We start from the raw sequence: 72089 nt of genomic DNA, 5'->3' as shown, positions 1-72089 counted from the left end.
TTCTCATGGTGACGGGTGCAGTGACAGTGCTGCATAGATCTTTGCGACTTAAAGGTCTGAGTGGCACTGTAACAGCCTTGCGTTTGCGTTTCACTTACCACCAGGCGCACGACTTCTTCGTTCCGTCACTGGGTACGATAAAAAATGGTTTAATACGATCTATGACGTGATAGCTGCGCAAAATTTACAAATCGTAGACCGTCATAATGTTGTTATGTGATTATTTTAACCAATGAAATCTCGGAGTCACGTTCACAATAAAATTTAGCATTTTCTGTATAAATTTCTGTAATAAGTAAAAAAGGAACTATTTCGGATCGGGTATTTTTACGGGACACGATTATAAAATATTTAAAAAAAGCACAACGTCACTGTCCCTTACTAATTAACCTCCGAAAAGTTTCAGTCACATAAAAAGACTAATATTGACAGAAGCAAACAAAACTAAAATTATCTATTTTGTTTGAAGACAAAACGCGACGTCATCCAACCGGGTTTGGACACACCCGCATGGCTAATAAATTACGAATGATTAATTAATATGGCTACCTCGATACGAGAATTATGATGGCAGTAAGTCAATTTGGTACTAATGCTCGTTATAGGCGTTTTTGTTATAAAATAATAAGGTTGGCTGGTGGTGACGAGTTACGTTTTCCATATTCGATAATTGAGTTTGTGATCTCATAGGCGAACATTTTTTTTTACAATCGCATATGAAATAAAAATGGATGATCAAATAAAAAAAATTAAAAAAAAGGATGTTTTGAGAATAATGGTATTATTTTTATTTACACTTAATAATTAGCTATAGGTACACTTAAAAACGAGAATATAAATTGATTGATTCCATTCAGTATTTTTTTGAATTTTCGAAGTGTTTTCGCAATTCCATCATTTTTGAGTTACGACAGTTTTTGGTTTCGTGTGCGAATCAAGAGACGGGACGCGTAATCATAACTACTGCGCCACTCAGAGCTTTAAGCCGTAGACATCTGAGATAAAGTTCACAAGTCCCATGTGCCTGTAATTCCACCAGCACCTTCAAATCCGAACCGCGGTAATGCTCACTTTGTCACGCGGGTCTCGCGTAATAATAAGCGGGTACGCTCGGTCCGCATGAACTTATTGTAGAAGTATAAAAGTGAAGGAAAAAAGAAAGGTAGAATAGGCTGTAACAAAAACAGGTAGGTATAAAAACAAGTACAATAATATAAAAACACTCCCTACAGATTAGAACTTATTAGTTTATTACTATATGATTAGTAAACTTACCCCAAAAGGGCCCGTATTCGTATTATTGCTGCTTATAAGCAGTTAGGTAACATGATTAAGAGCACCTCTGTTCGCCTCGAGAATTTTGTACGGAATGAGGATGGAACAAAGCAAAGTAAGAATGACGAAGAAAAAGAATTAGAGAACGATTTAAAATTTCAAAAAGAAGTGGCCAGTAACCAGAGAAAAAAGTGATAAAAAGGTGGGATAACGGTGAAAGAGGTCGCATCGTTACAACTTCATTGTTTGGCAGCAGAAATAGGTAAGCTGTACAGTACCGTAGTACTTCCCTGGACGAACTCTGTCACAAAGAGTTCTTGCTACATTTATTTGACCAAATTCTTATACGATTGTGAGCATCACCACCACTTTCAAATATTCTATTTCTTCACTTTTCAAATGCCATCGAAAAGACTTTTTGGTATGAAATGAATGAATTTAAGCATTGACTTACAATTATATGGACGTCGGGCCCGCGCTAAAAAGTGTCCGCACTTGTAAGGCGCTAAAATCGTATACAGAGCGCGACCCTCCGCTTTAGTCTTCATTTGTTCTACTGACAGCGCGATACTGCGATGACATTACAATTTAAATTTCGAATAGGTTGACTTGGGACATTTTTTCGTGGTTTTTGTATTAGACCCGTCGTCCATTTATTTGTAAGTCAATGAATTTAAGTAAGAAGATAAAAAAGAAAACATTCATTTGATTAACACAAATGTCACTACAGAACAAAAAGAAACACAAAACGGAAAAAAGAAAAAATAAATTAAAAATATAATTAAAACATTCACTCGTATGACACAAACAAAAATTGCAAAACAAAACGAAAACTACATTAAAAAAAACACAGATTTACACAAACATAAGTAAGTAAAGATACTTTGTGCGGTACCTGCATTTACCAAAGGTTCATTAACTCAGTATTTCAGTTCATTAACTGCCTCCGTGGCCGAACGGTTACCATGCCGGACTGTCACGCAGAGGTCCCAGGTTCGATTCCCGGGCCGGGAGAAATGTTTGTATGGCTTACATTTATTTCTCTCGTGAGTTTGGGTGTAATTTGTGGTTGTCTATGTGTGTGTCCATGGCACCCGCGACACAGGGTTTCCCTAGTGCGGGGCTATGTTGAGTGTGTGCGTTATTCATTTAGTATTTGCTGGAAAACGCAATGCGATTCTAGTTTTAACTGATTTTCAGTTAGGACACAGACCACATAAATAGGACCCTAAATTATATCACGGAATAATGAATTAATGAATGAACGAATGAAGAAATCCAGACAAATTATAAAAATTATACTTTTTTCTTTCGTTTGCTTTTAACGGGAATGCTCATTACCTAACCGACCTGACCTAACCGCTGAGCTCCCAAGATCTTCAAAATTTTAAAAATAATTTCTCATTGTTTCTACAATAACAAAAAGGCTCAGTCAAAGGTCACGAGCATAGGTAAAAAGAAATTTAAGATTCACAAAAACAAAAAAAAAAATTGGTCCTTCATAAATTTTCTATGCACCGCGCACATTCTTTATGGAGGATATGTTTTTTTCGTCGTTTCTCCCTTTATTTTAGAAGTCTTAAAGCAGTAAAATCTAAAGTAATCCTGCCTGAGAATCTTGTATACTTTTCCGGAAAATTAAAATGAAGTTACTAATACGTATTTAGGCTTTTGGTACTCTTTTTCAAGATGAAGAATTTAAAATTGAATATTGTTGTGTATCGCATAAGGTGTAAAACACTTGGTGCGTAGGTTTTAATCGCACTTAACCGATTACGCGTAAGCACAGTCGATACTACCCTAGCACGAATTAAAAATTTTCTCGTATTAATACGGTTTATTTTGCTTGGGTCGAGCGGATGTAAATTTATTTCATTCACAATTTATATTTATTTCAAAATTAATTTTTTTACAAACGAAATTAAAGCTATTTGAAATATGTGTGTCGTATACTGTACGTGTACTATTTAGTTCAGTTGATAAAAAAAATCGTTGGTATATGTAAAGTATCTGAGGCGCACTGCCACGGCGCCCATCGCCCTATGACATAAGTTGACAAGTTCCATGTTCCTCTAATTTCTCTAACACTTTTACCCTTCACACACACACAGTAATGTTGAGATTACTGCTTGGCGGCAGAAATAGATAGGGTGGCAGTACTTCCCTGGACGAACACTTTCATAAGGAGCTCTACTGCTACTAACCTATTGACATTGACATTTTCACACCGTATACTAATCAGACTATATCCTCAATTTTAATATATATTTTTTCCAAATGTTGTATTTCACTGTAATGATGAAACCAAAGCCATTGGAGATTGTATCGACTTCTAATGTGCATTCTTGGTTCATGTTAAAACGGCTCGCTGGTCCTTAATCAGCTGTAATTGTGACAGACCATTGTGACAGTGCAAATGAATCAAAATGTTACCTCTAAGTGACGAGGAAAAATTAATCTCAATTTTATTACCATTTCTAAATTTTGTTATTCCTATCGTGGCTGGACTATATTCCTATAGAGTACACATCAAAACCGCAAATTGGCCTACGGCAACGAGATAAGTGTTTTAAAATATTTTTTTCTCTGTCCAAGGAAAAAGCAAATAAAATTTTTGTCGCGCTCTTTGTAGTAATTTCTTATTTTCTGCTCTAACGACGAAAATTCGTCAAATACAAAATAAAAATATGTTCTTATTGTGACCATTCAGATCGTGTTATCGTGTCGTTTTGAAAGATTATGGTTTAATGGTATAAAAGCATGTATTATTTATAATACACATTCAAAGTTTCCCTTCAAAATTCAATATAAATTTTCGTATCGTCAAACGAAAGCAAAATTAGACCCCTTTATTTCGAATGTACATAATTCTGGAAAAACAAATCATATTATATAATCCAATTTGACACTGAATTCATGATATAGATTGCTATATAAATAAGAATTTTATTTAATGTTTACTTCGTTAGACGGAAATTGTTTAATGTTTATAAATGTAGTTCTAGCTTTCTTTTGTAGAGGTAACCCAATGAAACCTTGAGTTTACTTTTCTCTTAACGCATCAAACGGTCAAAGTCTTCCTAATAGCTCTCAGGGAATAAAGTTACACTCATTTGCATATATTACCTTTCCTCTTCTCAGAAACTTCGAACGCATGACTCGTTTCGCTTAGTGCTTTTCAGTAAAACCTCCATTTTAATTGTAAATAGAAAATGTAATTTCAAATTACGTGTAAAGTAATATTCTAGATGTATTGTTATTTACTCCATAATACCGACAAGTATAAAATGTTCGCCTGTTTTGATATAAGTATTTTATTATATTATTTTACAATACCAAGTGACGGAAAGAACAAGTCGTGCGCCTAGTGGTAAGCGATACGCAGCGGCACTCTGAGCTTTAAATCGCAAAGATCTGACGGGCAAAACCACTGCATCCGTCACCCTGAGACATAAGTTGACAAGTCCCATGTGTCTGTAATTTCACCTGCACCCTACTTACCCGTCAAAACCGGAACGCAGTAATGCTTACATTAATTCCTTGGATGAACTCTTTCACAAGGAGCTCTACTGCTAGTAAAGTACACACTTTGTTTTTTGAATAATAATTAATAAAAACCAGTATATCAACTATTATTAGACGACTTCAATAGCAGTATGAATTGCGTTGTGGACGCTGGATATCTGGCTGGTATGACCAAGTTGGTTTTGGTCTGGACATTAGTTTAGATAAGCCGTGGTAGCCTTACGGTTTGACCTACCGCCTCTCATGCAGAGGGTCATAGGTTCGAATCCTAGACTGGGAAAATTCTTGTACGGTATACATTTATCTCTTTCTTGTTTTTATGTGTAATTTGTGGTTGTATATGTGTGTGTCCATGGCACTAGCGAAAAGTGGTTAGTGTGTGTGTTATTGATCATAAACTATTATGCAATATAAAAACTGGTATACTGGATAACATTTCCACATTTGCTTTTTGAAACAAATTCAAATTTACAACTTGTTACTATGATAATAACAATATTTTTGTATTCTAGCCCAAACGAAAGATGGTTCGAATTATGTATATTATACTATAAAAAATACCATCCAATTCATTTATCTTTGCACAAATAATATGTACTAATGACGACTTAATATTGGGCACGTGGCTTACATCAAAAGATGTCAAATAGCTGTTATTATTATATTAATTAATGAACGTTTAGAAGGCTGGTAACTAATAAATAAGTACCGGTAATCTGAAGATTATAGTTTTGTTTGAGTTAATTAATTGCGGCCAAGACTTATCTTGTACTAAATGATTGCATTCGAACAGATAATCCCAATTATCATCCAGCATTATTTAGTAATTACTTAAACGTATATACATTTATGTACAAGCTTCTCTTGTAAATATATAACTATTGATAATAAACAATTAAATGAGACAACCAAAGGCTTGAAGCCTAGCCGAATATATTAGCCCAGCCTTACTAATCGTAATTACAAAACGGAAGTTTAAACACACTCAGAAAGTAGTTTTTTCATGATTACTAAGTGACGGGACGAACAAATCTGTGCATCTGTAACTTCACCAGCACCTTCAAAACTGAAAAGCAGTAGCGCACACATTACTGCTTGGTGGCATAAATAAATAAGGAAAAAGGCCTACCATAACCTTTCCAAAAACAATCTTATTTCAATGTAAGCTTAAAGTAAGCAATGACGAACCTATCAACCGTGTAATGTATTATTGCAAAAGTGATCGAAAGAACGAATCGAATGATTTCCCAATTTTGTCTATTCCTTACTAAAAATAGGAAAGATATAACGCTATGTGAACTGTATAATGCCATTTCTTTCTTTGTTGGTGTTCCGAATCGATTTATCGTAGTTTAATGTTTAAGTACTTAATGTTATTTATATTCGGAGAATTTTGAGGGTTTTGAGAATTTTTTGTTAAGAAAAGAAAAGCATGTAATAATAAATTTTATTAAAATTACGTTGTTTTCAATAATTATTCCGCATTTCCATGAAGAAAAATAAATAAAACAAGTTAAGTCTTGATAGTCACGTTGTGAGTTCTGAAATATAGTCTAGTGTCAACTGTTAGTTTCGCCAAGAAGCATATAGATGGCGCTGTTATAATTTTGCGAAATAAACATCGCGTATTTTTATTTAACGAAAAATTATTTGCTATGTGCTATTAAATAAAAAATAAACGAAATATTGGAGAGATATATGTAAATAAATAAGTTCGACTTAACTTTTAATCATTACAAATTAATTTTAAGACAATAAAACTGAATATAGTATTGTTTCCAACTATTTTAAGATTGCTAAATTTGACATAAGAGCAATATTACTTTAATGTTAAAGTCGCGTCATAGTACAAACTGAGTGAATGAATAGTCACAAAGCTTACAATAAAACATCAAAGTTTTAACATTACAATAAGCTTACTTTAAGCGCGTTGTGGTACGAAAAGTCAATGTAAGGTTAAAGTAATATTGTTTTAAGAGGCTGCGGTACGGTTGGACGAACTCTTAATAAGGTACTCTACTGCTACTACTTTAGGTTTTTTTAATAATATTAAATGACGGGACGAACAGGTCGTGCACCTGATGATTAGCTACATGCCTATCCATAACCGTTGCAGAGCCACTTAGAGCTTTAAATCGCAAAGATCAGAGAGGTATTGCCACTGCGCCCGTCATCCTGAGAAATAAGTTGACAAGTCCCATGTGCCTGTAATTTCACCAGCACCCTTATTCTTCACCCTTCAAAACCGGTACACAGTAATGCTGACATTAATGTTTGGCGGAAGAAATTAGCAAGGTGGCAGTAGTACCCTGTATGAACACCTTCACAAGAAGCTCTACTGCTGCTAGATGTTGTTGACGCAACGGCATGAAATTTGCAAATAAGCTAGCCATGCCTTCCTATTGCTTTCCAACTGAAATTCTGCAATTGCGATGCAGCTCGTGTGATTTCATTCTAGGCTCAATTTACATTACCTCGGAACGGAATGGAAGCTAAACTCTTGTAACGAAATAGTACATAGCATAATTATTCATTCATAGATTCGATCTACGATATTCGAAACAAATATTGTAAATGATAAAATATAACAATAATAATATTTATTTAGTGAAAAATGTACATCATTACAATGCTAAGCTGAAGAAACATATGTACAATTATAGGCTGCTGAATGTACTCTTAAATTAGATGAAGCCATTACAGTCAAACTTAGAAATCCTGTGTCTCAACATGTAGTACCTTTCCCCTTGGTAGAAGCAATGTATGTACAAATGTTTATTTACAAAGAGCAACCCCCTAGAATCTCTTGCTCATTCTTCTCAGAGGAAACTTCCTACGAAAGTGTAATTTGCTTACCTATGCAATAAATATTATTTAACTTTGACTTAGATACGGCAGCTGCGGACAAACACGAGACACAAGACGCACGACCTGCTTTTTGGATAGTATCTAGTTTGTGCGTTGAACAATTGATATGAAGTTTATTACTATATAGTTACAAAACTTCGCTCCCATTCCTTTCCACGGCACAGTAAATTGAACCCTGGGCGGAAATTCTATCATTGTATCAATCTCCTCCATTGATTATAGCTATAGTACTGATATGTAATTTTAAGTTGTTGACATATAGGTATTTTTCCTTGTGTCCTTTTTGTCGTTTATCATATATATATTATTTGGTACTTCTGACTTTATTAATTCCGTAGGAAACACAATATAGATACATTAGAAAAATATTGAGATCAAACCGAACGTGGTAACATGTTTTAAGTGATATGTGCATTTGATTTAATTATAAAAATACAATCAACAATATTCTAGTTTATTAAAAACAAGGAAAGTAGAAAATATATTAATTTGAATTTCGAGCCATACTATTACCATTTGGTATAACATGACACTTCCCTTCCGGTAAGCACCGTGGCCGCAACCCTACTACCGCCGTCATTAAATTCATGTCCGAAGTAGAGTCAAACATTTATTAACGTAGGCGTGCAAGGCTACGTATTCACGTGTCGAATCAAAATAATAATAAGACTTTGACTTACCTAATGGATTCCAACTTCGTATTTGATATGGCGAATTAATATAAAAGATTTATGAGGGATTATTCCCATATATCAACTTTATTTGTCAGCCTAATCCTGAAATGATGTGTAACCCTAAAATTGGGATAGAATTATTAAAGCCACTTAGACTTTGTTTAACAGATGGGATAACAATGGCAGATAGGAATAATTACGCTTTAATATAGCATTACATTAAAAAGCCTAAGTGGAACCCAACAACAACTAACACCCTAGTAACACAACGCGAAATAAATTCAGCAAAGTTTCGATTCTCTCACATTCTACGGTGATTACACTGTAAAGTTCTAGATAGCCGTTGATTCTGAATAATGTTACGAGGCACACTGAAACTTTGAATTTTCACGTATCTCAAGTCGGTTTCGTTTTTAAATTATGAATTATAAAAACATGTAAGAATTTATACGGCCCACTGCTCGGAATGGGTCTCTTCTCAGGCGAGGGTTTTAGGCCATAGTCCGCTACGCTGTCCCAATGCAGGTTGAGGACTTCACACGTTTTCAAGGATTGTGAATCTTATTCCACGTGCAAGTTTTATCACTATATTTTCTTCACAGAAAAGCTCATGTAAATTACAAATGATTAAATTACACACAAACAATTCCCGAAACACAGAGGTACGAGTACGGATTCAAATCCACGGCCTCTGTTTAAGAGGTCAAACTATTAGGCTACCACGACTATTATATCTTGGACAAGTACACGCAATTTTCACCCGAAATGGTAGTTTCACATCCAAAACATAATAATCAAACATAATCATAAAAAAAAATAATGAAGTTTATTTCAGAGATTAAAGAATTTTCATTTCGGTTGTTCTATACCGGAGAATTGAAATGTTTTGTAAAACAGCATTTATTTAATCGAAATACTATTTATCTACTAACATGCTTCTGAAAACACAACCATGTTGAGTCTTCAACCTTTTATATGGTACCAAATAACGGGACGAACAAGTGAGCCTGTTGGTAAGTGACACGTCTGTCCAAAACAGTTGCAGTGACACTCAGAGCCTTCACCCTGAGACATAAGTTGACATGTCCCATGTACCAAAAACAAACTCGAGGCGTTTATCGTACTAACCGCTCACGCGATGCGCTCATCCTACCGCAAAATGGCAGCTATTTGGTTTCGTTAAATTAGAAAAGGATTCAGTTTAAATACAAGTTTTTATACATATAAATTATTATTCTGCATTGGTAAATAAATACCCTCCGTACTACAACAAAAACATCTCAAATAAAATGCAGTGGTGTATTACTGCATTTTATTTGAGATGGTTTTGTTCCTCACTTCCTCAAATCCTGCACTTAAAACGGACTAATGAAATTTTTGGTGTACTTGGGTAAATATGATAATATTCCGTTTGAGTGGTTCTAACGTTTACCATGAAATTACTCCTTAAAGTATAGTTTATAAACATTTATATTCAGGGTAAACTTAAAAAACGCTACTTACGGTATGTTTTCAATAAATAAACACCGAAATCACCAGCCCAAACAATAACACACACGATTGTCGTGACGTATTTTTGAAGTTGTTTATTTTTTTTAAATGACAGACCCAGGCATTAAAAACTTTATGGTTTGCTAGAGTAGTTACCGAAATAGCAAATAGTATTAGTTCTTTTACCTGTTATAACTTCGATATCCGATAAATCGGTATAAAATTATCACCGGCACCTCTAGGTGTAGCATGCGTCTACGGCTGCATGTATCGCGTGAGCGGCTAATTGAATAATAGCTGGCAATAGTTTCACATTTCGCCGAAGGACTTTCTAAATATGAATACTAGGAATACTATGAATAATAATACAAGTATAGGAAACGAAACTATTTTTCCGGATTTAAATCGCGTATATTTGTTTCTTCAAACAACTAATTGTTAGTTGCACTAACTGTTAGTTACACTAACTGTTAATATAACTGGTTGAAGACTGTACCACCTCAGTCAACCGTGACCATGGGACCTGTAAAGGGCCCGAAACGTCGGTTTGTTTGAAAAAACAAATCTACGCGATTTAAATCCGGAAAAATAGTTTCATTTCCTATGTGTAACAATCTCGAAAACCTAAGAACTCAATAATGCAAGGTATTTACAGTGTATATAATATTATGTAATCCAGTTTTGAAGGGTAAGGGAATTTACGAATACTGATTTTCTTTTTTTATGATACTAAGTAAGTAAGTAAGACTAGCCTATCCGTAGCAGTTACAATGCCACTCAGAGCTTTAAATCGCAAAGATTTCAGGGGTACTGACACTAAGCCCGTCACCCTGAGATATTAGTCGACAAATCCTTTGCCCTTCAAAACAGGAATGCATTAATGTCCACATTACAGCTTGGAGGCAGAAATAGGAAAGGTGGTAGTATTTCCACGAACTCTTTCAGAAGGAGCACTACTGCTATTGAAAACCTACATCGGGTCCGGTGGCAGAATGGCCTCATAAAAAGATACTCGTGCCCGTAAGTGTAGTGTATAATAGGTTAATGACGTTGTTTGTTCCTATGTGAAAAGTTTACAATAATCAGCTCGATATCTATACTTGGATACTCTACGCTATCGACATCCTGTTTCCATTCAGCAATATTTCTGTAGATGAGAATTAAAGGACTTTAAGGCTTAGAAATTAGACGTTTTACAAACATTTTTTTTGGAAATCTATTATCACACAATGGTACTTTTACCATTAAGTCCTATCGTCATTTTTATTTTATTTAACATATTTGTTTGACGTTGATTGAGTTTTAATGCCTAATTGACAACGTCGTTCTCTTTAAAACGTTCTGCAGTAAATTTTACTATTAGGCGCTTAAGGTCCTCAAGTTTTTTTTTACAGTACCAAGTGACGAAATGAACAAGTCGTGCGCCTAGTGGTAGCGCCGACACGCCTATTCATAACAATTATTGCCGTGCCACTCAGAGCTTTAGATCACAAAGGTCTTAGGGGCACTGCCACTGCGCCCGTCACCCTGATACATAAGTTGACTAGTGCCCTGTGCATAGGCACAGGGGACTAGTCAACCGGTTTCCGGTTTGGAAAGGTGCTTGTGAAATTATAGAATTTCACAAGCACCTTTCCAAACCGGAACGAAATAATGTTTACATTACTGCTTGGCGGCAGAAATAGGTAAGGTGGCAGTACTTCCCTGAACGAACTCTTTCATAAGAACCTCAACTGCTACTAAAGTGTAAGTAAGCCGTGGTAGCCTAATGGTTTTACCCCTGCCTCTCAAGCAGAGGGTCGGGAGTTTGAATCCGGGTTTCTCGGAATTTATGTGCGAAATTTAATTGGAAATTTATCATGAGATTTTCGGTCAAGGAAAACATCGTGATGAAACCTGCACGTCGAAGAAGATTCACAACCCTCGGAAAACGTGTGAAGTCTTCAACCCGCATTGAGACAGCATGGCGGACTATGGCTAATCTCTCACCTGAGAGGAGACCGGTGACCAGCAATGGAACTTAAATTGGTTGATATACCTATAGATTTATGGGCCAACATTCCGAACAGTCTATTAGTTGAGGTTACTTATTAATTCCGCAAACATGACTTACTAGCAATCGCTTAAAAATGCCATTTGTTATAAAATACATTTTTGCAGTAAAAGTATTATATATAAAAACCTTATTACGAATACTAATTTGCCTCTTGTTACTCTGATAATGTTGTCGAGTTTATCTCGGTTTTATTTTATATTTTTTTTTCACTTTTATTGTATCTCAACAAATTTAATGAAAAAATTTCATAAGTAGTAACAAATTTTTACTCGGTAACGTCTCAGTAAAGAACAAATGATTTAATCACAAAACAAACATTAAAATATAATCTCGTTTTATTGAAATAATGCTACCATTTTTTTAAAAAAGAATAAAACACAGTCAATATCAGAAGTGGCTTAGAAAATTTTCGTGCCTGAAAAGGCGCTTGAAAACCCACAGTGCTCTGGTTTCATCGTGAAGATTACTTCTAAATTCATCGAAGCGATATTCCAACCTTATTACATGTCGCAACCTCAAGATTCTCAAGAATTTCGGGTGGTTTCTTTGTTCGCGTCTAGTCAAAACTTCAAAAAAAATTGTTATTTTCTTTAGTAGGTATGTTGGAGATTTAGCCATTGTCCACGAATATGAATATTGTAATTTTAATAATAATAAGTTCGTTTATTTATCTAAATTAGATCCAAATATACGCTTCTTTTGGCACCTCAATGGCCTAACGGTTTACACTGTGGGCGCCGGCTACCGGAAGTATAATTATTATTATAATTAAGCCAATTAATTATTATTATATTTTTTCACAATTCTCTTGAAACGAAGCAAACAAGCTTTTTTGAGATTCACTCATATCTGCGAATGGAATTAATTACACAGCAGAGCCTTAACTACACGTTTGAAATTTGAATAAAAAAAAAAATACAATTCTACAAGTCGTGAGCGCGTTTGTCCACTGCATCCGATTCGTATTCTTTCCGAAGTCTATACAAATCTATATTCCAGAGACTATACAAATCTAGAAAACTCGGTTACACTTTGGATGTCACTTGTGCATTAATAATATCGCTTGCACACCTAGAAATAAAATTATCCCAGTGAGGTTTCGCACCGTCACTTCTCGGATATCGAACTGATACAAATCGGACGAAGTGCCCAAACGCTCTGACGATGACTAAATTTTGAATTTCCAACTGTCACTTGAGATAATTGAGGTCAAAAGGTCGTCATGTTGTCTATGGCAAAAATGTAAATTTTTTTATGGTAGCAAGTGACGGGGACGAACAAGTCGTACTCTAGTGGTAAGCGAACGCCTGTCCATAACAGTTGCAGCGTCACTCAGAATTTTAAATCACAAAGAGCTGAGAAAAAGAAGAAAAATGTACGCACGCGTAAATGTGTAAAACCGTAAAAAAAGAAATATAAGAAAGACTGCAGCGTTTCTACTAGGAATCGACATTTCGTCTAGTTTTATTTGAAAGCGTGTTCTGTACAATTTGCTGAACAAAATTATGAAGTATTTTACTCGAAAGCCGTCGACTAACAACATCTATCATGAGTTTCAGTCAGCTAGGTTTACAGTGTCGCTAACAAGACCAGTGTCTTTATATTTCAAATACTGCACTGCTTTAATTGACTGTTGTTGCTTTTGAAGGTATCTAAAAGAATTTCCTTCGTTTCAGACCAAGTAATTGATGGGAAATAATTGACTTAAATAATAGAAGGAACATGGGACTTGTTATTTCTTAGGTTGACGGGTGCAGTGGCAGTGCCCTTCAGATCTTCGCTGTTTAAAGTTATTAGTCACACTGCAACTGCCATGGAGAGGCGGACCAAGGACAGGCATCTTTATGCATGGTTTGGTCAGTACAAATTTAATCTGGGCGAGCTCGTTCCTTTGTAGACCCCATTTTTGCTTTAAGGCAAGATAGTGAGTCCATTTACTTTAAAAAAGAAGAAAATTAATAAACTAATTCTAGTATTGTAATATTGATTGTAATGAATGTTATGATATTTTACTATCATGATATTCAATATTTTATGTGAAATTACTCCACTAGTTTGTTATAATTATTAATAGGACGATCGCATGCAAATACAAATTTGTTTAATCTGACATGACCGTTGGTAGAGTGGTCGCCCTGGTCTTAGAGTATGGAAAAAATCCATAGTCTAAGGCCCTGGTATAGCACAGACTTTTTTGACACAAGGAATGTTTTCTTTGTATTCGGTGTTTTTATTAACAAATTTTAGTATTATTACAAAATATAGAAAAACTTAAACTTTTCTACCTACAATCGTTTCGAATTAAGCCTAACACGTTTGTAATTCCGATTACATTCAATAATGTACTGGGACTTGTGCCGACGTTTTGTTTTCCTACAAACAAATAAAGTAATTGAATTTAATACTATAGCAGCTATGTTGTATTCTTTAATACTAGATCCATGTATGTTGTATAATTACGGTATTAAATAGACCTACATGCATAACGCTGCTGGACATAGCGTTCCACTAGGCCTCTTGAGTGTGGCTCTTCCACAAAACACCGATAACGATAAGGTAAGGATGACACAACTACCGATACAGACAAGTGTGGATGGGAGAGTTGGAAGAGGTCAACTTCAGTGAAAGTACCTCACTGAGACTGAGGACGTTTTTAGTAAAAGCCAGTACAGGAGTAGTAGAGTTTGTATTTGTCTGACACCACGTGTCGTGATGCGCTCTGACGTCATGGCTAGAGTTCACATTTATATGTCGTGTTCTGATGCCTTCTGAAGATATTTAGAATTAATAGGTACCGTCGTGGTGGTGGGAGAGTTCATACGTTCGTAATATTTTGTCTCGAATCATCTGATTCTGAGTCAGATTATGCAGAATATATTCAATTTATGATGATGGCAACTGAACTAAAAAAGAAGGAAAACATAAAACATGTTTGGTCCATCCAGTGAATAAATAACGAGAGGCTAAAGGCGAGTATCACTATCTCGTTAAAGAATGTAATATTTTAGAATGTCTAAGGCATTATTCGGATCTGGCGCGTCACAACACAGCCCTGGCGCGTGCACACTTGCCTAATCTGACGTGACGCGGGCGCTCCGCTGAGTCCTGACTCAGATCGGGATCGCTTCTGATGCGAAACGACATAAGCCGTCACATCAGATTACGACACACTAGTATAAATCTAACCATATTAATATTATCGGGATGCACTGTTTGGTTACCAGGTATTACTACAACGTTGTTACGTTATGAATCGATGCATATACATCTAATTTCATCGATTATGAAAAAGCGTTCCATAGAGTGTAGCATGACAAGCTTATTGAGGTTCTCAGCAATATAGGACTTGATTCCAAAGATTTGGATTTCATTAGGAATCTATATTGGCAGCAGAGGGCGCGTGTACGAGTAGACTATGATCTGAAAGAAGAGATAGATATTATGCGGGGCGTCATACAAGGATGCATATTATCCCTACTGCTATTTAATATATATGCAGAAGCAATATTTGCAGAAGCCTGAGAAAACGCTGAGGGCGGTATCATAGTAAATGGCCACGCGCTGAACAATATACGATATGCTGGCGATACGATATTACTGGCGTCAAATTTTAATGATTTGCAGAATTTGCTTTGGCGTGTTGATAGCATAGTGCAAGTTACCGTAACTTAAGAAAGATCTCAGCATAAACTTAAAAAAGATGAATATCGTAATAGTTGGCAGATCACAACATCTTACAACAAAAGATCTAGTTGGAAGAAATCAACTAGTCTGAAGAGTCCATTCTTACAAATACCTTAGCTGCATCGTAAACGACCAATGTGATCATAGCGTAGAGATCAAATGTCGGATAGAACAAGCACGTAACGCATTTCTAAAGTTGAGTCATCTACTCTGCACTCGAAGCTTGAATATCTCAACCAGGGTGCGTTTTGCACGTTGCTACGTGTTTTCGGTTCTTCTGTATGGCGTAGAGTCCTGGACCGTAACTCAGAATATGATCAACCGCTTAGAAGCCTTTGAAATTTGGGTCTACAGAAGAATTTAAAAAATATCATGAACGGATAGAGCGTCTAATGAAAGAGTATTGCAGATAATGAATAAGAAATTAGAGAACTCAAAAAACGCAAACTACAGTACTTTGGGTCATATAATGCGTAATGATAAATACGACCTACTCAGACTAATTGTGCAAGGGAAGATACAGGGAAAGCGACCACCTGGATGAAGGCGTACTTCGTGGCTTAAGAATCACCGGACATGGTTCAACCTGGGCACAAGACAAGACCCTTGTTCCGTGCAGCTGTGTCTAAAATACAGATAGCCCTACTGATAGCCGACCTCCGGTAGGAGATGGTACCTCCACAAGAAGAACCGTATTAAATATTTCTTATACGTAACGTTCAATATTAGATGTCGAGTTCTTAGGTTTTCGCGATTGTTAACATAGGAAATGAAACTATTTTCATTTCACATTATGAAATCGCAAAGATCTGAGGGGCACTGTCGCTGCTCCCATTTCCTTGATTATAGATTAACAAGTCCCATATGCCTGTAATTCCACCAAACTTCTTCAAGGTTTCTTAAGAGGTAACCGTTGTCCATTAACTGTTGTAAAACTTTTATTATTCCAAAATTTGCTTTTATTTTCGCTTTGTTCGACCTGGATATATCTTTCATTGACCATTAGGATCCTTGTATATATCTTTATTAACAAGGAAGGCATGTGATAAGCCGTACATGTTACTAAAATACTGCGGTACATAAGGTAAGATTGATTTTTGCATTTTTTTAGGAATTTTAACGTAGTTTCTGCGATACGTAAGCAACTTTGTTTGATTGATAATTCATACCCTTGGTATAAAGATACATGTGATACTACGCCCAAAGTCCTGTTTTTATCACATAAAAATAATACGATTTATATGCACTATAAACTATGTATATATGAAATCTTATTTATAAGTCTCATATTTAAACACAAAAATATTATGGACAATTTTTGAAGAATTTTTAATAAACCTTTCTCCTGAAACTCTCTCTCCCTTTCTTGTCATTTTGCAGATGTGGCCTTAACCGACCGAAGGTGCGAATTATAATAATCTGTTTTGGTACAATATGAATAAATACATGACGAATATGTGATCTTACTGCTTAAAATGTTCTTGAACTCTCAATGGCGCTTTGATAGACGAAACAATGACAATGTCGTTTTAATTAAGTGAACGACTCAATATTTTTATTACATAACATTCAACAAAGCTGACTTTTAATATGTGTGATATGTAGAGGTTTACCTCCTATATAGAAAGTTTGGGTTTCATATGTCGAAAGAGTGCTTCCATTGATTTGTTTGCATTTTAGTAGCAGTAGACCTCCTTGTGAAAGAGTTCGACCAGGGAAATATTACCACTTTTACCTATTTCTATTACCAAGCAATAATGTGAGCATTACACCGTTCCGATTTCGAATTGCAGGCACGTGGAGTATTGTAAATGTCTCAGGGTGTCGGGCACAGTTGTAGTGCGCCTCAGATCTTTGTGATTAAAACTCTGTGTGGTAGGTACTACAACAGCTATGGACAGACGTGTCGGTTACCACCAGACGCACGACTTATATATCCTGGTCTCATAAAAATCTCCTTTTGAATCAGTTTTCAAGTTCAAATAAGTCTTCAAATTAATAATTAAATTAACTGCCTCTGTGGCCGAACGGTTACCATGCCGGATTGCCACGCAGAGGTCCCAGGTTCGATTCCCGGGCCGGGAGAAATATTTGTATGGCCTACATTTATTTCTCTCGTGAGTTTGGGTGTAATTTGTGGTTGTCTATGTGTGTGACCATGGCACTCGCGATACAAGGTTTCTCTAGTGCGGGGCTATGTTGAGTGTGTGCGTTATTAAAAAAAAAATATGCGTGAAGTTTCTAACCCGCAGTACACCCACACACGTAGAAGACCATATAGCTTAAAAACAACTTCTAAGAATTGACTCATGCCCAGCTGACTTATGACTCATTTCCAAAAATAACTACTTCCTATAGGCTAATCGCTCAAGGTGTTAAAAAAAAGTTACACCTCCACTTCATTATTGAATATTAAAATGTTACGTAAAATTTAAAAAAATATTACCTATTTTTTATAAAAACAATATGTGATAATATGTCGTCAATTATAAGAACCTAACGCTAATTCAAAAAATTAAAGTACTGCTCACCCTGGTATCACTTATTAAAAAGTCACACTTTCACTGACTACATAAAAGCAACCACAGGACACATCATAACATAATTCCGGATGATACTGAGAGCAAAGCATGCCTCATGATATGACCACGTTACTTCGTTACTTTGGCTGTGAAAGTTACTAGATTGAGGCCAGGAAGTTGACTAAAGCGTTAGCGGAAACTGAAAAATGGAAACTTAGACTCTAAATTTTTAAGTCAATTGAATGTCACTATGTTTTACTATCATGATAATTTATTTTTTATGAAATTACGCTACTAGATTGTTATAATTATTATAATAAAGATCAAAACACTAAGAAAAATTCGTCTGGATTCTAACCAGCAACCCCAGGCAATCCGTGCCAGATACTAAACCAATTAAGCCACAGAAAGAACCAGCAGACCGTACAAATTTTTATGATTAATTAAGTTAATTTCTTTGGTTTATTAACGACTTTTTTTGCGAAATTTTAGTACACAGTCGTTTCGCAATTTAAAGGTTTCGCAATAGAACCAAATGTTTAAGTTATCTACGGTTAATTTGCGCTTCAAACTACTCGAAAGCAACGTACTGCAGTATTAGGATCCAGAACGTCAATTTTATTACCGCATTTCCGCAAAAACTCTGGCCACAAACAGAAGCTTAATAACGCCCTCCGTAGTAACCAATTACGCCTAATTGTATTGACCTAAGCTAACCCAGCCGATCTAATTCGGTCGCATGATGCATGCACTGACTTATTGGTGTACATTGCCCATGCATGAGTAGATTAGACTAATGAAATTTCGTGATAAAGTAATACCACACAGCAAAAGAACTAACCCGTGATTTTTGGCTACTGATTTCGGAGTACAAGGAGCTTACGGATAGTTATATTCTATGTCTCTGTGGTGTATGGTCTGATCAAAGAAATTTATAGTTTGTGTTTAGTATATTTGTGTTTATATATAAAGTAAAAATATGTCTACAATATTTATTTTATTAAATGTCCTGTTTTTATTACCATGATAGTTATCTTTTTAACCGACTTTAAAAAGGAGGAGGTTCTCAATTCGACTGCATTTTTTGTGTGTATGTTACGTATTTGTGAACCGATTTTGAGGATTCAGTTTTTGATGAAAAGGTCCTCAGTATTCGGTACAGGTCTCATTTAAGTTTAAAGAAAATAATGCACCTCTAAGGGGATGAATCCGGTTATGCGCACTTTCCGGTAATCGATTCTTTTTAGTTTTAGTTTTAGTTTGTATGAACATATAAGCAAAGTTTAAACTCGGTTACTTTTTTTCAATAAAAACTATTTGTGAAAATACTCCACTAGTTTGGCGTTATTATTAATAAAAATATCGAATGCAAAGAAAAATTCATTAGATCCGGCTGGTCTCGAACCAGCACCTTCGCCGTAAGTTGACGCTCTGCCAACTGGGCTACGGAATCTTTGTTTTTTTTGGTTCTTAGTGACTTTTTTGCCGTGGCGCCATCTGTGAGAAATCGATGAAAGTTTTTTTCATTTAACCTCTACAGCTACCAGCAGTTGAGAAACAGGTTAGCCCTGATCTGGCACAAAGGTGTTGGTTGGAATCCAGCTGGATCGAAGGAACACCAAACTGGAATACGTTTCACAAAAAAAAGATGAATGCCATGGTAATAAAAACATGATATTCAATAAAATAAATATTCTAGACATATTTTTTTAACAAACACGTTTTGTTAAGTGAAAGCAGTATTGACGCGGACAAAGACAGTGCGGCGGTGTAAAAGAGTTCCTTTTTACAAGCGTTACTGACCTATCCAACTTTGGTCATAAAAATTCTTAACCGACGATGTAAAATGACGGAGTCGTCTTAACATTTGCATAGACATAAAACTTTTGAAATTTAACTTAAGGAAATAAAAGTGAATTGGAAGAATCTCCGGGAGTCTATCTCGTTCACGATACTGAGCAATGTATGTAAATTAGTTGAAAATCCCATTTTCTGTTACTGAGTCTATAGTATAGGAGTTAGAGTGAGCCCATTGTCCTTTCTGGGCTCTACTAACTAGCGGAAGGTAAAGGAAATATAGCTGAATGAACTTATGAAGAAATTTGATCTTTGAACAAGGTATGTAGGTACCAGATCTTAGAAGATATACTATTTCTACCATATTGTAACATGATATGCCATATTGAAATGAACGAATGTTTATATGATCTAAAATATTGACATTTTAATGATGTTTGCAAACCACAATTTAAATGTCTTTGATTTTACACAATTATAACTTTTTTATAAAAAAAAACCGATCTCGAAAGTTTGTGGAATTAATAGTCTCCAAGTTTTATTGAAATCGATTAATGGAAAGTGAGTGAAATCCAATAAACTGGATTCATTCCCTTATTTGCCACCCATAAAGGTGGAATATTTTCTTCCAATACTACTACTATAGGGACCACTACTGAGGTACCTCCGTTCCAACAAAATAATAATGATCGAAATCAGTTCACAAAATGTGGAACTAATCTCATAACATATACAAATAAATACAGTCAAATTGAGAACTAAGAATACTCCTTTTTTGTTAGAAGGTGTAAAACTTTACTAAAGAAACTTTAATTGTGTGTGTGATGTTAACATTCCTTTAATCTAACAATTGCTGACGTCCTTGAAATTTCATTATTTACTAAGCCTAACGTATTTATTTCACAGCCTTGCGGCTACTCTGGAGCTAACTTTAATCTCCAGATTATTGCCAACAAGTTCTGGCTTCGGCAACTGTTCGTGCATTTCAGGTACTTTGAGTAGTCCCCTCAACTATGAACCACAAAGGGTAACGAAGCTAAGTTTGTAAGTTTGCCTTTTTATTAAACCTAGCTTCATTAGTAACTTGGTCTTGACAAGGTTCCTATCCTTGTATTCTACATTGTAATTTTCATCTTAAAGATGTCCCTACTTTCTTGTGCTTTAGCTTTTAGCTAGACTTGACTTTTGAAATAAACAGTGGTTTACAATACACTTTTACTATAATCACCAAAAATCCACCCTTCAAATCGCATGCATCCATTTTTTTTATCAAATTCAAACATGTGCCCGCTCCACTAGGAACCTGTCAATATTAAATCTTGAATGCGACTTCCATCGTCGCTACCAGACGCCATTTTTATTTTTTTAATTGGCCATGTTCGAATCTAATAACTAGTTTTATAAATATTAGTTCTGTAAAATGATCTTCTTCAAATAATGACAAGCGTTTGAAATTCAACAATGTATACATAAAAGCTGATAATCACATTACCTTGATCTCCTTACCATGGTGTTTCAAACAATTGTTTTAAGTTTATTGAACATCTCAATTTTTTTTATAGTACCAAGTGAAGCGACGAACAAGTCGTGCGCCTGGTGGTAAGCGACACGTCTGTCCATAACAGTTGCAGTGCCACTCAGAGTTTTAAATCGTAAAAATCTTAAGGGCTCTGCCACTGCGCCCGTCACCCTGAAACATAAGATGACAAGTCCTGTGTGCCTGTGATTTCACCAGCACCCTTCCAAACCGGAACTGACATTACTGCTTGGCGGCAGAAATAAGTAAGGTGGTAGTACTTCCCTGGGCGAACTCTTTCACAAGGAGCTCTACCGCTACTAATATTTTACTATCATGATGTTTTACTATCATGATATTTAATTATTTTTTGGTGAAATTACTCCAATAGTTTGTTACAATTATTAATTATTATTATAATTTTTTTTTTCATTGTCAAAATAATCTTGTATCTGTCTTTACTATTATAACACATTTTATGTATTTTCAATTTTTGTCAATAAAAATAGAAAATAAAAATAAAATAAAAAATAAATAAAAAATTAAAAAAATAGTAAATTAAAATTTTTTAAATTATGTTTTAAACTAAAATTAAATCTTTAAATTAAATAAAATATAGTTATAATACATCTTAGTGGACCCTCTAGTGTATGTGGATTGTCTAGGATTTGTCTCGAGCGCATACATCACATGATGCAGTTGTAGAGAGTACTGTCCCTGGCTGTCTGTTTACGACCGTCAGCAAGGAGGTACGTGGTGGTGCGTAGGCGAGTCAAATACCAATACGCTATCCCTTGTAGGATAATACAGACCCTATTAGAGATAAACGTTACTAACATAATTCATTCCTCGTTCGAACCCTAATTAACGCCTTTGTTGATCACGATTTGTGCTTCTTACCTTTTTCGCGATTGTTTGTAAATTAAGGCAAACATCTTCAGGGTCCGTCTCAGAATTAAGAGAAGGCTCCATCAGTATTTAATTTAGCATTTCTCGGGCATGACAGGGACGGGGCGGCTCCCACTTAATAGTTGTACGGACTTAATTAGAAAATTCATTTTACACTTCAACTCCTTAGTTTATGGAGGGTAGAGTCAGCTGAGAATTATTACCTAGAATTAGTCCCGTGGAGATGATTTATTGAAATTGAACAACTTCAGATGTTCCGCATTAAAATGTAATTGTATTTAGTATTGGACCTTTTTTAAACATTAATCGCTAATTTTGGCACGATAGTAATGCCATGATCAGTCAGCCATGACCATGGGACCTGTAAAGGACCCGAAACGATGTTTTGTTTGATAAAAAAAAACAAATTTAAGGGATTTAGATCCGAAAAAATTAGTTTCATTTCTTATACAATTATAAGAAATGAAACTATTTTTAAGTGTATAATAGAGTTTGTTTCATACAGCAACTGACTAGTTTGAACATTGTATAGAATTCCCAGGTATTGCATGGAATACCGGCTTACATACATTGCCGATAATATAAACTGCCTGAGTGGCCGAACGGTTACCATGCCGGACTGCCATGCAGAGGTCCTGGGTCCGATTCCCAGGCTGGGAGAAATATGTGTATGGTACATTTATTTCTCTCGTGAGTTTGGGTGTAATTTGTTGTTGTCTATGTGTGTGTCCATAGCACCCGCGACACAGGGTTTCCCTAGTGCGGGGCTATGTTGAGTGTGTGCGTTATTATTATTATAGATACATTACATCCTTGGAGTTATTTTATGCATTTTACTTCATAAAACTTAATTGCCACAAACAAAATAAACTTCTACATTTACAATATTAAACTCTATTCCACTTTAATTGTTTTGCAAAATTTGCACAATTTACTCTTAGTTCGCACACGCCACTTAAAATTGCTTGTTAACCTTTAACAATCTTAAATTTTGTTCAACATATTTGAACTCTACTTTGAACTGAATTTAGAACTTTTATTTTAACTATTAGCTTTATTATTGGACTTTATATATTTTTTTGGGAATAGGATTTTCTTCCTAGTTGTTCTTATGTACAAAAGTTTAAACTTGTGTCATGAACATTAGGTACATCATTAATTTTAAATAACCATCATCATCCATAGCCCGAGTTGACCCACTTCTGGGTATAGGCCTCCAGTAGTTTGTGCCATTCACCACGATCCTGTGCTAGTCTCACCCATCTATGGCCCGCAACTTTGTCGATGTCGTTCGCCCATCTCGCTGCAGGACGTCTCGCGTTTTTATAACTATTTCTTGGCCACCATTCGGTTATTGCTTTACTCAATCTGTCTTCACCATGTCTCGAAAATGTTCCACCTAGGTCCATTTTAAGTTCGTGATCCAATCTCGTATGTCCTGGATCTTTTTTCATCTTTTTTCCTGTTTTCATTTTGGACTTTTTGTCATAAACAGATATTTATGAATTTTTTAATTATGGTATTACTAAACTATTCTAATTCTAAAAAATTACAACTCTCCCTACATACATATATATTCAACCCTATCAGCGAATATGTCAATGCGATCACACTGAGTGAGTATGTTCCCGATCAGGCGTATAATGCGAACGGGAGGCGCGTTTGCGGCATGTACCGTACGAGTGACGGGCCTGCGTAAGAGCCGCGGCCGGCGCCGCGGACCCACTGCACCCTCATCACCCCAAGGTATACGTGATATACAAGGTAGGCGTAGACACTAGCAGATCAATCTTAGACATAGTGTCAATATCTACCTTATGGTGGAACGCGGATAAATATTGAGCCAGAAGAAGCATCTTTCGCCTACGAGACAAAGTGTGCAAGTCCACCATGCCCGCAACAAACTGCGAAGGATACAACTATGGGTAATACCCGTACTGCAGTCTATAGACCCAACGTGCAAGTTTTCGCTGAATTCGTTCAATCATAATAGAATATTTGTATTCACAAGGGTCCCAAATTATAGCTACGTATTCTGTTTGCTGTGTACGTAGGCGTTATACAACACCTTCGCCACAGCCACGTCATTGAACTCATAGGATGTCCGTGAAATAAAACCTAATGCCTTACTCGCCAGTTTGCAGGTTGCTATCCATGATTATGAAAGTCTAACTTACTATCTAAAGTTACTCCTAAGTCACAAATGTCAAAAAATCGATCAATACAAGCGTCAAATAATTTATACTTTGTTAGTCTTGGGCAACTTGGACAAAGATTAGCTAAACTCCACTCTCACACCGCATCAATGTCAGCTTGCAAGGCAGCTGCGTCTCCGATATCTTTCACGCCTAGGAATTGCTTAGGGTCGTCAGCAAAAAGAAGACACTGAGAAGTACGGATAGTTTTAAGGCAAGTCGTTCATCATTAGCAAAAATAAGGTCGGGCCAAGCGTACATCCTTGACTTACGCCAGATCTTGTATAGTATTCTGCTGACACAAATCCCTGCACTTTCACGAACTGGCGCCTATTTTCCAAGTAACTGGCAAAAAACCGCAGAAGTTTAGGCGTACAGCCTGCTAACGTCAATTTCCTCAACAGTATACGATTGTGAACTAGGTTAAATGCCTTTTTATAATCAAAGTATGCCCAACCTGCCGTCCAGCATCCATTTCTGCAGATACGTAATCTACCAACGCCACTAGATTAGTCGTGGTTGATCGAGCTCTACGAAAGCCATGTTGGTTGTTATGCATCAAACCATCTATTTGCCTACTGATATGCTTATTAAGGATTGGCTCAAATATTTTTGCAAACACTGAAAGTACCGTCATAGGCCTGTATTGCGTTATGCCACCTCTAGCATCTCCTTTCGGCACCGGTGTTACACGCGATAGCTTCCAGCACAGCGGATATTTTGCAGAGTCAACACAGAGAGTCGATAAAGAGGTTCTAGATGTAAAGAAGTGGTGTCTGGAAAGCTGACACACAATCCTTCGCTAGAAATACTGGTACACCATCAGGACCCCCCGCAGATTGAGTTTTTAGACTCCTAATGGCAACTCTCAAATCGATCCCGCTCACACTCATAACAGCTATATCCCTAGCTCATCTACGTTTGAATGGACAGCTTGAGCGGCATCCGCAAAGTCCAGGATAGGCGGGTCTGATAGGAAAATTGAGCTGAAATATTGAGCGAAAGCGTCCGCTGCAGCCTGTCCAGACACTTCCATACCGTCGTAGGAAAAGACATCAACACATCGTCTGTCCCTTCTTTTATCTTTGACATACACCCAGAATTTGGCTGGTTCACCAATTATACTTTTTTGCAAACTACTTATATGCTGCTGATATGCATCATCTATTAGCTTTTTAACATGCCACCTATAGAATTTATACATTTCTTTATTATATTTCTTTCCCTCAGATTTAGTTTTATTCAGATGATAATATTTATATTTTAAGTTACGTATAATTTCAGCAGTATACCATTTCGGGTGTACGAATCGAGCATCACGTGGGTTAAGTTTTCTGACAGGTACAAAACGATTAAAACACTCGTATATTTTTGCATAGAAAATCTCAACACCACCATCAACATGACGAATTTCAAACAAATCAGCCCAGTCGATTTGGGCTAAAGCTGCGTAAAGCGCTTGATAGTACCCCTTTGCGCCAGTTCCAATTGCGACACATATCTTGTAGTTCAAGGGTGTGGAGGCGAGCAGGGGACGCTCAGATACACGCCCGCACCGCAGTCTTAAAGTCAGTTCAAGCGTGGGATGGTATTCGTCTATCGGTACTAGGGGGTCACAAGTAATTGAAACGTTAACCTGGTCAGGGGCAAGATCACTCAGTATTAAGTCTAATTTCCCGCCATAATTATTAAGCACTCTATTGTGATTTTTATAATATCTATTCTATAGTTTGCACATAACATGTCAAAAGTTTGCTTACATTTAGCACAGGTCATGAAGGCACTACTGTTTTGTGTTTATAGCGCCGCAATATCCCGCACAGTAAAATGCTCCTACTCTAGTAGCCATCCTTACGCGTGGAGCCGAATATGTGGGTAAGCTTACAATTTTAAGCTTATTTGTAGGTTTGACAAGACAAGGCCTCGAACAAATATCGCCGATTGGAATTGAAGCTTATATCCAAAATCAGACTTATTGTCATTCCTGAATAAACTCATCATTCACGATAATACTCGATTTATGCAACCTAAAAGACCAATGTTTAAGCAAATACTTTTGCAAAAATATCTAGATTGCACCAGAATCCTTCAAATCTCATTTTAATTCCCCGCTAAGAGTGCAACTCTGAAATCGAATCAAATCAAACAAACATTCGAGAAGTTTTATCGAGAACGAGATTGATTTTCGGACAACGTACCATTCGAATTTAATTGGATGTTTTGTTTGTCCAACTAGAGCCAACTATTAGGCTTACAAACATATATATATATATCGTGTTTAACTCTAATTTGAAAGTGGAGATGGAATAAAAAATACGTATGACACAGTTTTAATACGACAAAATAAATATATTATCTACAGACACTAAATCGTATCTGAAGCTTGTTCATTCGTTCATTCATTTCAACAAATAATTCATGCGAATGAAGACAGCAAAAGAAATTTACCAGACTCATTTCAAATGCAGCCGCTACTGCCTGCCATAAAATGTAAAATATACCATAGTCCTCCTATTTATTACTCCTATTTTGGGAACGAAAACACAGTTTAATCGAGTAAAAGGATTGATTTTGGACTGCCTCTCGAATTTAGTGGATATCTACTGGATTGGGATTGATTACTGTCGAATGATTTGTCTTTCTCATTACAGCGAATGGACTAACAATTTCCGATCATTGTGTTTTTAGTGGGCTTCCCCCGATAATAGAGTCGTCATTGTATTGACTATATTTATTGCAAATATAGATATAGAGAACCATGTTGAGAAATTCTGAAAAACAATGTTCTACTTAAAGCATTCTAGTTCTACTCTCATCATTAAGGTATAAAATTCAATGTCTGCGCCAATATTTCCGGAGTCCAAAGTAGCTTATCTGCCTTCACTTACCTATTTTATAACTTTGTAAGCCACACGCCGTTACACCGTGCAAGTCCAATCTTTATTGGTTTGAGGACTTTGTAATATACAACATTTGCCTTCTACGAAGTTTAAAACTTTTATGAATAAACAAAACCTTCTGCTTATTTGGACGACAAAAACCCAAGGCAATGACCCGTTTGGTTCTTTCGGTTCTTTCTAATATGATATTTTATAATATTATTGTAAATAATAAATGTGTCTAAATATTATATAGCTACAAAGAGCAGCCATAGAGTTCCCTACTCTTCTCAGGGGAATCTGCCTTACAAATGAGTAGTAATGCTTAATCGAATTGATGGTTTTAAGTGTGATTTGCTTACTTATGAAATATTAGATATTACGAACTTAGAATTGTTGTACATGTAAATAGTAATTTACTAACTCTGCGAAGAAACAGAGAACTAGCAAAGTTTTAAAAGTTATTTTCCAATCCAATCAAAGCTATTTCATGGTCTTTTCATCTATATAAACGCAATGCTGCAGTAATTTGTAAAAAGATTTATTGGCCGTATAATAATCGAGCTTCGGGTTACGCGTATAAAGCTCTTATTGCAATAATCAGTCCATGTTACAAGTTTAGATAATTTGTGTTGGACATAATGTGTGTGTGCCAAATTTTACTCTCCATGACACATAAAACTAATGGATAACAGTGTATGCCACTTCTCCGTCCGCTTGAAGATCGTATCACCTACAAAATTAGATTGCACGTTGCAGAATTCACAAACCCGTGCGAAATTTGTAGCGTGTACCACGGTATCTCGCGACGTCCTATTAAGATTAGGTAGAAACTTGAAAGTTGATTTATTACAGTGTCAAAGTGGAGTGGACTGTAATATGGTGTGAACCGTAATAATATTAAAGATAGATAAACTAGAAACGATAATTGGACACCTCCTATGAGAAAATAATATCAATAACCTTGTTATTAATAACCTACAATATCTTGGCTGCCACCACAAATCCTGCTTTATCTGTACAATATCCACACTTGAAAGGCAAAATGGGATAAGCGACACTTTTGCTCATATTCAGTTGTATATACCGTCGAAATCTGCTAATGATTCTAATTTCAACGGTATAAATAACTCTATATGACCTAAAAGTGTCGCTCATCCCATTTCGCCTTTCAAGCGCTGATATGAATAAATTTAATTAGTACTATCTTAGTATATTCTTTAGGCTCAACTCTCAGTCATTACACTACACTATTATATACATACATAGATGCTTCGTAATGCTTTCAATGTACATACCAGCAGAGACTAGAAGTTACTTTTTCAGAGCCAAAGAAAATTTCATAATTGTCATCATTGCACAATGGCTTTATGTAGTCAAGCGCTCTAAAAAGAGGGTTCGTTGAATGATGATCCATAAAGCTAATTTACGTTGCTCAGCAGCGAGTTTTTGTAACCATATAGCATAATGCACTTTATGTCAATTGTGTAACGTACTAGATACGAACCAAGAAACAGATCGCACGCCTTCGGGAAAATTCTTGCGCAGTTTCGGGAATTTCCGCAACTACTTTATTATATCTAGTTTATACGTTACACAATTGACTTAAGTTCATTGCGCTAGGTGCAATTTCGTTTAAAAAAATCGGTTCCAATCGATGTAATTGAGCCTTATGCATTATGATCCAACTAACCCTCTTTTTAGGGCTCTTGATTACAAATGAAGACATTATGCAATGATGACAATTCTGAATTCATCGATTCTGAAAATATATTTTCTAGTCACAGCTAGCGCGTACTTCAGACTATTGCAAATCATGTATCGTATCATTTGATTCCAAAACCGGGACTTAGTCATGTATAAAACGTATGTTATTTGTTGCTATATCAACACAATTAGCGGAGGCAACCACTAGATGTGCAATGCGCAATGAGAAGTGAGCGTGCCTACGGCTCCGGTACCTATCTGGAAAATAAGGAGGGTACCCGGAGCGGCTGACCCGAGGCACTAGCCTCTGGAGAACCGGATACAGACAGTGACAATGGTCTGTGACAACACTGTACACTGACAGATCTGGGGTCAGAACCTGAACTTATAAGATTCCTGTGTGCGCACAAGTTATAGTGCCCTTACCGCATAACTAAGAGTTTGATAGGGAGGGTCACTATAATCAAAACGTATGTAGAAAAGGTTCGTTCGAAAACTCATCGGATGTCTTGAGTATTGTGTACCGACCGATAGGTCTAGTGAGTAAGGGTCGTATTCTAGAACTCTACTCAATACTCAAGTCAGGACTTGAGTATTGCAGTGAGCACTGAAAATCATACTCAAGTCCTTGGCCATTAGGGTCGTATTTCCAGTGCTTGAAATCATACAGAAGTCTGCTCAAATCCTGATTTGACCATTGAGTAGAGTCTTGGAATACGACGCTAAGTCCCAATTTTGAAATCAAATAATGAAAATCTTGAAAATTTAAATCAATGCGTCGCACTGTACAAAGCAATGTAATTTTAATAATTACCTAATTGTACGTTATAATTAATGGAAAATGATAATACTAATTATACAGTTGCTAATAAGAATTTAATTAATTGTACCCATAACTAGCATGTTTGGTACAACCTTTGAATATGAGTAGTACATTTTATTTAATAAAAAAAAATTGTTATATGTATTGCACAAGAACCTTTTTAAACCATCGAAAGACCTAGAAAAGACTCACTTCGATAAGGTTGGATTCGAACCAACGTCTCCTAGCAAACCGTGTCAGACGCTAAGCCAACTAAGCCACGGAACGAATCAACGGAACTCACGAATTTTTCCGTGTGTCTGTTGCAAATCTTTGTTTTGGTTTTTAACAAATTGCCATAGCGCCATCTGTAAGAAATCTATGAAAGTTTTTCTTCACTCAGCGAGGTACCTACTCTGCAACAAACACACGGGAATACTTGTGAGGTCCATTGATTAATTCCATGGCTTAGTTGGCATAGCATCTGGCACGGTTAGCTACGAGACGTTGATTCGAATCTAGCTAGATCGAAGTAATTTTTTGGAAAGTGTTCGAGCTTTTTTAACAATTATAACAAATTAGTGCAGTAATTTCACAAAAAAATAATTAAATATCGAGTGGTTATGAAATAAATATTGTTTTTATATCCCATTTGAAAGAAAAAAATATAGTAGATTTTTATAACCTTGACACCAAAAATAATTAAATAAACTTATGACAAAACACAAAATAAAAACAAATACATTTAAAACGATAACAAAATGGTATTCACTCAGCTTTTTATAACGAGACGTTGCAAAACGCCTCGTTACGCAGGTTTTGTTGTTTTTGTTCGAGTGAATGTGTGCGTTTGTTAATTTTTGTTATGTTCTCGGCCGTTATGGGGTTTGCCAGACTATCAGCGAGGGCAATGTGCTTAGTCCTTTGTTAGCTGACATGCTTACGTTATTAGTAATCGGTATTGACATTGTTTTATTTTACTATGGTCTTTTTATTCTGTTGCATGTCAAATATATTAATATTTAACGGCTTTCTTTTTTTACCTGTAAGAAAACTTCTTACGTTTCTCACAAGCGGTGTTACGGCAAAAGAGCCTTTAAAACCAAAAAAACTGCAAGAAACACATAGGGAAATCCGTAAGGTCTACCACCACAAAAACCCAGACCCGAGACAATATAGATAAGAAATGAAACTATTTTTCCGGATTTAAATCGCGTATATTTGTATTTTCAAACAAACCGACGTTTCGGGCCCTTTACAGGTCCCATGGTCACGGTTGACTGAGATGGTACAGTCTTCAACCAGTTATGTCTAATATTAATGCAAACCACCCTATTTTTTCACTATAGTTACAATAGTTATTAATTAAATACCTTATTTTTAATTTTACAAAGAAAACATTCCAATTTACGCTACATAAAATTTTACAAATTATTTTATTGAATGAATTTTTCTTAAGTTTAATTTATTATTAATTATTAATAGAAATTAGAATAAACTAAAACCACCTCAGTCAACCGTGACCATTAACCTGTAAAGGGCCCGAAATGTCGGTTTGTTTGAAAAAACAAATATAAGCGATTTAAATCCGGAAAAATAGTTTCATTTCCTATGTGTATCAATTGCGAAAACCTAAGAACTCGATACATATAGATAAGTTAGTTTTCTATACTGACCCGCCGGGGATCGAACCTAGGACCTCGGTGATGGTGACACCATGAAAACCGGTGTGCAAGCCACTCGACCGCGGAAGCCGTCATACTACAACTATTCTATAATAACAAATATTTTCAGTCTTTATGTCTATAAATCGTTCAGAACCTAACAAAAAAAAATTAAGTGTAGAATTGTAAAAGATAATTAAAACATATAATGCGAATAGAGACGTGGATATACGAGACTGGGTAAAAGAGTAGCTTGAAGTGCAATGACGCTGGCATAAAGTAAATTATGGCGCTCAAACTGGAGCGCACCTTTAATGAATCGTTAAGCAAAACAGATGAGCTCAGTCCGGTCAGAAGTCCCTCAGGGCGGCGATACTTCCTAACCAATTTGCATGCAGCGTAGTAGGTTTTGAAATCGTATAATTTTATTTTATCTTAATTGTTTTGTCGTTGTTTTATTTATTACGTATTTGATTTTAATAAAAAAATCACACCCTCAATTATGTTTACAGTGACGTAATTTGAGAAGACAATTTTTAGGACAGTTACAATAAATTTAAAAAAAAATTAAAATATGAAATAATTTATTTGACATGAAAAATGAAATATTTGTTTTATTTCTTAGGTAATTTTTATTTTATTACTTCATGCAAGCGTCATTGTTTTCGAATTACGAGAACGTCACTTTATTTTGACGGGCGCGATAAATTTTTGATGCTAACAATTTTTGTCATACTTTTTATTTTTCCACTTTATTTTATTAAATTAATGAATTGATTTGTTTTTATGATTCTAAGCGACGGGATGAACAAGTCGTGCTCTTGGTGATAAGCGACACGCCTATTCATAATAGTTGAAGTGCCACTCTTACCCTTCAAAACCGGAACGCAGTAATGTTCACATTACTGCTTGGCGGCAGAAATAGATAAGGTGGCAGTAATTTCCTGGACGAACTCTTTGCTTGTGCTACTAGACGAGTCATTAAACTTATGTGGAACTTATACTAAATATGCCTAAATTTCAATTTCACCGTATTCGTCTCATATGTTCGCTTCAAATGACTTCACTTTCGCCATCCTAATCTGCTTTCATAAATAATATCTTGGTATTATTTATATCAATGTTGGTTTTATTCATTTATCCTAAATTGAATTACTACTTACGTTCTTCTGAATTCCTTTGAATTTCAACTTAAGTTCCTATAATATATTAGCATAGGAACTTAAGTATAAATTTTAATTTAATTTATTTTTAAAAGTTAAAATAACATTTTTTATAAAAACAATGCCTGCATTTTTTTAATCAAAAACAAATAAAGTGGATGTCAATCCAATTTTCTATTGAAACTATCAACAGTAATTACGAAAGCATGTTTCATTGTTACGAGTTTCGTGGAACTAAAATCAATAAAATCTACATACATGTTTTATGCCTGTTGCTAAAAAAACACAATGGCTTATCTACCACATGATTAAGTCATATGTTTGCCACTGTTCAACACTGGTTAAAACTGATATATTCACCGTTTATGATTTTACGCTTAAGCTGAAATTTATAGAACGAACTTTGTTTTGGACTGAGCAAAGATGGTGTGCTTAGCAAGTTTTTCGTATTTACAAAACAAATTTTGAGTAAGTTTAAGCAAGAAATTAAATTAAACTATAAGTTTACTCCGTAATGTTCTGCTTAGATTTAGGACTAACTTGATTATTTAACTTTGGTAAGTTTTACAACGATGTGTTTTGACTTCAAATGCATGAGATAATTAAAAAAACGAAATAAATTGATAATTCGACCGTGTAATTCTGCTTTATTTGTGATGGGAAGAACAAGTCGTACGCCCTGGTGGTGAGCGACACGCGTGTCCATAGCAGTTGCAGTGCCACTCAGAGAGAGAGAGACTTAAATTGAAGAGATCTGAGGCGCACTGCTACTGCGCCCGTCACCCTCAGATATACGTTGACGTATCATATGCCTGTAATTTCACCAGTCCAGCCATCCTGACGGATACTCCGACTGCTATTGCTCTGTTGTGCTTCAAGCGCCTCGAATCGGGAATTGAAAGCTGTGAGCTGTGACCTGTCCAACCACTGCTCTATCACCGCCCTGCAACTCCCCTATTAACATAAGGTAAAATTTACGTTTATCCACATTTTTAACCGAATTCAAAAACTAGCCAGGAGGTTTTCAATTCGACAGTAAGTTTTTTTTTGTATGTATGCTACGCGATAACTCCGCCATTTGTGAACCCATTTTGATGATTCTTTTTGTTGGCAAGACGATCCCTCAGAAGTGGTTCCATTTAAATTTGAAGAAAATATTCGACCTCTAAGGGTAGTAAACTAGGGGATGAATGACTTTTGAGGTTGTTTTTTTTTTAGTACTCTGAGGTTTGGCTTTATCTATCTTGAAAGCATGTTTGGTGTTTTATTTAATGTAATGTAAATGTTTGTTTAATAATAAATGTTTCCTTTAAATGTAATGTAACTTCAAATTCCAACGCTGTAAAACTGAGGCAGTACTACAATTGCAAGTGGCTAGATGTTTTGACTTAATAATTACCTTGCCACCAGACTGACTGGGAAAACAACACCTCCATGCACAGTGTCTAACAAACCTCTACCATTGTATAGTATATTCATTGTACATGAATACAGAACACAAAATGCAGCAAGCTACAGCTTTTGTAATAGTACGTAAAGAAAAGTTTACTGTACGTATGTAGTTACATCGAAAAAAATGTACTTTAGATTTGTAATTACACGTTAATTTTTGAGGTGTGCTAATTGAGAATTATATCACTAGTCAAGTGAAAACCGGATGTATATTTTCCTGATAGGAAAGAATAATAATTACCCCACACTAGGGACATAGATAAACACAAATTACACCCAAACTCACGAGAGAAATAAATGCCATACAAATATTTCTCCCGGCCCGGGAATCGAACCCGGGCCCTTTGCGTGGCAAACCATAACGGGAACCGTTGGGCCACGGAGGCAGTTGCAAAAATAAAGCTATATTAAATTTGTATTGAATTGATACTCAATTTTTTTTTTGTTAAATTACTTCACTAGTTTGTTATAATTATTAATACAAAAAATTCCATCGATCCGGCCGGATTCGAACCAACGTCTTCTAGCTAAACAGTCGTTGAAAAACCGACTACAAAGATCCGACAATAAACACATAGAGAAATTTGTGCGGTCCGTTGGGTCGTTCCGTGGCTTAGTTGGCATAGCGTCTGGCACGGTTTGCTAGAAGACGTTGGTTGGAATCCGGCCGGATCGAAGGAATTTTTTATAAGTATTCGATCTTTGTATTAATAATAAGAGCGATATTATTAAAAATAATTGTAATAACTCGGAAAGTATTTCGTGACTTTAATAAGTAATTTGTATAAATACTCATATTTCTTATATTTTAAAAATGTTGCGTTTTTTTACTACTTAGGTAGGTAAATTCAAAATCTATTCGCTTTAAAATCGACTAGCTCTACCGTTCCTTTGTGTAGGGAGAGAAACGCTATCTTTTTCACCTTGTTCTTTAGGGAGGTCGCTTGCACCGATGCAGGACTTTTATAATATAATTTCAATGCCTCTCACGGTACTTTAATACCTGTCATACACGTGTTCAGATTTAAATAACACGCGTGGGCAGACTTTTATTTACGCTTTTAAAATATAAAACACTGGCCTGAAGGCCATCAATAAAAGAAACAAATGAGTTTTTCAAACAGCCAGGTTCTTTTTAACAGTAATATTTCTGTAAACACCACGAACAAGAAATATTAGTAACCTCACCTTACCGCTAGATGGCGTTGGGTTCAAAATAGAACGCGCTGTCGAACTAAATTACCATTTAAGTTGCAAAAGGAAAGTTTTTTTCCGGTGGCGCAGTCAAAGCCATCAGCAGCCAACTGCAAAGTGTCCTTAAAAAAAATGTTTTGTATCTTAATCCGATGGCGCAGTCAAAGCCATCAGCGGCTAACTGCAAAATATCCTTAAAAAATGTTTTGTATCAATACGGGTTATGAGCCCTCAGCTCGCCCTTTAATCCGGTGGCGCAGTCAAGGCCAACTGCAAAATATCCTTCATAAAAAAAAAATGTTTTGTATCAAATCAAATATAAGTGGCATTTCAGTACTTCTAACGTGTGGGATACTCGGATGAAAGCTCATACAATCGTCGTTCTTGATCGTTGGCTGCCGCTGATGAGCACGATCGGGGATGAGCGCGATTATGTCGATCATACAACTACGTCAATAAAAGCTGTTGCGCATTTGGAGATATAAGCGTCTTTCTTCATAAATCTTCGCTTCGTGTTCCTACTACAACAGTGATAATATTGTAAAATTGATTTTTTTTATAGTACGAGTATGGTGAGTGATGGTAAGCTACAGTTACCATAAACCTGATCTAGCCTATAGCGCTAAAGAGAAAACCGACTTACTGGGTACTCTCTTTGCTTCGAACTCGACTATGGACGGTGGCGGAGCTGCGCCACCTACCACCCCTTGGTGCAGTACCTTCATGCCAGAAATCGTTATAACGCAACAGCGGGTTCGACACCAGTTGCTTTCGCTCAATATTCATAAAGCAAGTGGCCCAGACGGTATACCGGCAGTGGTGCTTAAAGTGTGTGCTCCGGGGTTGTATCCCGTGTTAACGCGCCTCTATGCGCTCTCCTACTCCCTATCTAAAGTCCCGATCTCGTGGAAAACTGTCTACGTACATCCAGTGCCCAAAAAAGGTGACAGATCAGACCCGTCAAGTTACAGGTCTATAGCCACAACCTCCCTTCTCTCCAAGGTAATGCAACGTGTAATTAACGGCCATCTCCTTAGATACCTAGAAGTTCATGACCTAATCAGCGACCGCCAATATGGCTTCCGCCGTTGTCGCTCTACTAGTGACCTTTCAGTGTATCTCACTCACTGATGGGCTTCTGCCATTGAGAGTCAAGGTGAGGCTTTGGCTGTCAACCTAGATATGGCGAAGGCGTTTGATCGGGTCTGGCAACTGTCGTCGATGGTAGTTGCTTTGACGGTTTGGACATTAACGCTGGTGTCCCGTAAGGTTCTGTGCTGTCTCCGTCCCTACGCTATGAAAGTTCTATGCTGCTTTTGTTACACATTAATGATATGCTGTCTACTGACGGCATTCTCTGTTTACGCGTGTGACAGCACAGTGGACGCCTATTACACTGGCCATGATAAGTCCCCTTGGTCTTTCGTAGAGGAGAGCCGTAAACAACTTGTCTTACAAACAGAAAAAACCCCGGAGAGGGTTACTGATTGGGGACGACTAAGCTTAGTCCAATTTAACCCCACCAAGACACAAGTTTACACGTTCACCGCTAAAAAGACTCTATTTGCTGCAGACCTTCTGTTCCAGAACAAGCCATTAAATAACTTGGAGAGCATCGGGATCCTTGGTGTCAACATCTCTTGTGACGTTCAGTTCCGTAGTCACTTAGATGGCAAAGTCAGACTAGCGTCCAAAAAGCTTTGCTTGCTCAACAGGGCTAAGCGGTATTTCACTTCGGAGCAGAAACTGCTATTTTGTAAGTCACAAGATCATCCCCGCATGGAATACTGGTGCCATCTTTGGGCGGGAGCTCCTGGATACCAGCTGGTGCGGTTCAAAGACGTGCTATAAGAATTGTTGACGATCCTGTGCATACAGACGATATTGAACCACTGTCTTGGGGGAGAGACTTTGCTTCCCTATGCCTATTCTATCGTTTGTACTATGGCCAATGTTCTGGTGAACTGTTTGACATGATGCCAACAGTAACATTTTATCATCGCACCGCTCGCCTCCGGCAGGGAGTTCATCCTCACACTCTGGAACCGAGTCGATCTCGCACTGTACGGTTTTAGAAAAGCTTCCACGTACTACAGTAAGGTTGTAGAATGAACGCCCTGTCGCGGTTTTCCTGCAGGAATATAGCGTGAAGTCCTTCAAAGGGAGTTTGAGAAGGGTTCTAAAAGGTAGGCAACGCGCTCGTGACGCCCCTGGTGTTGCAGGCGTTCATTGGCGACGGTAACCGCTTTCCATCAGGCGGGCGGTATGCTTGTTTGCTGCCTACATAAAATAAAATAAAAAAAGTTACAGTGCGATTCAGAGCTTTAAATCGCAAAGATCTGTGACATAAGTTGACAAGTCCAATGTGCCTGTAATTTCACCAGCACCGCCCTTCAAAACCTGTAAAGTTAGCTTACGGGTTAAATTAATACTGCATAAACTCGCAGTTGAGAATTCACGTGACGTCAATTAGGTCGGGGACGTAAGCAAATATAAGTTGTTTAAAAATTAATACCGATGACTTTCACGTCTCAACTCGTTACGACTTGTCAGTAGACAGAGTTTGTTTCGTTTTAGATATATTAGTATCTCATGTATTCTACGCTACAAATAAATGTAAAACAAATAACAATGATATCTATGTACTAGCGTACTAGATGCGATGTTTCGTACATACGCTGTGTTTCACTGATGTGCGGTGAAGATGCTGCACATCATTTAGTCGATTGTCAAACATTCAAAAAGGTGGACGCCAATGCGGTCCTGTTTGAAAATTAATTTACATCGGTGTATTGCTCACATTTCGCTATTTGACTAATTGGGTGAACATAAATTTAAAGTTTTAAATTATTTACGTTGATTTGGCAAGTAATGGTATGGTTTTTGATAAATTTGTAGAATATTTGATTAATGCGAAATAGTATACAAAATTGCAGTACGGGGATAGGTGTAATAAATTTTGAAACTTTTCACCACACATAAGGCATGTTTCACTGGGCAAATAGCATACACAAAAGATAACTCGTAAGCTGGAACTGCCTTTTTGGCCGTAGGTAGTATTTTTTCTAAATAGCTACTGAAAATTTTCTAGTAGGATATAAGTAGTCAGGAGGTCAGGTTCCATATATCTAGCACAAGCTGCTGGCGATCGATAGGAAAGACGTGGAGTTTCGAGTAGCATCCAGTCCCCATCGTCTGACGATTCTTTTTCATACAGAATCCTGACGACTTCGTTTTGATTTAGCGGTCGTAACGATGTAGAAGGACGACGACTTTGTGAAATACGACAACTCGATTCGCGTCCGCGCGACATGATGATAAATCACACTAATTACATTAATCTTACTGCACACGTGACGCAACGCTGACAATAGGCAAAAAATAGGTGCATAATTGGCGAAAAGGGGAGCGCGGGGGACGTCATTGATGAATGTAGGAGAGAGCAAGATAACGAATTAGCTTTTGTTACTCTAGGTGCCGTCCGTATGTTATTTTGCGCATACGCATTACTGCGTACGTCGGCCTCTTAAAAAAAAACGTGGTGCCGAAGTACGCAATATTATACGTATACGTAATATTACGTATATCGGCATCGTCAGTAGCATTTTAATTTTTAGTGCCGACTACATATTATTACGAAGAAGATCGTTTATGTGGTGGCCACCGATTTCAGTTCGAAGACTACCTTCGGCAGTCAATGGGTTAAAAAATATAACCAAGGCTAGGCTAGGAACGATATGTATGTACTTGACTAGGCAGCATGAACATTTTTGCCTTTCCACGAGGAAAAGTACATAACAAAACATCAATAAATTCAACATTGTCTTAACATATTTGTTTTCTTTTACTTAATTTGTTATTCTATTTAGTAATATAATAATTATAAATAGTAAGCGGAAGGCCCCAGGTTCAAAGCAAAATGGAATGTATTGTCCAACTAATAGCGACTTGGCCAGGGGCTTTGCGTTAATGCACCAACTATGGATTAATATCATTAGTAAACACTCAATATTATCTGTCTGCCTAGTTCATTCCCAATACGTATAGACAGTCACGTCTGTCCACGGCACTACGGTACTGATACTCTTTGACAAAATTCAGTACTATAACAAAACACTATTACTAATGATAGTGTTTTGTTTGTTGTGAATGTTTTTGTGTGTAGATAGAAGTCGTTGACAAATAAACATAGACCTACCAACAATAATAACATATACATTTTTAAAGTACTGCAAAGTGAATTTTTTAGATGTAATAGACTTTGGAAATTTCGGAATATTATGCCACGCTTATGGAACCTATGAACTTGGTTTTAAATTTGACAATATAATTCTCATACACTTCAACGAGTTTCTATCTTGGTTATGTCATAGCTCAATTCGAAGTCTTGAATTCCCTTCAAACTATCAGTTGAATTTCCAATCTAGAAATAGAAGGCATTCTCAGGAATTGCGTTCGTTTGTCGTCCACGTAACAAGCTGTCAGTCGCTCCGAGATGTAGCATTTGCTTTAATAAATTCAATCTCCATTACGCGCAAACTGTTGCAAACTAGATGCGGTTATGTGCAACAACAGTGCGCTTTGACAAGGAAGTTGCGAAACCTGGAAGTAGTGTTTGTATATTGATATTTGATTCCATTCCATTTGATCCAATGCATACTTACACAAAGATTTCTAAATGTATTTTGAGGGAATGTGACTGACTCTACAAACTAACAATTCAGATGTCATAAAAGTTACGTGACTTCTGTTACACTGTAATTAATTTTTATGCCTTTATTAGCTACCTAGGTGTGACATCACGCTAGTGATTGTAATGCTAATAGCATACTTTTAATAAAAATGGTATACAAGGTAAGCGCAGTCAATTTAGAAATTTTTACGTAGTGTCAACGTTTTTCCGAATTGGAAAATATTTTCAGCTTGTGCGTGGTCGATGATTTTTATTAGATATTTTATTTTATGATACTTCGGGACGAGACGAACCAATCGTGCGCCTGATGGTAAGTGCAGAGCATTAATTCGCCCTGTCACCCTGAGACATAAATTGGCAAGTCCCGTGTGCTTGCAATTTCACCAGCACCATTACAGTACAGTACAGCTCACATTACTACTTGGTGGCAGAAATAAATACGGTAGCAGTGGTTCCCTGAAAGAACTCTTTCACAAGGAACTCTACTGCCATTAAACCTATTAAAAACTGTTAGATCCCATTCATAGGAAACCTTCTGTTTTATTTATTATAAGTGTATAATGTCAACGGCAATGTGTATAATTCAGGGGTATAGAATTATAGAATACCGGGCTTCTTTAGGCAATGTATAAAATAGTATATATTTTTTTAATGCACACTTCCTAGGCATTCTATAGAATACCTAGGATTCTATAGAACACCGGCCGTAGATTAAGCAAAGTGTTAAATGAAAGACAAAAAATTAAATAAGACATTAATTTTCTTTGCGTTTCCAAGCTGCTTTGAGCCTCGGGTGCCAGAACCGAATTGCTTTGTTGAAAATGATTATGGAAAAAGCTAAATATTTAATGCTGTAAGTACTTTAAACAAAAAAGAAAAAACTAATGCGCCTAAAAGTTGAATGGGAGCTTGTTTCGAATAATGAAGTTAAAATTTTTATTATAAATCAAAGAATTATTATTGGATTTACCTTTTTTTGGATTTTATCATTTAATATAACAGTTTTGATTAATTCATTTAGCTGTATGTTAAGTTCCATTTGTGTAGCATGCATATTTAGGTATCAGTTTTGTTGCAAATGGACATAATATAGTATTTCATAATGTTTTGTAATATTTTGGGTCGCCGACTCAGAAACAGTGCTGCTATCACCGCTCTGGGTCGTGGTTGGTTCAGCAAGTGTCCATTGTCGTTCAGCGAGGCAATGCTGCCAGTATAATGGGAACTTTTGAGCCTTTTGAGTTAGATTAGTTTTTTAATACTTTGTTCGAAAAAATAGCGATTTTCTCAAACAAAATTAAATGTCACGTGTAATTTAAATACCAATTCTTCTAATTAGCTAGTTATTCTCACAAAATGAACTTTTGTGACACTTGGCTTTGTACAAAATATTCTTTCTTACACACACGTACTTCCTATTCTATACATATATATCCAGGCATATGGGACTTGTCAACTTATGAGTGAGGGTGATAGGCGCAGTGGCAGTGCACCTAAGATCTTTGCGATTTAAAGCTTTGAGTGTCACTGCAACTGTTATGGATAGGCGTGTCGCTTACTACCAGGTGATCGACTTGTTCGTCCCGGCACAAGATATAATGAATGCGCATTGCTATGAGTCCATAGCAATGCGCGTTCGGAAACGGACGTGCCACTACGCAGTGAGTTAATTACACCTAACTCGCGTTACGAGCGGCACAAGCCGCTGCGCGTAATTGACAATGAGTTCCCAACAACTCATTGCCAATGAGCTCCTGGCGTTCATTATATACGCTATCGATGAAGTCACGCACCATGGATGAAGTCAGCATAGTGCAGATATGCAAATCAAATTTCAGTGAATATGAGATTTGCAGTGGCAAGATGCTGCTTTTCCAGCGTCTCGGTAAAGCCGAAGTGATGCCATCTCGCCGGAGGGATGGAGGCGTGAAGAGTCTCCAAGATAGAATCACGCTGCTGAAGGAGACTGACCCGGACGACGTGCCTACATTCGTGGCGAAGGAGCTGCACAAGCTGCCCCCCGTCACGTTCGACCACGTTGATATTACTAGGCTGCTGAAGGACATTACGTCCCTGAAGTCTAGCCTAGCCGAAGTACAGTGTAAATTAGAGGCTTCGGATAACATCATAAGTGAGCTGCGTACCCAAGTTGCGTTATTAAGCAATGCTGTTTCGGTATGTAGGTCACCAGAAGCCTCTAATGTAAACACACGACGCGGAGCAGCGCTGAATGCCTCGGTCAGCAGTTTCGAGTCGGCACATAATGCGTCACCATTCGTTGCTGCCACCGCGCATGATGCGCCGCGCCCCGCTGCCCGCCCCTCTGCCTCGGTGGAAATGTCACGCGTGTGCACGTCAACCCCGACACTTGCATACGCCGCTGTAGCCGCTTCAACCAGCCAACCCGCCACTTCGAAATTCGAGCGGCGGCAATCAGCTAAGGATAAAACCAATCTCCGTGTGCCTGTCTCTGAAGTTGCAAAACCACAGAGGCAGACGGTCCAGTGCGACGAGGATGGCTTCACAAAGGTGGTGAAGAGGAAGAGGAAGCCCACCAGCCGTAACCAGTGTGGCACAGCTCCGACAGGACCGAACTTCCTGCTGCGTCCGGCCGTACCGACGACGTTGATGTACCTGTCGCGGCTGCATTACTCCACGAAGTCTGAGGAGGTAGTGGAGTATATCAGGCATAAAGCCAAATACACTTTGAGTGTCGAGCGGTTGGAGTCTCGCCGCAACGTGAACTTTAATTCGTTTGTGGTGAGAATACCCACCGAACATCTTTCGAATTTCATGTTAGTTTTTAAGGTATATATAATATAGGTGTATTTTGTTTTTATATTGTTATGTATGTTAGTCTATAAGGTATGTATACATGGGTCTTTGTTACCTGATATAAATAAATAAATAAAAATTAAAAATAAATAAAACAAAAACATAAAACAAACATTGCCTAATTCACGTACGTAATACCTAGGTATTCTATAGAATACCGAATTATATACATTGCCAGTATATATGTGATATTTGTATTTATATGAGATATTTAATTTATTTATATTTGTATGAGAATCTGAATTATTTTGAAAGACGCATAAATAATTATAAATTTATGTAATATTCAAAATAGTACCACGTTATACGATCTTATCTGATGTTAAGCAACGAAGTGACCGGCGGTAGTAAAGGGTTAAAAGAACGTTAAAATTGACATTGAAAATTTAAATTCAATTGTATTAAAACTTCAAAGTACGGAGTTCAAATTATCACGGCACCACCGTGAGCCCTAAATCCGATTAAGCAGGTGTTATAATCCTCTTCTAACAAAATTCATTCAAATTGAAGCATTTGACATTACAATTGGTGTTAAGTACCGACAAGATGATCACATCCGAGGCAGATGGTTAATCTAGGACGCCTAATTACTACCATCTTTGGGGTATACCCATATCCAATTTGCTTGATTGACGGGTTAATACGTTAGTTGTGATTTATATGTTAGTTGCTTAGTTACGTTGGTATGTTTTTTAAACGACTATAAAGACCGAAATTTAAATTATCTAGCGAATACATAACATGGTTCGACTTTTCACTTTTCACTTTCATTTGACTGTTATTCTAGCATAAGCGACACGCCTTTCCAGTCAGGTGGGGTAAGAAGAACATACTTTATTTCAAGACAAATGTTATGAACTCTAGGAGGAATAAATAATATCTTATACGAATTTCGAAATACTCTAGTCTTACCCTGGTTTATCAGCTTTCCAGGTTTTAAACAATCATTACGTTAATATTACAGGTTGTGCTAACGTTTCTCTTCCTCCAAAAAATGAGGTAAGAAGAACTGTCATCGTATTTCATATAAATATAATGTTTATTTAAGTATATTTGTAGCTAATTTCTAAGTAAAACTATTTCAATCGAATTTGATCTTAAAACCATTGAAGTAACGTACAGTTCTCAAAAAAAAGTTAAAAAAATTATTTTGGGGCAAGAGGAACATACAAGTTAAGGTCAGGGGTGACAAATTAAAATAAAGTGAACCTGTTATAATTTTTTTTAGTACGAAGCATGTCGATTTGTAAACAAGTGGTTAAAATGTCCCATTTTTAACCATTCGCTTACAAATCTACACATTAAGTAACTTAAGTACTTTTTAAACATAATAGAAAAACAATACTTGGTCCAAAAATAAATGTATTAGAAGTATACACACACTTTATTCTTCTCTAGTCACCAAAACCACTCTACTTTGAAAACCGTTCCACTAAATCAGTTGAAATTTGATATAGAAGTAGTGTAACGTGCAATGAGTCATTTTTGTATTTGTTCTTAGATTACGTCATTGTTTTAGGGATTATGTAATATTTTTTTACTTTTCGACTAAAATATTAAATTTTCTAAAAATTCCTGACGAAAAAATGCACTCTCAGTATTTTGCTGCTGGTCTTAAAAACTGCCTTAAGATGTGTGATTGTTTATACACAAAATTGTAGGGGTGTAATTATTGTAACATCGTCAGAAATTAACATCATATGGACGAAGTCATTAAAATTTTACCAAAATCTACGATTAGTATCAAAGATGTTATTTGAACAAATTGAACTTAATTTCTCAAAAGTATATCTATAGGTATAAAATAATTATATACAATATATATGCATATAAAGTTGTGTTTGTTCGAATATGATAATATCCAATGTCTTCGTGCTATCGTCATTCGCGCAAATGAACCATCACGCTTTTAAACCTTCGCGCAACTGACAATTCGTGATAATAAGTCGTCGCGCCTTATAGCTTGACCGTCTTCGCACTATCGTCATTCGTGTAATTGGCATTCGCAATTATGTGGGAAACCCTTTCAAAGGATTTATACCGCCACACACAACACTAATATTAGTGTTAACACGAAAGTTTATCAGTACAGAGTACTAAAAAAACCTACCTCAAATATTAGTGGAATTACATTTATTCGCCAAGTTTTATTGAAATCGGTTACCGGAAAGTGCGCAAAACCGAATTCATTCCCTAGTTTTTCTTTCCACCTTTGGAGGTGTAATACTTTCTTCAAATTTAAATGAGACCAATTATACTGAGGTAACCTGTTTCCAACAAAAAATAATCATCACAATCGGTTCACATAGTTATCGCATAACATACATACAAAAAAAGCAGTAGAACTGAGAACATCCTCCTTTTTTTTGAAGTCGATTAAAAGCAAATATAATTTGTCAATGGCTTACTTTTCAGACCTCTTATAAATAGCTAAATTGGCTTATGTTAGTAAGTAGTTACTACGCAAGTTTTCAATAATAGTAAAAGTACAATTAATCTTACTCTTTTTCTTTTCTCGCTTTTTTAAAACCATATGAAATATCTGTTTTCGTATTAATAATTAGCCCATATAGTTCTACTGCTGGGCAGGGGCAGTAGTTCCTGAGTGGACCCATAAAGTAAATAAATATTGGACAATACCACATACGTTGCTCTGATCCCAAATTAGTAGGTAAGTAACTGAAGCACTTGTGTTATGGAAATTGGAAACAACGACGGTACTGTAGTCTAGGCTCTACTCTGTGAGTAGAAGTACTGGCTGAATATATATAGATTTGTGTTTAGAATGTATTTAAAAATATAGAATATGAAATTTCTTCATTGACCCGACCGGGGATCGAATCCGAGACTTCAGATATGGCTAGACCATGAAAACCGGTGACGTTTGCACGTCGCGGATTGGACTTAGCACACACCATTAAATTGATTTGGAGACGTATCTAACTTTCCTATCGACGTAAAGCCTACCTTACCTTTAGGCTACTACGCCTTTTCGTATTACTCGTAGATTTTATCATTAGAACCGGTAGTAAATAATTTTGTTTGAAAATGATTCCATGACAATCCGCTGCGCTGTCAGACATCTCGTTGCAGATTCGATTACTAAAAACAACTAAAAACGATTTTTGACTCGTGTCGTTGGATCGTCGCCACACCAATCGCGTGCTGCAAGCGCGCCGACAACAAAGAAACAACTCGCAGTGTCTGTTACTCCTAAACTTACTTTACGTAATAGTAATTAAAGCCCATTCTTAGTTTTTCCTCTCAAGTTCAGGTTTCATGAAGAGTTCTCTCTTCGACTACGAATTTGCATCAACATGAGGTGCTGTTAGTGCAAGCGCAGACCGGTGAAGCGTTGTCAAAGCAGTATTTTTGAACGTAGGTCTTTCTCCTGTTCACGTAATCACGTACTACAACACAAAGTATATGTTATAATAGCTCACTCTCTGGAGGAGTTCGCCAAAGAAAATACTATTACCTTAGCTATTTCTGCCATCAATCAGTAATTTGAGCATTACTGCATTCCGGTTTTGAAAGATAAGGGTGCTAGTGGAATTACGGGCACATTTGACTTGTCAAATTATGTCTCAGAGCGAGTGCAATGGCTGTGCCCCTTAGGTCTTTCCACTGATTGTCACTTGGTAAAAAAGAATCCTGTATGTAACAAGAAAATATTTACAATTTTATACTGTCAAAACTAGAACATTCACCAACAAACAATTAGTGCGCGCGAAGTCACGCGGTGGATACTCTTTTTATACAGTCCTGGTCTAGCACGGTAAATAATTCTCAAACTAATACCCAGTTCAATATAACAGGTCCAACAAACAAAAGTTCTGCTACAAAATGGAACAGAAAGTTGGAGAAATATTTCTAGTCTTATCGTTTTATGGAATGCACAAACTTTTGCAATAAATGATGCGACTGTTGGACCATGTTTCAGCGTCAAACAAAATTACCAATCTATAATCTACTTTTTTATAATTTCAATTATAGTACCTACGAATAAGTCGTGCGCCATGTGGTAAGCGTTACCCGTATCCATAACGTTGCAGTGCCACTCAGAGCTTTAAATTGTAAAGATCTTAGGGGCACGACCACTGCACCCGTCACCCTAAGAATAAGTGGGCAAGTCCCATGTGCCTGTAATTTCACCAGCACCCTTACCCTTCAAAACCGGAATGCAGTAATGCTCACATTACTGTTTGGTGGCAGAAATAGATGCGGTGACAGTACTTCCCTGGACGAACTCTTTCGTAACGAGCTCCACTGCTACTAAGACTTTTTATCACATCGATTTGAGGCTTGCTTTTTTATTATTCTTAAATTATTGTGGCCCAGAAACTATAGCTGCGACCCGCGTCATTAGTAGTAGATGCCATGTTAAAGTGAAGGACATGTTTGCCGTTGTGATAAAAGATTTGCCTGTCGGCGTAAGGTGCTCGCCGTTTGTTGCCCAGGTGCACCATTCGTACAGAGGCCATAAAAATTACGCCATTGCAAGGAGGCTCCTTTCATACACCCATTACACTTACTGTCTGTTTTTATAATACAGACAACATAATTTGGTTGCAAATTGAAATGAGATAATTATGTTCTAAACTGTACTATGAATACCAGAGCAATAGAATTTACTCCGAGATACGAGATACCCAGAACGCAATTTACAAAATTTAATTACTCGACCTGGTTTTACTAGGCAAGCCCGTGATGACAGAGTACTCAATAGTTCCTACGTAACAGATACATCATACTCAAATATTAGGTTGGTTGTGCAGTGAGGTAGTTGGGATGTCATCTGGTTAGCGACATATAGTGAAACAGGAACAATTTTAAATAGTGTGTTTATTCGTTCATGGTGCAAATAGAAGTGAAATAATAATTCAACTAAAATATAAAGAATCTTATGCCTACTCAACATTTCCTTCAATATGCAATCCAGTGACCTACTAAAGAAGTGACGTTGCTTCGACACATTACAATACAAAATAAAAAATACGATATTGCCCACTACGAGAAAAAAGGAACTTAAGCACGCACTCAGAGAGGTGAAAATAACGTTGCCCGCCGTGTGCAGTCATGCGGAGCCGAATGCTCATAAATTAAAAACATGTACGAGCGCTTGCGCCGACGTCGGCGCACTCAACGCACTTACCGCGTAACTTTGAGCGAGTGACGGAGCCCTTTTTTTTTTTTTCCGTCAGGAAATCCTCATGGATACCCTTACGCCCGGGGGAGGCGAAGCGTTATATCGGACTCCTACCGACTAAAACCTGACGGTGTTCCGTCTGCTCACCATGTGCCGGAGGCACGGGGACGCTTACGCATTCTTCCGCGACTCCGGCGGTGATTGATCCGACTGGGCGCCGAACCCCATCTCGCTTTTCGGGGAGAGTTCTTGTCTCCCCGTCAACAATCTTGAGTGGCAGACGCGGAACACATACGCCGCCATCTCGGGTCCACCAGTAACGAGCGACGGACTCCCCTATGTCTGCCGCTCATGGACCCATGTCACGGGGGCTTTCGCCTCCCGTTACCCGCCTATGTCGGCAGCTGGAGAGCCATAGCTCTCCTTCTGCGACCCACTCTCCGACGGTGGATCGGGTCAGGGGCTCAATCTTCCCTTTCCCTTTCCGCCGCCTCTTTCTTCGCCATGACCTCCTCGCAGAATGCCTGGACTGCGTCGCACGACCTTTTGCTCTCAACCATTGAGCGAACTATGGTTGGGAGAGAATGTTCGCTCCCCACGGCGGCGACAAGTTCACCGCGCTGCTCAACCCGTGCAGGACAACCCAGGCCGTCTCTTCGAGGCAGCTGTCACAGTGGTGACATGCTGAAGTAGGCTCCCTTCCGGCGATAAAGTGACGGAGCCCTGCCGTGACTTCCTCGGCTATGGTAAGTTTCAAATTAAATGTCTTTTTTTATTATAATACTAATAAATGACGGTACGAAAAAGTCGTGTCGGTAAGTAACACGCCTGTCCCTAACAGTTGTAGTGCCGCTCAGAGCTTTCTTTAAATCCAAAGATCTGAGAGGCACTGTTACTGTACCCGTCATCTTGAGACATAAGTTAAAAAGTTTCATGTGCATGTAATTTCACCAGCACCCTTACCTTCAAAACCGAAACACGGTAATGTGAGTATATTACAGCTTGGTGGCAGAAATAAGTAAAGCATTAATTCCTTGAACGAATTTTACTTATTATTGTTATACTTTTTAGTTTAAAATATGGAATAGTAAAGCATTATACCTATATAATATATGTCGGAGTAATGGGGAAACGCCCTCGTCACTGAATTTAGTCAGGAATTATTTGATAATTGGCCGATTCACTATTCGTTATCAAGTCGCTAAGCCGGCGGTGAATAATAACTTCAGTCCATTGCATTTAATGCGTTTATCCAATTTTCACAGTAATTACTTCGAAAGTACAAAAGACGAATCAGGCTAAAACAGATTTTTAGTATCACGCGGCAAATTCACGGAGTCGAACCGTCATTAATTAATTTTCAACTCACTGGCACAGAAAATCCTTTTTGTCAAATCGTGTTCGTTCACAAAGTATTGCCCTGTGTTGCCAACTACTCTCCTTATTTTCATATAGCAACCTGCCTTACGACTATCATATCATGGGACCACGTCAGACTACTAATTAAACTGAACAGATTCAAACTACACCAACGTTATCCTCTCTGTGACCTCACCCAGTTTTAGCTGTCAAACTGACGTGAGATTTGGAAACAAAGAAACCATGATCGAACTACTTAATGCAATTCGCAGATAGCTTAGCAATTCGTTTTTCTTATAATTGGACTTAGTTAAACAAAAAGGATCCAATGCATATCCGGTCACTTTCGAGATATGGCAGTTTGAACTTTAAAAGTGTTTCTCACTCTCGTTTTATTATTAAAACTTATAATGTCATGTAACTCCAGAGATATTTATTTATGTTTATGTGTTGGATTTTTTTGCTGATCTAAGAGGTTAGACTTTAGGAACCGTTTGATATATATGACTCATTTTTTTGATAATTTTGTGAATTATATCTTTTTTGCTTAACGTCCAATTAGAAAGCCACACGTGTTAATATTATTAGCCAAGATTTATCCTTTCGTAAAGCACATTACGTAAACAAATTGAATTCTGTTAAATTACGTTTAAAGTGATAACTGGCTCCGACATATATAAAAAAATCCATAACAATTATTAATGAAAAGCATTTAAGACCAAGGAACGTGTATATGTTCTGACAAATGTAAGAAGCTTTCGCCTTACCAGCGCCAATTCGAATCACAAATACTTCAACAGCATTAGGTAAAATGATTAACGAGCTAAATTTTCACGTGTGCGTAAATAGCTTGGCAAACGTAATATAGTAGTGGAAACATAATGAATACGAGGTGCGGTAATATCTCTATGCTACAGTAGACTTCCGATCATCGCATCAAGAGTCAATCATAGACACTGCCGACGTAGATAATATTAACGTAACAGCACTAACAATGGTATTTCGTTGTTACTTAATTTAATAACGCCTAGGGTGTGTCTTGATGCTCTGTACTCCACCTTAAAGGATATAATGATGATGTGTTAATGATGGCAGGTCATCAGTACAACTCATTTTGGAAATAAATGTATTAATATTCGAGAACAGCATTGTATGAGGCGGCGTTGTTAGGTGTTCGAGTATATTATACGATTAGAGAAGATTTTGAGATTCTTCTAGAGGCAACCACTGCGTAATTGCAATAGATCGCAGCATAGATGAACTGTTATGATATAGTTGATATCAAATTATGTTACGGTATCTTCAGTTACGACTATGTAAGTATGGCATAAGCTGAATGAGGTTCTTTTGCGTACGCCACAGCCGCACAAAATGACAGTAAAAATTTATAGTCTTTATGCATTTTGTTTATTGCTTTTTGTCTGTTTTGCTTTACTTTATGTTGTTTTTTTCTTGTTTTTGTAACTTTTATTTTGGCTTTTAGTTCTTTCTATTTTGTTTTGTTTGTCTAAGTATTATTATTAATCTATGTGTTGCGATGTTGCAATAAATGTCTATTCTATTCTAAATGTAGCATAAGTTATTCAAAGGATTTAAAAGGTTTATTTATTGAATATTTTGAATTGTTTTTTGTGTAAATCCTCCACTAGTTTATTATAATTATTACTACAAAGATCTTACATAAGGCTTTTCTTTCGATCTGACAGGACTCGAATCTGTGTCTGTATGGCCCTAGTTTGGCATTCGCTGAGCAACATTTCGACACAGATGGTCTTACGAATTTCTCTAAGTGTTTCTTATAGATCTTTTGTGTTGTTGATGCGTTAACAAAGAGTTGATAAAGATTAAAAGCTTGTATATAAGTACTAGGATCACAAAAAATTAATAAAATGGGGCCCCGTAACAGTATTTCTAAAATACTGCCCACATTCCTCCATTCTTGTTGAACAATGGCAAGAAATAGATAATTAAATACGTTGGGTAAGGCAGCTGCCCGCTTTCACGTCTCTGACGAGTTCTGTAGGTCCATAAATTTTTTGGATGTGATGCTATGCAGTGTTGCTCCACGGGCCTAAGATTTCTACTCCCAAGATGCAAGAGTGCGTAAAGGTGGTTTTCTAATAAGGAATTACAATCATTCTTTGAAATCGTTATATCTTACATCATTATCATAATTATCAACCCACTTATACGTCCCACTGTTGGGCACGGGTCTTCTCTCAGACGAGAGTCTAGCCCATGGCCCAATGCGGGTTAATTTATAATAATACACAAATAATTTCAATTAAAGATGTCAGAACGAAAGAAAAAACAGTTTGTTTAGTTACCCTAGTTTATATTTGATAAAATAATAGCAAAAAAACCTAGGATAAAATACAATTTAAAAGCAATTACACTGAAAACGATACAAAACTGGTTACCACTCAGCTTTTTTAACAAGATGTTGGAAAATGTCTCGTTAACTCTCTCGTTAATGTTCTCGTTTAACTGCCTCCGTAGCCGAACGGATACCATGCCGGACTGCCACGCAGAGGTCCCAGGTTCGATTCCCGGGCCGGGAGAAATAGTTGTATGGCCTACAATTATTTCTCTCGTGAGTTTGGGTGTAATTTGTGGTTGTCTATGTGTGTGTCCATGGCACACGCGACACAGGGTTTCCCTAGTACGGGGCTATGTTGAGTGTGTGCGTTATTACTCCGGTTTTCAGTATAGCCGAATAAATGACAAAGATGATGTCGCTTCGTCCAAGTAAAAAGTAAAAAACGCTATTTATATTTGTAAAATAATATATATATATATAATACATATAAATAAAATAAACATAAAAAAGAGCAAATGATGAGGTATAATATAATCAAAACTGATTGAGAGTGTATTGTGTGTGTCTAATGTGTTCTCATCTGTTTGTGCTTGAGACATTAATGCCAGTAGTATAGTGACATATAGGCACAGTACACCTTTACTCCCATTGCTATTATACACAATACGAGTAAACAGTAAGCATTTCTGAAAAGATATTTGACGGAGGTTGTAACTGTTGTAATAACATATATTGGTAAAATATATCTAACTTCTAACTTCCCGTCTTCTTATCGTATCGATGGTTATATTATTTTGGCCCAGAAGTTACTGCTGCAACCCGCGTCATTGGTCGTTGCCCCCATGTTGAAGTGTGGGAAATGTTTGCTATCGTGATGAAAGAATTTGCCAATGAACTCGCCGAATGTTTTCAAGGCCCTAGACATGAATAGCACGCCATTGCGAGGAGGCTCCTTCCTACATCTTATCCTGGTGTACGAATAATGAGTTACAGAAATTCTAATCGCCACGTTTGGGATCCTCCAGTAACTTACATTTACCAATCCATTAAATAATAGTAGCAATAGAGCTCCCTGTGAAAGACTTTGTCCAAGGAAGTACTGCCACCTTACCTATTTCTTCCGCTAAATATGAGCATTACTGTATTCCAATTTTGTAGGCTAAGGGTGCTAGTGAAATTACAGGCACATGGGACTTGTCAACTTATGTTAGCATACACAGACAAACTTCTTCGTACTTTGAGAGGTAGGAAACAAAAACCTGACGAAAGAAAGACAAATGAATGTAAGAAAGTCAAAAGTAAACGGAGGGTAAGTGGTAAATGTAGTTACACAAGCATAAGAAAACAAAAAGTCCAAAGAATAAACCACACAAGGAAAAACCACACAAGTAAAGAAAAAAAATTAATCGTACATCAAAGACTTTGTCCGTTGTACATGTCGTTGCAGGAAAAGATTTTAGCGCAGTGCAGTGCCCCTCAGATCTTTGTGATTTAATTACTCATTTTGGAAGCGAATTTAAAATCTGTATGCATTTAAAACTATTCATCAAAGCCCAAGTGAAGTTACCTAAAGATATTCAGCTTACAGGTCGGAGTTAATTTTAATTAGAAAACTTCAGCAATTAGCGCTGCTTCACTTTTGATGTAGTATAAAATAGTAACAGTATGTTAAAATGCAATGAAATTTCAAAGCTTCTTTCCACAAATAATGAACTTTGTGATAATGGAACCATTGTGATATCTGTACAGCGATTTGCTACTCTAAGATAAGGGGTATTAGAGTGATTAACAAATAATCAATTTAAATTCAAGTTTCTCAGACTCAGTCTGATGATATGCGAGGCGACACAAAGGGTTGCCCATTATAGTAATTGGTCAAAAGAAGAAAGTGGCCCTGTTTCGAGTTGAAGGACGGACTTAAATTGTTTGAGTTTAATCAGACATTTTATTACTTCTATCAATTTATATGAACATGCTAAATAGGGATCTGAAGTTATATTTTGAAATATTTTATAGCTCGATGTTTCGTATGAGTGACTAACATAAGTATAAAAAGTTTTTTTTATTAAGAAGTATGCTAATTCATTTATATAATATCTATTATAATAATATATTATATAATATATTATAATATCTTTAAAATAATAATGGGTCAATTAACATTGCTGTGGAATGAAATGGGAGTGAAATTTTGTGAAATTGTACATAAAAATGTACTATTAATAATTTTGTAACATATACACATAGTGTATCAACTCATAGCAATTTCTTTAGTACATAATTATTTAAAACTGTAGATGACAGATAAATAGCGACACGAATAAAATAAAAAATAAGAAATATTGAATCTCGAAAATTTGAGGTGCCATGGTAAATGAGAAGTATAAAGTATAAAATAGAAATGCTACATTATTTAAACAACATTCTAGGAATCTTGGAATTAAAATGAAATCGATGAAAACATTTAACTGTCGTTGAAAATAACAAATCGAAGGATTCTCAATAATATTCTTTTTGATGTGTTAGTTTGCAATCAATTTTATAGATGGATGGATGTTTTGTACGTTACACAATTGTGAAAATGTTCATCATGTTATGGTTACAAAAATGGTAGGAGTTATTATAGGGAAAATGCGAAAAGTTTGGAGGATTCAGTTAATTAGTTGCTGTGTAGTGAGAGAACCATTATAGTTATAATTATTTTACTGAATTTATTTTGTTGTTAAGATGTAAGGTGAAAAAAATATATATTCCAAATAAAATTATTAATAGTATAGAGTTTGTGTGGCGTTATTAAGGCGCTTTCAAATTAGGCGCTTGTATGTCGACGGATGTATGCTACTATGGCAGTGACAGAAATTTTAACTAACTTTTAGTTCTCTTACTGTGACAGAGGCTTTATAACTGCGCTTGCAAAAAATGTATGAAAATTTGTAGTGGCGCTCCTTTAGCACCACAGTGGCACCACTACCGTGCTTCTGCACGCGTGTGCACACTGTATCCGATTCGTATTCCTTCCGAATCCGAGACTATACCAATCTAGAAAACTCGGACCCACTTCGGATGTCGTTTGTGCACACTAGAGATAAAATTACACTTTTTTTTTAATAATAACGCACACACTCAACATAGCCCCGCACTAGGGAAACCCTGTGTCGCGGGTGCCATGGACACACACATAGACAACCACAAATTACACCCAAACTCACGAGAGAAATAAATGTAGGCCATATAAATATTTCTCCCGGCCCGGGAGGTATGGTAACCGTTCGGCCACCAAGGCAGTTAACTAGTAACTTCTAACTAAGCAGTAACTTCTGACACCTGTGACATTTCGGACCATCATTTTCGCGGATTCGGAACTTATGAATCGGACGTATTGCGCAAATATACTTAAGGTTGTGATATCGCAGTAAAGTATTACCATTTCTTTATAAATCTTATTTTTGATTTTTTTTAACGATTTTCAGTTCTATTTTTATTAGACTATAAATACATTATTGGTGTAATAAGGTCAGCCTGCAAAATAACAACATTTTACGGACGAAATTAGTCGATAACTTTTTTATGCTTATAATAAGAGAGTTAGAAAATTTCATAAACACGTAATTTGTTTCATATAGTTCGTATTATTTTTATGACTTTAATGTGATGAAAGCACTTGTGACGTATGATCACATGTGGAATTATAAATTTGAGGAAGGCATGAAGGAAAAACTAACATCCTCTCAGGTCTATATTACTAACAACACTAATATCACAAACAATAACGTTTGTTTCATGACTTTTTACAAAACATAATAAATTTACCACGTCAAATAAACTTTTAAGTTTTTCTTGTACTATCTGATACTTTTTAGATGTGTATTTGGTACCAAGAAGAAGTTTAAGCGTACAAGCGTCCTTACAGATGACCCTCGCTCACGCTTCTGCGTTTTACACAGAGTTATCGCCGGTTAGATCGTTCAAATTTATAAGATTTTTGCGCTGATGCTCCGTCGTTTCATCCGGGTGCCAGTGAGTTAATGGGGTAGTCGGCGTCTCGAGCGTAATAATGTGTTTTTATGTTTTTTGAGGTTGGTGTCTGTATTTACTAATAATAGTTGTAAGTTAAAATTGTCTGTATTTAGTAACAAGCGGGTTCTAGATGCCAAATAAATGATTTATTTATTGTTATTATTATTAAAATATTTTTTTTGTATGGAATTAAAATGTGACGAATTGTTAAAAGTCACGGAACAAAAGTTGTTTACTTCATTTTATCTAGATACATATCATAAACCCTGTATAATGTAGATTTTAAGACTTTCGTGGTTATTCACTAAATGATTATCATTAATATCAGGTTTCTTAATTTCATAATTTTAAATTATTTATTATTATAATTTCATAATTTCGAAATATCGGGAAAATAAAAAGAAGTCATACCGTGGTAAGAAACCTGATATTAGTGATAATTCTCGATAATGTGTTCAAAAATTACGACTAACATAAAAATAAACTGTTTTGTTAGAACAAATTTCTTATTAGTGAAAATGTTATTATTGCTTCATAATAACATCGAATTCCATGTTATTATTACATTCAAATTTCGAACGTCTCTGAAAATCAAAACAATTTGATTGGACCTCAATTCTAATATCAGTCGAGATGAAGTTTTATTCGAAATGAAATGTCAATAGCAAACAATTTTGACAATTCCACACGTTACTTGATATCCAACGATGTGATAGTTGGGGCCGATTCTAGTTTGTCTATGAATTAAAAATAAAAACTACGGTTGTGTGACAAGCGTGAGAAAAGTTTTTATTTGCCGCCATTTCCCCAGTCGTAACATGCGGTTCCTGAACACATCACAGAGAGCTTATAATATGTGTGTAGATAAAGCAGTGTATGTAACTGAAATTTTTATAATTTTTTATGAGACTCGCCTGTCGGCTCGTTTCATAAAGACTCATGTTTTTGTGCCTTTCATTATGTAACAAACTACACATTTTTTAATCTTTATTTATTTAGGGGCTTTGATCGCTACTGAACATGTCAGACCCATTAAAAAAATAATACCTCAAAAAAACACTTAATAAAATCCACGATGTTAGTAGACCATATTGTCTAGTGAGGTGGTTAATATTTTACAAATAACCGTGTGCCTGTGTAGCATATGCTCGTATACAAAATGGCTTGCCCTCGACTATCTCATCTGCAGTTGTGTAATCTAAGAACGTACTAAATAGTCATTTTAAATGAAAATAGCTAGCTGCGAATGTCTATATCTACTACTCCTCTAACTTGCCGGGTATTTGTTCTCCGGATAAATTGGAATTGTTTTTAATTTGCCCGAGCTGCATCGTACAGACGTCGTTAATCTTTGTCAGTCGATCTAATGAAATTAACAGTGGATTAGCAAAAGTATCTTGTAAATCTATAGGTAGTATTATTTATGTTTTATTCGATGTTAAAACAGTTGTGCCAATATTTAATATGATACCTTATCTAAAGTAATTTCACATACCTACCCACCTGATGAAATTTATTTTAATATTGTAACATGTTATGTGTATCAATGCGTCGTCGGAAGGAAACTGCATAAAAACTACTTGTGTTACTTATACAATAATAATGATTGTGTGAAAAAAAAATAGAAATGAACGTACACAAAATGTTGATGTTGCAGAATGAGGAACATATACTACGTACATAGCATTGTTAATACAATCGCGTATTACCTCAAAAATTGTATTTTTTCAGAACCGATGAGAAACGAACGACCCACTTCCGTTCCGTTCCGGTTTTGAAGGGTAAGGGCGCTGGTGAAATTACGGGCACACGGGACTTGTCAACTTATGTCTTAGGATGGCGGGCGCAGTGACAGTTCCCCTCAGATCTTTGCGACTTAGAGCTCTGAGTGGCACCGCAACTATTATGGACAGGCTTGTAGCTTACAATTAAGCGCACGACTTGTTCGTCCCGTCATGGATATTATGAAAAAAAACCGTGAATGATTATTTAAATTAATTTACAGGTTAAAGGATTAAGGTCTATTATAGACATCGAAACAATTTTCTACTTGCCAAATATATTTAAAAATAACAAGGAATAAAAATATTTCATCTTTTTGAGTATGGACTGTTTTGTTCAGATTAGCTCACAAAAAATTTGTCTCAGTTTGAGTATTTCGATTAGATTACATTGTTTCTTCCAGTATTGCAACGACGGTTTTATTGGTGTGTAGATAATAATTTTACGTTCAGCAATACTATAATCATTAATTTCACATATTTTGCGTTGCAATACTATTGTAACAGCACTACGATTTTTTACCTCACACGCTGTATATCCACAATGTTAATAATATACATTATTTCATATACACAAGCATAATTTTCATTTTATTAAACATTACAGATAAATAAACAGTACCTAGATTTGCAAATATGTATATGTTGTTTCCCCCAACATTCAAATTATGTTCAACATATATTATATTTTTATACAAGGGAAGTTAGATGAATACACGGATTTATTTAACCCCGGAGCCTTTCTCTAGCTTTTTATTAAAATAAATTTTCCTTAAAACATCTTATTTAATATCAACTGAGACTAGTCCTATTTACGGCTTTTCAGGAAGCTCAAAGGAAGTTTATTTGCAAGTTAAGCAGTCCACAACTGCCGGCTAGATTTGTACTTGGAACCATTTCAAGATAGAGATGGAGGATTTTAATCTATCTTTTAATTAAATGTTTGAGTGAATCTTGTCTTGCTTGTGACTTTTGTTGACCTTTTCTCTCAAGACAAAAAGAACAAATGCAAAAAACAGGCATAAGTCACACCGTGGGGGCGATTTTGAATTCAGTTAAACGATGTTTAACCGACGTCAAAAAATGGAGAAGGTTCTTAATTCCACTACATTTCTTTTATTTTTTTATACGTACATATGTTACGCGTTTACTCCGGCATTTGTAAACCGATTTAGATGATTCTTTTTTTGTTGAATAGAAGGTACCTCAGTATTGATCCCATTTAAAATTGAAGCAAATATTCCACCTCTAAGGGTGGCAAAGTAGGGGATGAATCCTGTTTTCCGAACTTACCGGTAACCGATTTCAATAAAACTTATCAAACAGATGCAATTCCACGAACTTTTGAGGTCGGTTTTTTTTATAATAAAAACAAAATTAACTTTAAAGCGACTTTATAGTTTCTTTATGATAAATATTTCAATCGCTTATGGTTCGAAAATTGAAATTAACGTAATGGATCTAAGGTAGAATAAGGACAGTTAGCTATTTTTATGAATTTCAAATCGAGTCGTAATACAAAGTAGCATCTAGTAAGCACTTAATCGATTTAGCGGCTCACAGCCTTATTCTCCGATACGTGATCTTATTTCTGCGCTCAAGCAGTAATGCGAGAATTACTTCATTCCGGTTGTAAGGGGTTAGGATGCTGATGAAATTATAGGCACATGAGACTTTTAAACTTTATGTTTCAGAGTGACGAGGACGATGGCAATGCATCTTTGAGATTTACAGCCTGAATGGCATAGTTATAGGTTGGCGTAGTACTTACCATCAGCTTCATGTCACTTGATATTTTAGTAGCAGTGGAGCTCCTTGTGAAAGAGTTCGTCCAGGGAAGTACTGCCACTTTACTCGTTTCTGTCGCCAAGCTATAATGCAAGCATTACTGCGTTCCGGTTTTGAAGGGTAAGGGTGGATGCTGGTGTAATTACAGGCACTTGGAACTTGTGAACTTATGTGTCAGGGTGACAGGCGCAGTGGCAGTGCCCCTCAGATCTTTGAGATTTAAAATCCCTGAGTGTCACTGCAACTAGTAACAGTTGGACAGGGGTGTAGGTTACCCCAGACATACGACTTGTTCGCCGCGTCACATGATATTAGAATTTATGAAAAGAATAAAAAATCTTGTTTGCCAGCTACAATAAAATATTATTACAATTCAAGAAACCTCATCCTTTTATTTGTCATCCCCAAAATTGAGTTTATCATAGAAATCAAAGTTTTATGTTAAAACTGATTTCTGTATCTGTCATCGGTTTTGTTGTTATTCTCCTTATTTACGGCCTTTATTCTCATGAATAAATCTTGTGGAACTAGAATTTTATGACAATGTCGTTATGATATCAACCAGGCAAAAAAATGGGATATCATCTTATCGAAGTGTGATTTCGATACAATCACTTTAGTATTTTTATGAAATTCTCTATTTTTTTTATTACATAATATTTTATATATAAACTCGTGGCATACTTACAACATAACATTCTAACAATTTTCTTCTAATATATTTGAAGCCAATTTAACTACACTTAAATTCCATTTTTGCTTTCATTCTGCTTTATTTTGTAATTATTTAAGTAGACGTATACTTTTATCTTATGCCTATCTTTCTTGCGTATGTTTAGAAGTGAAAGGATGTTAGCCTACTCTATAACACAGGTTAATTCTAGTACGGACACTAGACTTTCACAAATGAAACTACATTCAATAACACCTGAGGGCCATAGGTATATAAGTTTCTTTTGTGAAGACATTTTCATTTTTCATTTTGTTTTCGGTGCAGTGCATATTTTAAAGTATACGTTACCGTGGTCTGTCTTCTTAGAAATATTTCAATTTCAGTTTTAAGTTACTAGGTGGTATAGTCGCATGTAACTCTGTATACACTCGTTACGAAATTATAATCACATAACCTCCTATATGTACGTCAACACAGTCTAAGATTTTTTACATAATTTATACGTTATTTCATTAATAAAAAAGATATCCATAATATTAACTTTAGAACTACGTCCAAACTCATGGTACCACGATTTCGTACAACATAGGTCAACGAGTCTTAAAGGAACTAACTGTGTACGTTTTTACAATAAGATTCCGGAGCTATATATATATATATATATATATATATATATGTGAAAAGTATTTTAATTGAAAAGACTTTGTGTATGTTAGATAAAAATGTATGGAAAGAGAACACGACTATAGATTCCACACAATTATGATTCAAAGTGTATTATTCCATAGGATTTAAGTTCATTTTGAAAAGAGCAACCCCTATAGTTTCTTGCTCGTTCTTCTCAGGGACGTCAGCGCAGTAAAAGAGCAGTAGCTCAAAAAGTTACGTTTTGAAGTGTAAAAATTTTAGCTTTGGAGTAAGTGATTATTTGACTTAGACTTTATAAAATATTCATCCAGTTCAATGAATATTTCATATACGAGTAAAACCGTTTCACTCTACAAACTATGGCAAGAGCTCGGTGCCCGCAAGATTAGTCAGGTGCTATACAATAATAAATAATATTAATGAAATAGGTTTGTTTGAAGGTAAAAAAAATACTATTTTCAATAAAAATCGAATCACATACCAATTTTGTTTATAATACCAAGCGACGGGAAGAACAAGTGGCGCGCCTGGTGGTAAGCGACACGGCTGTCCATAACAGTTGTAGTGTCGGTCAGAGCTTTCGCAAAGACCTGAGCCGCACCGCCACTGCGTCTTTCATCTTGAGACATAAGTTGAAAAGTCCCATGTGCCAGTAATTTCACCAGCACCCTTTAAAATCGAAACGCATTAGTGCTAATATTACTGATTGGCGGGAGAAGTAAGTAAAGTGATCGTACTTTCCTGGACGAACTCTTTCACAAGGAGCTGTACTGCTACCGAATAACATAACAATTCAGATAATTGGTGTAACTACTAATAAAACGACGCCAATGAAGTATAACCCAGCATGTTACTTCTAAAACAGGCACATAGATAAACTTCGTTCGCATTGCAGGCTCGTTTGAAAAGCGGCGAACCGTAATACCGACACTGTTTAATAAAGTGTATAGGCATGCATGCTGTGCACAGGTACGTACTTAGTTCAGGTATGTCTTGAGGCTACTTGAAAAAGTACAACAGTTACAGTTTCATAAGGTGTTTCCTAAAATAATTTATCAGCTTTTGATTGTGCTTTAGTAGCAGTAGACCTCCTTGTGAAAGAGTTCGTCCAGGGTTTTGAAGGGTGAAGATGCTGGTAAATTTCACGGGAGAAAAAACAATGGAAGTGCGTTAAGCCTCGATTACTATCAGAACCGATATCGCTAAGATTCACACATTCTTAATTTGAAACACTACAAAATATTAATATTGGTTGGTCGAAGTTTCAAATTCAAAAAGAAATAACAAATTCTGGATTGTTAATATAATTTAAACATTACCTTGTTGGCATATCGATGAACGTTCGATGCCATCAATATCTATTATTATAAGTTACGACGTTTGATATTATATTGAAATTTGAATCAATGTGCTGCCGTCTAGCGGTTTATTGTTGAACTACGACAAATTGGAGTTATTGATTAAGTTCTACAAACAAGAAGCGACCATATTGCAATTTACTTTCGTTTCTTGTAACAAAAAAATTATTTCGATATAAAGAAAATGGAAAATTTATTAAAATAAAACGCAGATGCAGTTATCCGTTTTGAAGTCTAAAACAGCACAATAAGATATTTTTCTAGGATTTTACAGAATTTTCACGAAAGAATGACACAACCATACCATACAAAGCGAAAATGAGCTCAGATAGGTCTTTCGAGATCTATAGTTGGCGCGTGTCGAACGCTAACTAGCACTTCTACTCTATTTATTTTTCTGTGGTAAAATTGCAGGTACATGAAACTAGTCAACTTACGTCTCAAGTTGAAGGGCGCAGTGACAGTGCCTCTCAAATCTTTGCGACTTAAAGCTCTGAGTGGCTTTGCGCAACTATTAGGGGCAGGCGTTTCGCTTACCACCAGGCGCACGACTTGTTAGCCCCGGCATTTGGTTTCATAAAAAACAGCTTAGAATAACATGAAAAATCAATTTCGTGACATGCAAGACTTTGTCTATTAAGCACAGTTGTTTAGTAACCCAAGCAGAGTTATTGATGAAATTTCATTCGTCGTTGGTTAACAAATTGTATATCTCGCACTGAGTATTGATGGTAGGTCCAAGATAATTAACTGAAATGGGCAAGTTCACTAAATGAAGCCCAACTATTTTTATCATAGAGAGCCCGCTAAAATTATAAGATAAATCAGCCACAAATTTTGGTAGAGAAGACATTAAACATTTTATATTGAACAGTCATTTTATTTTCACTTTTTGAGAAGGGTGTAGTTAGCTAAAAGTTATCTGCTTTCTTCTCCAACATGCACTGAAAATAACCTCAATTACATTTTGCTGGACTTTACAAGTAATAATAATTTATACCACGACTGCGATTACTAAGTTAAGATAAGAGACTTAACTGGACTACGCTACCAGGCTGCCACCAAGTGAAAGCAGCTTCTCGAAGTCGAGAGCACTTACAGCTTTTGGTCTTCAAACTTATTTAGAATATGATACTATATGATAAAGATGTATTTACGTCGGAGTATTTCAGATGTAAAACATTTTTTATTCTGGACCTTTGACTATGGCTATATACAGTTCTAAAATACCTGGAGGACAAGATAGAGTCCATTTTTTTATGATATATAAAAACGAGATGATCAAGTCGTGCACCTGATGGCAAGCGACATGCCTTCCTATAACAGTTACAATGCCACTCAGAGCTTTAAACTGCAAAGATCTGAAGAGCACTGCCACTGTGCTCGTCACCCTGATACCTTGACTAGTATTGTGCCATCGTCAGCTTACACGCATCCACTGCTGGATATAACTTAAGCACGCCAACTCTCCCGGTCTTGTGCCGCCCGCATCCAGCCGCTGCCGTCCACCTTGCTCAGGTCGTCTGTCCATCTCGCCTCAGGGCGTCTCACACTACGTTTTCCTTGACGTGGTCGCCGTTTCAGAACAATTCTGCTCCATCGACGATCAACGATCCTGCAGACATGCCTGGCCCATTGCCACTGAGCTTACTGATTTTGCGAACTATGTCGGTTACTTTAGTGCTCTGACGTATAACCTCTTTAGGGATTTGGTCCATCAGAGAAACTCCAAGCATAGTCTGAACATGAAGTCCTATGCATGTCCCTGTAATTGCACCAGCAACCTTACCCTTCAAAACTAGAACGCCGTTATGCTCACTTTATTGCTTGGCGACAGAAATTGCTAAGGTAGGCAGTACTTCTCTGAAAGAAATCTTTCACGGAGAGCTCTACTGCTACTAAATTCTGTAACAATTGTCATTTTAACATTATAGTTATACTTTATAGATATTTATGTATCACATCCATTTTCGAACAATGGGACATCATCGTCGGAAAAAAATAGATCAAAATTAAAATGATTAATCTATTGTTCCTATTATAAAAAAAAACATTAACCTTTTTTAAGGTTACGTTTCGTCCCGTACAACACTAATGAACGAAACTTGAAATTTTGACGAAAATAAATCAAATCGTGCTGTAAATAACATTTTTCCGTCAACATTTATGTACCTGTCTACAATAGTACGCACTTGTTTGGATTATATTTTGCTTTTGTTCACGAGTACTAGCCTCACAATGCGTGTCATAATGCGTGTATACGGGCCTTAATATGCCTTTATTGCTTTCCAGTTAATATTCCACAGAGTTGGTGGTTTCGCAAAATGAAAAGATTTATATACTTTTGTTCATCCTGCCTAACGTTCGCACAGACAAAATATAATTGTCACACAAATTATTATTTTTTATCCTCATATTATATTATTTCATGCTAACTTTCTGTTTCGTAAATAACAAAAAATAAATAACGGAGAGCTCTTAATTTTTTAATTTATTTTATCCTTTTGATATTAATCTTTAGGGATTTTGTTATATTTTACGTTTGTCGAGTTTGGGATCTCGTCTCGAATTTTTTTATCTGTGCATTCTTCTTTGCCCTTTTATAATGTTAATGACACATTTGGACACAAAAATAGCTTTACATTTTTGTGACTTTGGGTAAACAGTTTACTTATTTATTATTTGGTTGTTATGTTCAGGAATAATAGTAATATGACTACCATTATCATATATTTTTTTCACGTGGAGTATACTTGTACATGGACCACTATAATAGACCGTTGTTTAGGAAACCATTAATATCTTGTGCCAGTGATGGAGCGGAGCTTCTTTCCTCGATTTCTATTTCTCTACCACGGCAGTATAGTCAGTGTGGCTCGTGGTACTTTTACAGTACTATTTTAGTAGTTAGAGTATGTCCAATGAAATACTATCACCGTACCTATTTCTGTCGCCAAGTAGTAATGTGAGCAGTACCACTCAAATATTTGCGATTTAAATCTCTGAGTGGCACTGCAACTGTTCGAAACAGACGTGTAGCTTACCATCAGGCTTACTTGTTCATCTCGTTACTTGATATTATAAAAAAAAATGCACAGAAACCTCATTCGCGGTAAAAATGCTGTATACAAAATTCAAACCATGCAATCGCTCGCAATGCTGTAGGAAATTCATATCGAAGAATTGCATGACTTGAAAATCAAAGATTTATTGCAAATACGTACTAGATAATAGGATAACAGAAGAAATAACTGTATAACAACATTATAAAATTCCCAATTGACAAGTCTATGATTCGAATCTTTGTAGCTATATGAATCTAAACCACGTGCATTTCTGAATATTTAATAGCAATACCTTTCTGTGCGGTGCAGAAAACTATAGAAATAAACCTGCATGTCGACAAAAGTTCTTTTAAAATATTTCAAATCCCCAACTCAAACTGAGCCAGCTTAAATAGGACCCATACCCAACTGTAAGACTTATAACGGATTGATGATGTAGTAAAAACCTCACAAGATAGCGACACAACATTTCATTACTACACTTAATTATATGTATACATACTTAGTAATCGAATACCATGAACGGCCAATTCCGATGAAGATCGGAAACTGTATACTCCAAGTTGTTGACTATTATTTATGCCTGGGATAAATTATCCAGTTAGGTAGGTCCAATTTCAAGGAAGAGGTCAATCGTCCAACCTGACACGGCTGCGCGGCGTTCGCAGCGGAAGTTACGGATATCTTCTTGTTCAAAATACCCCAGTGCCTCAAGACAAAAGTCTTCGACCAGTGTATGTTGCCAGTGATGACTTACGGCACTGAGATGTGGTCACTCACTATGGGCCTTTTAAGGCTCAAGGTCACACAAAGGACAGTGGAAAGGGCTATGCTCGGAGTTTCACTGCGATAATGAGGATATCCGCAAGGGAACCAGAGTAACCGACATAGCCCAAAGAATTGCAAAATGGCCGATAGGGCCGAAGAGTTCTCAAGTGGCGACCGCGTACCGAAAGACGTACCGTGGGAAGATCACCCACAAGATGGACTGATGACCTGGTGGAGGCTACGGGAATCCGCTGGATGCAAGCGGCGCAGGAGAGTTCGTTGCGGCTTTCTTTGGAGGAGGCCTATGTTCAGCAGTGGATGGTTATAATATAATAGATACTCTGATAGAAAATATAAAATTAAGTACCTGTAATAACTTGAAAGGTATCTTCAAACGGTGACAGTAAAAATAAAAATCTTAACTTCAAAGAAATCCTTATCGTTATGGTGAACCCGTCGGGTGTCTTCATTATTTCGCTCGAATATCTATGGTCCCTGTCACCCCAGTTTTAATATTTAAGGATTTATAGTCCCGGAGGCGACATTCATTTTGGCCACTGGATACAATGCCGAGCATGAAATAGTGTACAGTTTAGGGAAATAAAATGGAGTGTTGGTTTCATTGATTTTATCTTTTACGTAAAAAAGTAAATCTTTTTACTTGATAACTATGTTTTAAATACAATTATAGAATATATCATTATTTCTGCTGCTAATACATGTGTTATGTAAAGCTGCATATCATAAAATAATAAACTACGATTATTATAATTCTAAACTATTTTTAAACCAGCGTTTCGGTCCCTTTGTAGCACATTTGTAGATCACGGCTGACTGTGGTGGTAAAATCATTAACTGGTATGCGAATTAGATTCGGGATAAATATCATTTACAATGTTTTTTTTCAGGGTTTATTCATTTATTTGCTTATCAGGTAAATACAAACAGTTACATACTAAACAAATAACAATCATTGAACAAGCAAGATTAAATAAATATGAACCTATAACGTGTTCCACAAATGTGTGACAATTAAGACATTCTATGACTTGAGTGAAACATGCGCGTAGTCTTGTGGAATTATATTTCATAATTTCGATTATACATAGGGAGAAATTAAGCATAATAAATAAAAATTATATGTTATGTATGTAAGCCACATACGTACATTGTGTTTATATATTCATATAATCCACACGCAAAATAGGCCTTGACATCAAGTTGCGGACACCAGCCCGTTACACCAAATACCAAATATATTCACATAATGTATAACAATCACGAAAATTTAATAGCTTTTTTAAAATATTTTAGATAAAATAAATATTACCAGGTTGCACTGGCCGTGGTCACGGGTTGACCAGTGCAACCTGGCCGAAACGTCGGGAAACCAGCTAGGTGTGAAAAATACCTATTCGTATGTAAACGCTTCTATTCCAGTTTCCAAATGTTAGTACAATGCAACGCGAAAGCTTAAAAGTATACATGGTATTTGTTTTAGTAACTTTTATTTCTTAATTTTTTTAGATGTCTAAGACGGGGTGATTATGTTATATGACTGTCACGTACGTTGTACTGGAAAATAGCATTTTTATAAGCCCAATACAGTATAAGTAGCAACATAAACACACCAAGTGTGAAGTGGACCTGTTTCGCCAATACATGATGAAATTATAAATAGTTGTTTTTTTCTGAAGTATCGTTTTGATAGCATTAAGATAATTGCTATTTCATAATCTATAGTTTAATGTAGAATACAAAATTCGTAAAGATTAACCCTCTGCGACTGAGGTGAATTATTTATAAACATTCCAATGAGGAGTAGTTTTACAGACGTACATTATCTTTGCCGTAAATTCTTCGTTTTTCGGAATTGTTTGTCTTAAAAATATACTTATACAGTCATTGAAATGTAATAAGTCCATACTTGTATAAAAATGTTATTAACATACGCGGTTATAAGAAAAAATATTTATAATTAATTTTTGTGAGATCAAAGGCAGTTAAGACCATAGCCATGTTGGAAATTTTCTATAAAAAAACGTTTAAAAAATCAACAACATTAACGTAAATTTGCATTCTTCAAAATAGTATTAGAAAAAATAGGAAAATAGTTAGAGTACTTTTTCTCTCAATCAGCTTCAACGTTCTGACTTACAGTATTCGCAAATTTGTATCACACACTTAAGAAAAATTGTTTTTTTTTGCAAATATAACAAGAAAATTTCGTTTACTGCTTCAATTTGCTTGAACTTATACGGCTTTACTTCCTTCTAGATGATGGCTTAGGTGCTGTTGGTGGTCTTGTAGCACAGTAAGTGATGATGTCTTGCTGAGGTGACGGCAGCCAGACACTATGAAAATAATTCTTTTGCTGACATGACGTCTAAGAGATAGTATGAAAATATAATTATTTTACTGACAATACATCTAGCAGACTCATCAATAATTACTAACCTTAGGTCTCGTAGACACTTATCAGTCGTAGTTACTGAAGTATAATTGCCGTGGCAGCTCTCCCTGCACTGACCGGTAGCGGATACCGACGCAGGAAGGTACTGAGCGAGATAGAACGATATCCGACGAAACAATGAAACTGCAACACCGCATAGTTTTTGCAGTGTCTGTTAGACGTAACGTCAGTCGCAGAGTGTTAAAACAACTTTAATGAAATTATTATTTTTGTTGTTGAATTTGCCTAGATTTCAAGTTTAAGCTCGAATACAATTACTTGGTCTTTAAATAATTTTGGCCGTAAGTGTACAAAGCAGTTACCTGCGACTTTGCTCAGCTATCCCTAAGAGGGTGATACAACAACGGGAAGTATATTAATACGACCTTTCCTGACCTCGGGTTATTTTTCACGAGAATAGTGGCCAAAAATTCTAGGTAAATTAAGACGTGAATCGAATAAAATTTCTATAGGTTTCACTGTGGTAAATACTCATTATGACACAACGCAAATTCAAAGTCATTCCAGCACAACCTTGTTTTTTTTATTCATGAAATAATTTTTATTTCATTAACAAATATCGATCTAAATCTTAATTTTGACAGTTGATTATTTAAAATGATTTTCTTTTATTCACTTTTCTGAATTGCATTTCACAAGAGTCCATTTTGAACCATTAAAGGTCAATCTTTGATTCTACAAATCGTACGCGGAATGATTTCACCTATTCTATAATAACAAGATAAGAAGCATAATTATCCGATCACATTTCACTGTGTGTTCGTGCTTACGAAAACAAACAACTTTACTAGCAAAATAAAACAAATTGGTACTTGATTGAGCTCGCAAGTTTTGCGTGGAGCATACATAATTTTTGTTTTTGGTGGAATCACCATATATATTTTTACTGATGTGAACAACGTAAGGTATACAGTAAAGTTCCTTATTAGATTTAAGAACATAACTTACTGGTGGTGAGTAATCAATTACAAAAACCCAATTTTCGGTACGTTTAATTAAATAATTCTTAATATCTTACCGCAAATTAGTGTTCTTTTTTGCTACTGGTGGTTACCCTATTCGTGAAAATTCCCCTCATGAGCCGTACAATGTTTGGTCCTTTTGCCTTAGTATCTTTTTTTTTATTACAATGGATATACATTTTATGGCCAGGGTGGGCCGAAACGATTCTTCAATTAATTTGTTATATTAAGCAAATTCTCTTCTTATATATCTGACGGTTCTATAAAAGTTTCTAGACATTGTACATATACCTTGTTGTTGGGGTCGAAAATAATTTCAATAATTTCGTCTCACTTTTATCGTCTTTTCTGCGAAAGCTATCTTGTAATACTCTTTTTCTAATAGTAATATTTTTTTTCTTAGTTAATTTTTTAGTTAATTTTGTATGCAATGAATGAGGTTCGCACAAGATCGTGGTGGATGGCACAAACTTCGGGAGGCGTATACCCAGCAGTGGGTGAAATCAGGCTGTGGTTGATGGTTTGCTCAATTTCCGTTTCAACAGTGCCCGACAACCACACCAAGTACCTGATCCCAAGCTTGGAAATTCCCTCTGATATAAATACAAGAGCAGCAGCATTAACTTTGGGGCACTACCCAGAACATATAAGCCGGGATCAACTTAGAAAAGTTCGTTTCCGTAATTGGTCCCACAGGAAATGGAGTCTGGGACCTCCTCATCTAGCATCTACACTATTAACTGCTGAGCATAAATAAATAATAAATAAATGTATACGTATTTGAAAAAATTCGCAAATTAAATTGCGAAAAATATTTTGAATAGCTCGGAAGCTCAATTTAACCGTAAAGAATCTTATTATATTATCGATTTTCCATTAGATAATACTAAACAATGGTGAACTGAAAAAGATTGTGTTCTAAGCTGTCCTATATTTTATACGTACATTTAATTACTGTAACCTTTTTGCGTCCTCACAAGCAATATCCATTAATAGACCCAATAGGATTTCCCAATCGAGAGTAACTGTTAACTACAGGAAGATATTGAACATAAGGGCCTTATACGGCTCGGGAGACTACTAAATACCGCCCAATGACCCACTCGACCTTCAAATTAATCTTTTTAACAACCGTTAAACAGATTACTGGCTGGACACCATGATGTAAGTGTACATATCAGTAATACATTCATTTTTCACAAAAACCTGACTCTACATATTCAACGATCCTAACTCTTAAGCTAACGCTGGAAGGATGCGTCGAGACGCCTTCGCCATCTTTTATGGGATTTACCTCACGCCCTAGAGACACCCAGTGCGTAGCGATACCAGCCCATCTTCGAATTACTTCCTTATCACTAGTATCAGAAGGTTTTACAGTTCCTGAATTTGGGTAAAACAAAAAAAATAGTAATCCAAAAAGTTTGTACAGACGGCAGCACATTAATCTATACATTGACGGATCTTGTGTGGAAAGCTATAAGTATATCCGATTACTTTCATTACTCGGTAGAATAAATCCCTATATAATTATATACCAAAAACGATTTTATCACACGAAAATCACAGAAATAATATAGAACTATATGAAACATATTATGTATAACGTGAAGTTTTATAACACTCCTATTTAAATATAAAAAAGTTATCGACTAATTTTGTCCATAGAACTAAAAGCCTCTCTCTCCTGTGTAGTGGTCATTTTTCAGATGTGACCTTATTACTCCAAGTGAACTCTAGATATGGTGTACCAATTAAATTTTTTACACTGTGTCACTCTTCCTACGTTCTAATTAAAATAGACCAATTTGTATCGGATATTTTAGCAGGCTCAACTGGGATTAATCTATAAAACAGACAAAGAGATGTACTAATGGGTACTAATTACCTGTAGGAAAAAGCCAATTTAGAACTGGTATGGTTTTAGTGAAGCAAAATTACAGTCATTTTAGAATTATACAAAATTATGAATTTGCAAGAATTGTTTAGAGTCATTTTCTACTTTATTGAAAAAAGAGCTACAAAAAGACTTTCTAACACTCAGTGATTTAATCTTAGAGGATGGAAAAAGATTGAATGCTTGTTTGACGTGATCATGACAAATTGCCAAAGTACAAAAAAGTCAAAGACAGATAAAATTACAATAGATTTAACACCGATCCAAAAAACAAGAAGCAAAGTATAATGAGCAACAATTCCAAAGCGAAAATACTAAACACCAAAACGTGACAATCCGACCGGAACTCAAGATTCGTATCGCGAAGATACAAATCATTCGAATTCATCGGTAAGCCGTCTTAGCTAAAGTGAATTTTTATGTTCAAAGTCGCCTTATTCTGAGGGAAATGTGAGAGTATTATCAATATACGCTGGAACAATATATCACGGCTGTCAAATTTGAGTTTGAAGTGTCTTCAATGTTATTATTAACTTTTTTGTAAATGTGATAAAAACTGATTGTGAGCATATAGATTTTTTTTAAGACTTTCGTGGTTATTCACTAAATGATTATCACTAGTACCTATCAGGTTTCAGGAAATATCGGGAAAATAAAAAGAAGTCATACCGTGGTAAGAAACCTGATACTAGTGATAATCATTTGATTGTGAGCAGTTACAGGATGGAGGACCTTTACACACACGAGCGAATTAAGAGTCGATACTATCTCATCTCGAATTCAATTTTTTCCCGTACTAATACGGTTCATTTTGCTTGAGTCGAGCGGCAGCAATATTGGCTTTATTTCAGAATTAATTTTTTTACAAACAAAATTATGGCCATTTGAAAAATGTATATCGTATGCTATTCGTATCGTATATGACGTAAG

At 36.2% G+C, this 72089-nt stretch overlaps 1 pseudogene; it reads left to right on the top strand.

Moving 5' to 3' along the window:
* The first annotated feature begins 36555 nt into the window (after positions 1-36555).
* Positions 36556-37615, top strand: LOC113235387 (annotated as a pseudogene).
* The last annotated feature ends 34474 nt before the right edge of the window (positions 37616-72089 follow it).

The sequence above is a fragment of the Hyposmocoma kahamanoa genome, unplaced genomic scaffold (assembly GCF_003589595.1).
Source record: "Hyposmocoma kahamanoa isolate Upper Pololo Valley unplaced genomic scaffold, ASM358959v1 87, whole genome shotgun sequence".
Taxonomy (NCBI): Eukaryota; Metazoa; Arthropoda; class Insecta; order Lepidoptera; family Cosmopterigidae; genus Hyposmocoma; species Hyposmocoma kahamanoa.
Note: the sequence above shows the minus strand (reverse complement) of the source record. Positions and strands in the feature narration are given on the sequence as shown.